The sequence below is a fragment of the Pan troglodytes genome, chromosome 14 (genome assembly GCF_028858775.2).
Source record: "Pan troglodytes isolate AG18354 chromosome 14, NHGRI_mPanTro3-v2.0_pri, whole genome shotgun sequence".
In the NCBI taxonomy this organism is placed as follows: Eukaryota; Metazoa; Chordata; class Mammalia; order Primates; family Hominidae; genus Pan; species Pan troglodytes.
The window spans coordinates 56,589,336-56,653,416 of NC_072412.2; the positions used below are offsets into that span (position 1 = coordinate 56,589,336).

Below are 64,081 nucleotides of genomic sequence, written 5' to 3' on the forward strand. Positions count from 1 at the left end.
ATAGCATTTCTGCATCTGTTTCTAACCTTCTAAACAGAATAAGATATGGAAGACCACATCTTGGTTTCAACACTGATTCTCCACGACTGGGGTGGAGGGTTTGGCCTGAGCCTGAAATCAGGCACTCAGTCTTCTCCAGGGCCCTGCACCACCACGGCTTCACCCCATTCACCGCTTCACCCCATTCACCACTTCACCCCATCCTGGTCCTTGACAGCACAGGGCCTGTGCCACCGTCCCACCTCTCTCCCCACCCTGGACTGGCCTTTGCTCTGTGTGGTCTCCACTTGTGCAGAGCCCTGTACCGCTCCCACTTGCTTCCATCTCAGTTTTCCCAGCGTTCACCCTCATCCTAGAGGAAGAGCAGGGGATGTGTGAACAGACAAAAGAGACACAAATTCCAAAAATGAAATTTTAGGGGAAATTCTACCAGTGAGTATATACTTCTACCCTAGCGATACAAAGAGTGCAGTGGCATTTCCAGGATGAGGGAAGGGGTGGCTGTTCTAGGATCACGCTGCCTGGTTGCCTCTTTCCATCCATGAACAAAAGAGGCCATGCCGTGCAGGAAATAAATTCCCAGCTTCCAGAAGTCCCCACATTTTCCAGAGACCAGAGCAGATCCTTGCCTATTCTTGTTTGCTGTTGCATGCACCTTGTCTAAGAGGTTTTCCAAATCTCAGTGTGTGTTTCAGCATCACTTGTGCACACTGTCATGCTGGAGCGCCCTGCACAAGGCTGGGAGCCTGACTTCCCATGTGGATTCCTCTGTTCCATTTGTCTGAAGCTCTTCGCACACAACAGATCGTACTTAAAAAAAAAAAAAAAAAAAAAAAAAAAAAAAAACCTCTGCAGTACCTCTTACAGTTTTGTGTTAAGACCCATATATTTGTTAAGCGAATGAATGCCCAAGTGACTCAGCAGTCCGCACACCTGACACTCTGCTGTTTTCAGGTGCTACATACTATGTCATCTATTTCTCAAAGCAACCCTGTGAAGAAGGCCCTCCATTACCCCTGCCTTCAGGATGAGAAAAATGGCTTGAAGAGGACTTGCCCGAAGTAACACACAGGTCGCTGACTGCCAGGACCTGGAATTCTGATTTCAGTCTATTGCCCTTTCCATCACAATGGTGATCCCCAAGCCGGTTGGCTCATCAGAATCCCCTATAAAGTTGGTTAACGAACCAGTCACAGCCCTACTGCAGACTTGCCAAATCCCTCTCAGGTGAGGCTCAGCCGTCTATACTATCAACAGGTTGTTCCACAGATGGTCTGGCTGCCCTCCCACCCATGCCGCCTGTGCTGACCAGCTCTGATTTGACATCTGGTCGATGCTATCAAGGGTGTCAACACAAAACTTCAAGGCTAGCCCTGACACTGAAAATCCTATGTTCCTCCATTAGTCACCTCCTTGTGTGTGAAGAGTTCATTTATACCTCCCAGGATCCTCCTTCTGTAGGAGCTAGGTTAACGGCTCAACTTCTAGAAAACCCAAGGTTAAAAATAGCTGTGACACTCATTAGCCCCAAGGGGGAAAGGTCAGCAAAGTTTGACAGCCACACTTAGGAAGGACTGAGAGAGGCTGCAGAAAGGCCTCGGAGCTGAGAACAGGGACCCAGCATTCCTTAGAAGCCTGGCTCCAAACCAGCTGGGCCCCCCCTAATTGGCCACGTCTGGGAAAGGTGCTCGTATAGTCACGACTCTGTAAAGCAAGGGGCAAGGGCCCTGGCAATTAAGTGACCACAAACCCATCCAATAATTACTCATCAGGGAGACTGCAAATGGTGGAAAAGTTCTTCCTGTTTGGAAGAGTGAGTGAAATTTGGAGGGAATCAGCAACCCACCCCCTCCAGCAGCAGACCGCTAAAGTCTAACCCCATCAGGAGAGAGACCCTCACCACTCAAGTTCTCCAGAGGAACAATTAGGAGTTGCTTGAGAAGTCCCCCAAGCTGACTTAACCTGCCATGAACCCAGCAAGCAGACGCCCTCTGACTGTGATTTATAAGGAAGGGGTCGCCTCCAGAGAGGGGCCTGGGCTACTTGCCTAAGTGCTGTGTGCAGGTCAGCCTGGAAACCATTATTGTCATCAACAGGAGGATCAGTTAGGAGACAAGTTGAAGCAAGTTGAAATTTGAAAAACACATTAACAGGGGCCTGACGAGATGCCAGAAGAGTCTGCCAGCAGGGACAGCTGGAAGGCCAATTTCTGAGTCAATACTGAAAGGTGGTTGCTTAAATATCTGAGTCAACACACACTGATTTCTCTCCGGCTCAATACTCCCGTTTAATTGCACTGGGGAGTCTCTCCACTGACAAATCTAACACCAAGATACATAGTTAAGTGAAAGAAAAGCATGTTATTGAAGTGCAAATGAGGTCCTCCATGCAGCCTGCAGGCCTGGGTCCCGCTGAGCGCTCCCTACTGCCCTGGCAGAAGGTGGTTGGGCCTTGCAGGGACTCCCTGTGGCCCCCTTTTTAAAGAGGGTCGAGATACGCGTGAGCCCCAGGCCTCAGCTGGCCAGCAGAGAGAAGTCTAGGTGCGCTGCAGCTGCACAGGCTACCAAGACTCTGAGATACTTTGTCAGGATCCACGGTCCTCTCCGGGGAGAGGGAGCCAGGAGTGCCCGTTTCCCACCCAAGAGGGCCAAGTCAGATGGAATGGTGTGCCACTGAAGAGCCATCATGTTTGGCAGCCAGGTGACCACCTGGTGAGATTGGTGGCAGAGATGATGAATGAAGCAAGTCTTGAACGTCCGCCCAGCTGCCTGGAGCCTGAGAAGCAGGTTGGTCTCTGAGGAGTCCTGACAGGTCATGGCTACTGATGCAGACATTTCCCCATCGCGATGCCCACATAGGGGCCGGGCAGGATGGCCCAGGGGTAGTGACGAGGGTGGGGGCTCCCACAGTGACCCTCTGGCAGCCTTCACTGACTTCAGAGCTAAGCATGATATAGGAGACCTAGCTGGACCTGAAAACCCATAAGAACCGGGACCCGAACCACAGTGAAGAGGCAGCTCCCATGAGCAGGTGGCATGAGTCCTCCACTGCTAAATTCTATGTCTGCTGCCAACTGTCAAAGATGAGGAAGAAGCCCATGTCAGTGGTAAACCCAAACTCAAATTACTGGGGCACATTGTGAAAGGGCAGTTTCTGGTTCAGTACGTCTCGGTGTGGGTAGCTTTGGGTCCAGTGGCACTCCTGGTGCACACCAGTCTGTCATGAACCCACAGTGTGGGAGTGCTTCCTCATTAATACACCTGCTAATCACACCGAACAATCAGAGATCTGTTCAGATGGGGCCCAGAGGATCTGAGAGACAAATGGCTGGGCCATTGTCAACCCAAGCAGTTCAAGTGCAGTGGCCACCACTTAGGGAAACTATGGAATTGTCTTGGTCTGATGCTCAAAACGAACTCACAGGGACGTGATCTGCCCTAGACAAACAAGTCTGAAATGAAGATCAAATGCTATTTCTTCCACTTACTAGTTGTGGGACCTTATATAACTGTTGTGTAAATAAGATAATGTGGGTAAAATGCCTGGCACAAAGTAGTTGCCAAAAAAATGCCAGTTCACCCCTCGAGTTTCCCCCCAAAACTGAGGTGGCCTCAATTTTTCCTTCTCTAGTTCAGTGTTGCTTTTTGTCCAGGAAAGCCACAGTTAGAAGAGGTGCTGTGAAATTTCTATCTCTCACCTCTGAGCAAGACATCCAGCCCTCCTGGTCCCTGTGGCAGGACCTCCCCATCTCCCACGCAGCAGAAGTTTGAAAAACTAACCTACTCATCTTCCTGGAGCATAAAGAGTTTTTTAGACCTTCCCTTCTGAACTGTTTATGGAACCGCCATTTAGGAATTCAAATGGCAGAGCCATTCTCCCTCTGAAGGTCTCCGGGAGCCCCAGCACCTCCTCACCTACCCCTTATTTCATGCTCATGCTTTTTTGCACGTTGATAAGCAGTCTCAAGGCCAAGACTGTCCCAGGCCCCGACACACCTGTCTGATTTCATCCCTATGTCTCCCTTCCTCTTGCAGCCCTTTCCAGGCACACTGGTCTTCTTGTCTCCTGTGAACTTGCCAAGGCTGTTTCTGCCTTGGGCACAGCGCTGCCTGGAAGCCCCTACCCAGGTAGCCACATGGGGGTTCTTCCTTCATCCAAGTCTCAGCTGAAATGCTGCTCCCTCTCAGAAGACTTCACTGGCCCTCTACTGAGTTTTATTTTTTTCTTAACATTCATCACTACCCCAATGATCTTATTTGTTTAGTTACATGTTAATTGTCTGTTTCCCTCTACTAAACCACAAGCTGCCCAAAGGCAGGAATCTCATGTGTTTAGTTCAGTGAGCATTGCAGATCCCAGGACAGTGACTAGACGCTTTGTCCATTCCTGCAGCAGCAACAGTTTTCCAAGGAACACTATCAAATGGACCTGTGAGTGTTATAATTCTATCCTGTAATAAGTTGGACAACTATTCAGGGTTTTGGGCACTGCCAGAAACATGCAACTCCAGGAAGGAGAGGAGTGGGGATGGGAGGGAAATGCCTCCAGGCAATGGCAAAAACTTTGCTTTGAGCTTCTCATGTCCCAGAATGCAAATGTCCATCTGACCCCAGGATCAGAGTGAGAGAAGTTTTGCTCTGTCTCCTCTCACCTGAAATGAACAGGAGGCTGCTATTCATTCCCTCAACCTCAGGTTCTAGGATCAAGCTAGAGGGAAGCCTTCGGGCATCAGGGCAGTGCCAATGCCAAGGGCTCAAGCAACACTCAACTTTAGAGATATTGTCTAATAAAGATAATGAGAGCTAGACTTTTTGTATGGATTATTAAGCTGTTCTAACTCATCACATGGATCATTTCATTTGTCTTAAGAAATTGTCTCAGTGACCAGAGACGGTTTTTAGAAAATGCATGAGATGTGATCCCCTCTAACAAACATATACTGTGGCCGTGCCGCTTTTAACTCCACACGGATCACCTAGCATGAGGGTTCTAGAAAAAGATGGGGGAGCTGCTGCTACAGGGGTTCGTGTTGTCCACCCATCCCTGGTTCTTCATTATTCCTTTGTGACTCCATACTCAAAAACCAAGCCTTGTCAGTCCTGAGAATGGCTCTGGCTCTGAGGGAGCTGAATGACTGCCAAGGCCGTCCAGAATAAGCATGAATTAAGCAAACCCTCCTGTCCCTACGACCCTCAGGACAAAGTGGAGAAGAGAGTAACTGGGCTACTCTGTGGAAGTGTCAATGCCCTGAGGTCTCTGTAAAGCACCAGATAATGCAGGAAGAGGAAGTCTCAGCTCTCCTTAGCAAGACAAGGCAAGCTACTGAGGGCCACGCTGTCCAGAGAAACTTTGTTTTGTGGATGCACAGAAAGTAATACGTTTTTCTGGTATTAGAGATTCTTTTGGAAGCGAGTATAGATGGCCCTGCCAGAATGAGAGCCCTTGGGACACCTGGGATAGGGGTGCTCAAAACAACAGTTTATTCAAAATACAGCAAGCAAGTCAGTAGCGTCCTGCCCCGGGACACCAAACTCCACCTGTGCTATCCCTTCCCGGCTCTTTCTCACTGCCTATGAAGTGACCTCTGAAGTGTCCGATTGTCTTTATGAGCAATGCAAGGCTGGAAGTATTTTAGACCAGGCCTGCTGCACTCACCGTCTGCATCTGCTGCGTCTCTGTCGGGGATCAGCTGCTGACTGTCGGCATAGCTCATGACGGCAGCAGTTCTCCTGTCTTCATTTCCCTGAGCACTTGCTTCTGCAAAAAACCGTGAGAGGAAGGAAAAGTGAGGACGGTTGTATGAGTGGGCTTCATGGCTGCCGAAGTGGGAGACTTTTTTTGGATGCCTCTGAACATCGGCTGCCCCTGGCAGGTTTCCCACAGGTGCCCATCATGTGAAAGACTGGATGGAAGTTCCAGCTGTTGGATGTCGTGGTAGGGAGGCTGAAGGACATTTAACGTGTTTCATGTACTCATTACCTAGAACGAGGAAATGCACTGTCTTGAGAACGAAGTGGAGGAGAGGAGGCTCATTTGAGGAAGAGCTCTCCTGGACACTATCCTTTCTTGTTTCTGTCACCTTCTGGGTCTTTTTGTGCTAGGGTGGAGTGGGGCACAAGAAAGACCCTGCAGGGCCCTTTCTTCTGCATTGCTTTGTCTTAGACATAGTTCTTAATGCTGACTGCACACTAGAATCACTGAAGTGCCCTCGCTGCTGCTCCTCCCTAAGTAACCCCCCCCAAAAAAATCGTGTGTGTCCCATGGGAGATAATCTGAGGGAATAGACCCATGTGAAAAGAGTATCAGTGAACATAACAGTGTTTCCATGCCCCTCCCCCATCACTGTCTTTGAGAGGCTCTATCTTGCCTCATGGAGATGTCAGTGGTCACTGGGAGAAAACACCCTGGACCCCGGAAGTTAATGGGGTTCCTTAGGAAGCAGTATCTGCGTGAGGTCTCCCCTGAGAGTTCCTGGCCTTCCTGCTGGAGCCCCCATGCTGCAGATGAAGGCAGGCAGGGAGAGACAGTCTCACCCTCCCCCAGAGCCTGGTGGCTGAGGCTCACAGCAGGAAATCCAAGGCTGCTGGGGAAAGGGAGAGGGGACTGGGAAATGCACAGAAGCATGAAAAGGGTTGGGATCCTTCCTTCCTGGGACCACATATATGTTTGTGCAGTTTTCTCTACATGGAGGCACCTGGCCAAGGGGTTCAGGGTGAGGACTGACCTCAGCCCACACAGAGGTTGCCATTTTCCTCTATGATAAGCCATGTCTGGGGGCTGTCGACCCCATAGCCCACAAAGGGGTCTTTGTTCTTAATTTGCACAGAGAGACTGATTGGAAAGCATCCCTCGGGGGATGGGGGCTGCTATCCCCTGCCCTCCTTTCACACCTACCCTCCCTCCTCTTTCTCAGGCTCCATTCTGAGGGCTCCCGGTTGAGACACCCTTCCTCACTTTCTCCTCAGGGTTGCTTTTCCCTAGCTCAGAACTGAAAGTGGGTTTGATTCTACTGACTCAGACCTTGCTCCGGAATACTGTTTCTCTAAGAAGTGTGGGAACCCTCAGCGAACGAGTGGGAGAGAGCAGTGTGGGGTTAGAGCCAGGCACAGCTGAGACCCATCTGCCCTGTCCTGTGCCAAAGCCTCCAGCCCTGCCTTCCCCTCTCCAGTGATCACGTGATATGATGCCCCCTCCCCACTTTACTTTGTCCATTTCTTGACAACGAAGAAGAGAAAAGGGGGGGAAGTTTGTTTGCCTTCTCTCTAGAAACCCTCTGTACTGTGGGGCTGGCATGATGGTGGGTGGGAGGGAGTGGGAGATAGCAGTGGATGAGGTGCCCAGAGCCTGGAAATTCTGGGGCTAAAACCTCTAATGAGGACTGCTCCTGGTCCTTATTACCAAAGTTATTTCTTGTTTTTTATTTAGATATTTGTATCTCAGTGTCTACAACAGTAAAATGTGGCCTAAACCAACTATAGCTCACAGGGATACTACGGTGAGCTGATATTAGAATGAAAGCATTATGACAACAATTTTAAAAATTCTTCAAATAATCCATCTTTTCTTTGGGATAGCCCCACTTTAAAAAATAGTCATCATAATCCACATGTCCCAAAGAAACATACTGCGTGTAATAGCTGTGTAAATAAGGAACCTCTGGACTTTGAGATTCCCCTTGTGGGCCTCTGGAGTGGCTAAAGATTAGTTCCTGTCAGAAGGAATTCATTCCCTTCTTGGAGGTTCAGAAAGGCTTGCCTCCTGTTACCGGGTTTCCCCTTCAGGACAGCACTTCCGTCTTAGCCAGGCTGTAGCTAAGGGACCCTGAGTGTGTGGGACTGATCAGCCTTGCAGCTGATGGAGAGCTCGCCATTGGATTCCAGCTTCTTTTTGGGGGTACCATGAGCCAAACAGTAATCCCTGGTCCAGCTTAGTACTGGGTTTTTTTACCCTAAACTCCCACCCTCTTGTCATTCCTGGAGCTGGGTGAGTCACAAATTTTGTCCCTCATCCCAGTTTTGGAAGCTAGAACAAAATGTGAAAAAGGTTCCAGCACGCGAGGGAAGCCTGCGCTGGAGCCTCTGAGGCTGTGGAGCAGAGGAAGCACTCACAAATCATTCCCCAGCTACCAGAGAGCTGCATGGGAAACGCCCAGAGAAGAACCTTGAAGACTAATGTATGTAGAACTCTTCAGCTGGATCTATCGGCCCAGCTCAAAGAACATCATAATAACCAGGATGCAAGAGAAGAGTGTTCAGGGCAAGATGGTTGAACTGAGCCCTGGAGCTTGGTGGTGGGCAAGGACGCTTTCTGTGTTGACCCTGCAAATAATAAACATATCTGAAGTGGTTAGTGGAAAAACTACTCAACACTAATGACAAAGCTTCTCTTTTTTGCTTACCCTTGTGATCAACTGGGGTTTTAGATCTCCCCATGATCTCATCCTCTGTGGCATTCAAGTTCTGGATCAAAAAGTATGTGGTCATTCTCCCTTTACCTTTCACTTCAATTTCACCCCTCTCAATGATTTTAAACCCTTGATTTTTCAAGGCTCTGCACAGAGAAAAAAAGTGCATCAGATATCAAAGATTGTGGGTCTGTAACTCAAGAGTTGGCTACAATGCAAAGGGCTACTCAAGAGGAAAAGTCCAGGACACAGGACACACAACAGCAGGGGAGGGAAGATCCCAGACATCTGCCTGCTGAAGCAGGACAGAGGCCGTGGGGAAAGTGAGGATGAGATATTCTGAACAGGATGCCAAAGGCCAAAAGAGAACACAGGGACCCATCAAAACCCTCCCAACCCTGCCACCAATTTTCCTCCCTCCAGCTCAACCCTCATATGGGCATCTCTCACGTTTCTACACACCATGCTGTCAGTGCCCATGTGGACACCACCTTTCATGTTTCTGCCACGTAAGACTCTTGGGTATCAACACTCTTATTCCATCTTCCCCAAGTGCACCATATACCCCATGCTTGCTACTATGCTCATCCTAACTACCCAAGCTTTCTCCACCATAATTTCTGTCTGCCAAGGAACTGAAGAGGAGGACTATAGGGAAGGAACCATGAAAAGAGACAGAGCTATGGGGTAATTACAAAACGTTTCCCTGTTTATTTATTTACTAGCCACCAAGTGATGTTGGAGAAAAGCCAAAGAACCACTCAGACCAATGAGGATTCAAATTCATGACCACCTGCCTCGGCACTCCATCGAGCCTTCCCTTGCCCTTGGCCAGGTTGGTAGAGAGTTCAGACCTTCACCACACTCCTCATGGGCCTCCATTTGGCATCTGCTCCCCTCACTCATACGCTGGTGGCTGTGCCTCCTACTTTATGCCCTGATTCATCTACAAAATTACATTGATTACAGGTGAGAGCCTGTGACTTCTCACCCCATGACCACACCATCCTGTCCCCCAATCTCCGAGGATGAGGTATATTTCTTGTCCAGGGTCTCCTCACCCTCACCCCCTTCCCACCACCTCTGGGCCTTGCTCCATTGGCCACTCCACGCTTATCTTCATCGCCCATTCCATTTGCCTTTCTCCTTCTGCTTTTCAGTGTGCTTATGTCTCTTCCATCCTAAACAGAAGCAAACAAAACAGCCTCTCACCTGCTTTAATCTCATACAAATTTTCTCCTCTTTTTATTCTTCAGCCCAACGTCTATCCCACCATTCTACTACAACCACTTTTGAGAATGTCCCCAAAACCTCTAGTGAGTATTTTTCAGTCCTTATTACTACATTTGACATTTTTGTTCAATTCCTCCTTCCTAAAGTCATCCACAAGAGTGCTTCTCACCCTCAACTCTCCTGGTCCTTTCTGAGTATTTCTTCTGTCTCTTCCCTGGGCTCCTCTTCCTTCTGTGCCACTTAAATATTGGTTCTGCACAGGATTCCATTCTTTTCCCACTGTTCTTTGCACACTGCATCCTTCCCTGGGTTGATCTCATCAACTCTCATGACTGTTATTACCACCTATATGTTGCTTACTCCAAGTCTGGATCTTCAATAACTCAACTCCATCCATTTTATGGCACCTCTAGCTGAATGTTCCACAGTTCCTTTGAACCCAGTGTGTCCAACCTAAACTCATTGTCTGCCCCTATGATCTGGGATACTTCTCATTTGTCCCATTGCAGATGGCCAGGCCACCATTCAAGCCCTAGTCACCCAGAATGGAGACCCGGGCTCCTCCCTTCTTCTCATCCCCCATTTCTAACTACTTTAGCTGGTTTTATTTTCCCCCATATTCCCACCACTAATGTTCTGATTCAGACCAAACTCCTAACAGGTCTCATCTGTCTCATTTTCTGGTTCTCAAATATGCCCTTTCAGGGTCTCTAGAGTGGTCAGTGTCAAATAGGACCCTGACCCTGTCACTGTCTTCAATCTCACATTTGTTAGGGGCTTTTCCTCACCTACGGCATAGGGCTCTTGCCCTTCAGTAAGGCATGTGCAGCTCTCACTGCTCCTGCCTCATATTTTCCAATACAGAAAACCTCGGGTGTTTATAGTTCTCTGCACCTATTCTACATGTGAGCCTCTACCCACTTTTTACTCCCAATACCCCAATTTTGGCTAAATTTTACTCTGGAACTCCTTGCTCAAGATTCAGCTCAGGAATCTCCTCCATGAAGCCCTTTTTTACTGGGTCAAGCACTCTTACCCTGGGCTCTCATGACACCCCCGGTGACTACCTTGAGGATAAGAGTGCAGCAGTTAAAGGGGGGACACTGAACTCTGACTCTGTGGGCTGCATCTGGGCTATTCTCCTTCCTAGCCTACCTGGTCCTGAGGCAAATGATTAACCTTTTTGTGCCTTTTCTTTCATGTAAATAATAATAATAATGTATCTTCACAGAGCTGTTGCAACTGTAAATGAATTAACATATAAAAGAATTTAGAATAGAATGTGGCCTATTTTAAGTGCTCAAGAAACTATAAGTATTGTTTTATGCACATATTTATCATTGTACTTATCTCACTTTAAAAATAATCAACTACAACTTTTCTTTTTTCTTCTGCTAGACCAAAGGTCAGCACGCTTTTTATATAAATAAAGACCAGATAGTAAATATTTTAGACTTTGTGTATCATATGGTCTTTGTTGCAGTGATTCAACTCTGCCTTTGTAGCATGACATCAGCCATAGACTATATGTAAATGAAAGTGCATGGCTGTGTTCCAATAAAACTTTATTTACAAAAATGAGCAGCAGACTAGATTTGGTCTGTGGGGTTATACTTTGCTGTTCCCTGAACTAAACTATATGCTCCTTGACAGTAAAAACTATGCTACAGTTAGAAGCTCAACTAAATTTATTAGCTGCCACAATATCTTCTGTAAGCCATTGAGACGTGGAAGAAAAAACATGAGTTTCCTGCACTACCCCAACCCATGGCTGCTAGGCACTCTGTACATTCTAGAAAGAGGGAGGGACAAAGGAAGGCATGAATAAATGGAAGGCTACCTGTAGGCTGTGGGACTGAGGTGCACTTTGTTGGGAAGCCCATGACTTTCCATCCTAGAAGCTGTGTTCACAGTGTCACCAAACAAGCAGTACTGTGGCATCTTGTCTCCTACAACATCTGCTAAGACTGGTCCAGTATGGATCCCCACTCTGAGCTGTACAGAGACAGCATCACTGAAAAGAGACCATCTAATACTCTTGATTTTATTTGTAAGTTGAGATATAATTTACATAAAATAAAAAAACAGATATTAAAGTGTTTAGCTCCATGAGTTTTGACAAGTGCTTACATCCCTGTAACCACCACCCAAAATAAAATGTAAACTAGTTCCATTACCTTAAAAAATTATCTTGTGCCCCTTCTAGTTAAGCTCTCTCCCCATCTTCTTCAGCAGAGATAACTACATTCTCATTTCTTCTTCTTTTTTTTTTTTGAGATGGAGTTTCACTCTTGTTGCCCAGGCTGGAGTGCAGTGTGATCTCAGCTCACTGCAACCTCTGCCTCCTGGGTTCAAGTGATTCTCCTGCCTCAGCCTCCAGAGTAGCTGAGATTACAGGCACCCCCCCACCACCACGCCCGACTAATTTTTGTATTTTTATTAGAGACAGGGTTTCACCATGTTGGCCAGCTGGCCAAGCTGGTCTCGAACTCTGGAACTCAGGCGATCCACCTGCCTCAGCCTCCCAAAGTGCTGGGATAATAGGCATGAGCCACTGCGCCTGGCCTTTTTTATTTCTTTTACCAAAGAATGATTTGCCTGTTCCAGAACATCACATATGTACAATCTTATAGTATATACTGTTTTATATCTGGTTTCATTTACTCAACATAATGTTTTTGAGATTCATCTATATTGTCTTACATATCAGTAGTTATTTTTATCACTGAATAGCATTCTATTGTAAGAATACACCACATTCATTATCCAGTCTCCTTTTCATGAACATTTAGATTATTTTTCAGTTTGAATCTGTTAAAATTAAGGCTGCTATAAACATTTCTGTACAGATATTTTTGTAGACATGTTTTCCTTTCTCTTAAGTAAATACCTAGAAGTGGAATTTCTGAGTCCCAAGGTAGATACACATTTAATTTTATTTTTTAACAAAACAAGCCAAAAAACTACCCAGCAATTCTCCAAAGTTGTTTTACTGTTTTACATTTCTATCAGCAACGTGACACTTTCAGTTGCTCCCATTTTCACCATCATTTGGTCTTCTCGTGGGTGTGAAATGATATCTCACTGTGGTTTTAATTTGCGTTAAATTGGTAACTAATGATGTTAGGCACACTGTCACACACACATTGGCCATTCATATATTTTCTTTTGTAAAAAGTCTGTTCAATTTTTTGCCTGTTTTAAAAATTGAGCTGTTTGTCTTTTATTGTTAATGTGTATGAGTTGTACACATATTTGGATATGTAATATGTATGTATTACAAATATTTTTATCAGTCTGTGGGTTTGTGTATTTATTTTCTTTAATAAGCAGAATGTTTTAATTTTGATGAAAGTATTCATCTGCTTAGGCTGCCATAGCAAAATACCACAGGCTGTGTAGCTTAAACAATGGAAATTATTTCTCACAATTCTGGAGCCTGGAAGGCCAAGATCAAGCTGTGGGCAGGGTTGGTTTCTCCTGAGGCCTCTCTGCTTGGCTTGTAGATGTCCACCTTTTTGCTGTGTCCTCACGTGGTCCTTCCTCTGTGCACATGCATTCTTAGTGTCTCTTTATGTCCAAATTTCATATTTTTATAAGGACATCAGGCACGTTGGATGAGGGCTTACTCTTAAGGTTTCATTTTACTCAGTAAAGCCTCTAGCTCCAAAGACAGTCATGTTCTGAGGTAGTGAGTACTAGAGTTTCAAAATAAGAATTTTGGGCAAGACACAATTCAGCCCGTAACAATGAAGTTTATCATTTTTTTCCCTTCATGGTCAGTGCTTTTTGTGTCCTATCTAAAAAAAAAAAAAAAAAAAAAATCATTGTTTGCCCCAAAGTCATGATGCTATTCTTTATTTCCATCAAGAAGCTTTATGATTCTAGATTTTATGTTTCGATTTGTGATATATATCAAATTTTTTTTTGTATATGGGGTAAGGTAGAACTGAGGTACATTTTTTCTTTCCACATGATATTCAATGGTAACAGAATCATTTTTTAAAAAGAGGTTGCCTTCCCCACTCAATTATTTGGTGCCTTGGTCAAAAATCAATGGACTAAACATGGAGTCTATGTCTGGACACTCTGTGCTGCTCCAGTGGTCTCTTTGTCTATTCTTCTCCCAATCTCACTCTGTATTTTTTTTTACTGTTGCTTTAGAATAAGTCTTAAAATTAGTTGTGTTCATCCTCCAATTTTGTTATTTTCTAAGAGTGTTCGGGTTAGTCTAGATTCTTTACATTTCCATATAAATTTTAAAATCAGCTTGTGAATATTTTCTAAGAAGCCTGCAGGGATTTTGATTGGTATTCTACTGACTCTATACATCAATTTGGGGAAAATGGACAGCTTAAATATATTGAGTTTTCCAATGAATATGGTATATCTCTCTATTTAATTAGGTCCTCTTTAATTTCCCTAAGCAATACCTTGTAGTTTTAAGCATAGAGGTCATGTGTATCTTTTGTTAGATTTACTCCTAGAAATTTAATTAAGTTTATTTTCTTTTTATTTCATTTTCAATTTTTTGTCCTTAACATATAAAAATTTAATTAATTTTCCTGTATTTATGCTATGACCTTGCTAAACTCATTTATTAGATCTTGTAGTTTCCCGTAGTTTGTATAAGAGTTTCTAGGTGCACCATTATTTGTTCTGTGAATAATGATAATTTTATTTCTTCATTCATTTCCAAACTTAATGTCTTATATTTCTTCTTCTTGCCTTAGTTCACTGGGTAGGGTTTTTGGTATGCTTTAACTAGAAGTGGTTGTCTTTGTATTTATTCTGCTTGGGTTTGCTGAGCTCTGGATGTGTGCATTGATATCCTTCATGTTGAAAAATTCTCAACTATTATCTCTTCAAATATTTCTTCTTACCCATTCTCACTCTGTTCTCATTCTAGCATTTCAGTTACATATATGGGAGTCCATTTGATATTGTCCTACAGATATAGAGTGTCTTGTTCCCTTTTTTAACCCTGTTTTCTTCTTTGCATTTCAGTTTGGGTGATTTCTATTTCTCTGTCTTCAAATTCCCTGATTTTTTTCTCTATTGTGTCTAGTCTTTGTTAAGCCCATAAAATTAATTCTTTATTTCTGATTTCTGATATCATAGTTTTCTGTTAGATATAGATATAGATGTAAATATAGACAGTATGTACGTATTTCCCATATCTTCACACTTGTTTTGCCCCTTTTCTTATAGACCCTTTAAAATATTTATCAGACTAATTTTAAAGATCCTATCTGATAATTCCAACATCTAGGCTATTTCTGGACCTGCTTCTATTGACTATTTTCTCTATTGGCTATCCACTATATTACTATTTCCTTGTTTCTTCTTGCATCTCATATTTTTCATTATCTAATTGAATGACCCATATTGTGTGTGAAAATACAGTAGAGACTGAAGTAGATAATATTTATCCACCAGAAAATGTTACATCCCTACAGAATTAGGCTGCCGGAATGGGCAGTAAGTAAATCTAATCCATATTTGAGTTGGGTCAGGGCTTTTCCAGAAATATTGGTAGATTCCATGCACCACTGGTTTCAAATATTATGAAGGCTGAATCAGAACTTTCAGTACAGCAGAGCTTAGAATCTGAGCACCAGCAAGGCTCTGAGGACCTTGAATGCTGTACAGCCAATCCACAGCTTTTGGAGTTGTAGGAGATCTCTTCCTGCATTACAGCCCAACAGTGAGATTTTCAGAAGTCTCTGTGCTCTTCAGTCCCACCCTGGCTCTCTGCACCTTGGGAAAATTTTCTCTGCCATTCCTCCTTGCCCTCATACTTCAAAAGGTCATCGTAGTGTACTTGGTGAAGACGAAGAGTACTTCAGTTGGATTTCTCTCAGTTCTCTTACTCTAACATTAGCCTTTAATGGGCCACTGCTTTGCATTTGGGAAAGGCCCCAAACACCTCAGGGACTCGAGAGTTCTCTCAGCTCTCCTCTCCTGTCCTAGTTTTTGGCTGACTAATCCCCTGCACTTGGCCTATGAGGAAGAGTTGGTAGATGGGTACAGACTCTGTGGCTGGGACTCTTTGGCATTCTAACCTGTTGTTTCAGCCCTGTGACCATTAAAAGTCCACTAAAATTTAGACGGGCTTATCCCTACCCTCACCTCTGGTGGATTACTTCTTCTGCTGCCCTGCCAGGATTGAATGCAATTATGGGTGTCTTCTCTTTGAAAGGTTTGTCACTTCCTGGAATTTAGTTTATTTTGATTCCTTTGCTTTCTGGTGGGGGAAAAAAAACTGCTAGCATGGGAATAACAGTCTCTTACAGCTTTCTACATCCTAATCAGATTGCTTGTTGTTTTTACTTGCTAGATTTTCTTCTCCTTGAAATAAAATTATAATTTCTCTAGGAAAACAGGATTCTCTGAACCCTTCAAAGCACCTAGTAATACTGTCTCATACATGGATGGATCTCAGTAAATGTACATTAAAGCTATATGAATAAAATAATAGAATATCTCAGTGCAAAATAATTCCACAATTCTTTTAAGAGAGAAAGTGTTTCCAGTTCTCTCCCCTACATCCTTGAATAAACCCATATGATATGCTGTTTCTGGTGGATATTTAATGATGCTCCTAATTATGTCCATAGTCTTACCTTGGAATTGCTAACATCCTTTCCTATTTTTTTCTTGGTAAATCCACCTTGAGAGTTTCCCACAATTCATTGTCTAATTTCATTCTTATTGGTGTAGCATTATTTTCATCTCTGGCGCTATGCCCCTTTCATACACACATGCACACACACACACACACACACACACGCACACTATGCTTTCCATTTTTATTTTTTCACCAGTGACTTACACAAGCGTCCTTTAACTGAAACATTTATCTCTTATCTAACCTTCTTATATCTCTTCCCTCATTACCTCTCATCCTGATTTTTTATTTCTTACATTGGATTTTTATTCTACTGATGCACACTGTGTTTACAATGAGTCATTATGGCAGCTATCTTGTTCTTGTGACTATCTAAGGCCAGCTTTTACTTAGAAGACTACGGTGGATGCTGTAGCCATGATCTGCACTGTTTCTCAGCTTCTAACTCACCATGGTCAGAGTGAGTGCAGCACATTTTCAGAATCTCCTGTAAAAAGGTTATAATGTGGAAAAATCACATTCCATCTTATAATTGGCTTTGTTTATTTTGAATTGACTATTTCGTTTATTTTGAATTTCTGACTGATATTAGCAGAGGAAGGATCTAGAAATCAAAGGCAGAGAGACGCCACTCTCAGCCATCCCAGGAGCATTAGGATCTGCTGAGCCAGCGGAGGAGGACATTCATTTTTCATCTCCAAAACTGTTCAACTTTTAGAGTGTGAACAAACTTCCAGACTTGGAAGCGTACTTTTCTGTGAGAAAGGCGAGCAGATGTCTCGCTAGTGGCCACTTGGTGGAAGGAAAGCCATTCTGAATATCTTACGGCATCACGGTGCCTGGCCTGCTGACTGCAGGCAGCTTCACACCTCAGCCTGAGTTCTGAACCTGTCAGATGGCATGTTGGAGACACAATTTCCTAAGCAGGAAAAGTTGGCTGCTCATTAAACCTGAACCACTTGTTGAAATGCTTGAACAAAAAAGCAGGAATTATAAATGAGCTGGTGTTTAAGATGGATTGAGCTCTGCTAGGTAAATAGCAAGAACTGCTCAGCACTGTCCTGAATTACCAACAAAGGAAGCTTGCAGTCAATCGTAGGAAAACCTTGAGCACCGCAGCCTCCTCTGAAATTTGAGAAAAGTTGAGACTATAGGAGCCTTAGGAATATCTCTATTAGAGACATATGCAAGAGAAGAAAAGGGCTAGGATACATTACCCATTTTAATGACAGCAACTTACCCAGTAATCACCTAAGCACATAAGCAGAATTCTACTTTAGTGTGTGAGATGTTTGGCATTAAGCCAAGTACTCAGTTGCTCTCTACCTGGATGGGTTCTCCAGTAACAGGATTCATCACTTCCTTTGCAGAAATTCTCATCCCCAAGGCAAAATTAGCCACTCTTTGAGCATGGTTTCCAATAGGCACTGGTACACCTCCTACCACCATATAAGCATCTCCTATTGTTTCTACCTGTCAGGGAAAAAAAAATAGGTATTCAGAGGGATTCCTTCATGCACTAAACATGTCACTACACTTTTTTTCATTTTCCATATATAGACAAAGGGACTATACTAAAGCTGGTAATTGATTCTTTGCTGAGGGTATGAGGAGCATGAGGGAGGAGGTGAGAAAGAAAAGGACTCAGGAAACAACCATGAGAGAGCCAAAAGGCCTTTCTGCTTTTGGTGGAAACAAATCCCAGAAAAGAGGAAGCTCCTGGGGTAGTCATGTGATGCTATATATGAGATAACACATTGTTTAGATTCAATTTTCTGCTGAATTTAGGAGTAGGAGAACTACACTCTATGAAAACATCTGACATCTAGGTGCCCCTCAAGGGCACCAGAGTGCCATCTTAGCACTGAGCATTGTAAAAAGAATTTCTAAAAACTAGAATTCCTAAAATACTTCCAATTCCCTTTCAGCTTTTATTCTGACCCCACACTCATCCACACCAAACCCCAGACCAGTGCAGACAGAGGCAAAGGGAGACTTAGAATCAAGCACTCGCCCTGCGTGAGCACACCGTGAAACACCCCACACTGCACAGACACTTACTTTATAGACTGCGTGCACACTGGTTAATCTGTCAAACTTGGAGTACATGGAATTCAGCATGTTCACTATTTGTATAGGTTCACAGGCAGTACAGATGTTAGTAAATGTCACTACATCGCTGAAAAGAATCGTGCAGCTTTTAAATTCTCCTACAACAGAAACCAGGTATCAGTGAGAAACAAGGAGATCGACTAATAAGTCCATGAATTCTGGATTAAGAGGCCCTGTGAGAATCAAACCTGCCCTGTGCCTTGTGGGAAAAGTAGCTGGATGCCATTCCCCATTCAGCATCACCCAGCACACGTTTACTGAGTGCCCGCTGCAAGCTAGTCATAGTAGGAGAATCATATCACAGGGGGCAAGCAGACCAGGCCCTCGCCCCCAAGGAGCCCCCAGTCTAATGAAGGAGACATAAAAGGGAACAAATCCTTCCAGTAAGATGTGACCAGTGCTGTGGGAGGACAGAAAGGGCCCCTAGCAAGTGGGCCAAGCAAAGCCTGAGCTACAGGAGACCTGGGGACAGGGCTGACAGAGACTGGTCACTGTGAAGTGATGGGTCCCTGTCTTTGAATGGCAGGAAACCTACCTTGTCCTGAACACTTGCTCCTAAATCATGCCCCTGATTCCACCTTGGCCCCCATTCATGCTAACTTCCACATAGCAGCCAGATGCCCTGTTTAAGTCAAATCTCCCATTCTTCAATCTCAAATCTTTCATGACTTCCATCACACTTAGAATGCAACCCAAAGTCCTGACCATGGCCTACAGAGGGGACCCCCCACCTCTGTCCCTGCCACCTCTCTGACCCCATGTCCCTCCGACTCCCTCCACTCTGGCCACACTGGCCTCATGGGGTTTCTCCAGCATGCCAAGTGCCTCCTGCCTTCAGGCTTCTACACTTAAAAAAAGAGGTGTTTCCTCTGCCTGACACTTTTCTCAAATATCTACAGGGCCTGTTACTCACATTTCAAATGTAACCAACTCAGTGAGAACTCTCCTGACCACCCTGTATAAAATAGCCCCTAGACTGGCTATCCTTTTAGCTTGATTGCCTTCCACCCACTCCTTACACGTGACATTATATGTATATACATACATATATATATATATATATATATATATATATATATTTTTTTTTTTTTTTTTGAGATAGAGTCTCACTCTGTCACCCAGGCTAGAGTGCAGTGGCATGATCTCGGCTCACTGCCACCTCCACCTCTTGGGTTCAAGCATTTCTCCTGCCTCAGCCTCCCGAGTAGCTGGGACTACAGGCACACGCCGCCATGCCTAGCTAATTTTTTGTAGTTTTAGTAGAGACAGGGTTTCACCGTGTTGTCCAGGCTGGTCTCGAACTCCTGAGCAGAGGCAATCTGCCCACCCAGCCTCCCAAAGTGCTGGGATTACAGGCGTAAGCCACCATGCCCGGCCTGATATTTTGTATGGAATGGTTTATTTGGTTATTGTCTACCACCCCATTGGAATACAAAGCTCCATGAGACGGGAGACTGTCAGTTTAGATCTCTGCCATATCCCAAGCACCTAAAGCAGGGCCTGGCACATAGTAAATGCTCAATAAATATTGAGTGAGTGAATCAATGACTCCTTGAATGCAGCCGGGTGCCTTCTTTGTTAGTTAAGCCTCTGATGGTAATTTCCCCTTTGTGGAACTTTCCCTTCTCCTTGGCTTCTGGCCTATCATCCTCTCTTCATATTCCTCCTACCTTTCTGATCTCCTTGTTTTATATCTTTCCTTGGCTTCTCAACCTTCTTAAGCACTAGATGTTCCCTAAAGAGTAATACTCCACTCTCTTCTCACTTCCTGTCCCCTAGGTGATCTTATCCACCATTCAGAGTCTATGATTAACCCCGCCCACACTGCAATAACTCCCAGATGTATAGCTCCATGCCACAATGTTCCTATGAGCTCTCACTAAGATTCCTACCACTGATCATGCTGTGTGGAGTATCCCACAGACATCTCCAGCTCAATGGTTCTAAAATGGACCTTATCATTCTCCCCCAACCCTGCTCTTCTTTCTGGCCCTGTCTTAGGATAAAGCATCCCATTTTTCCATGCGAGAAGCCTCAGACCCATGCCTGCCTCCGCTGTCTTACCTTCCCCATCTGGTCAGTGAGGAAATCCTGCTGATTCTTCCTCAGGCTGCCCTAGTTTAGGCCTCTACCATCAATCAGCTGTGCCCTTATGGTCTTTCAGCCCCCTCTCATGCATTCATTACACTGCAGCCAAAATCGGATTTATAAAACTCATCCTGTCACTTCCATAATAAAAGAAGAAACTTCGATGAATTCTCACTGCCTACAAAATAAAAGACAATTTCCTTTTCCTTAATAGTCCAAATTCATCACTGCATCACCTGAACCCCACCCTACCCACTCAGCATCACCAGACCCCACTTTTCCACATACCCCATGCACTGGGAACATGCCCCATGGTATTTGTTTGCACATTGCCTTAACTTTGCTCTTACTAGCCCATTCTCCAAAAATGCCTTTTTCCTCTTTGCTTGCTGAAATTCAGCCTCAAGGCCCAACTCAAGTGTCACACACTTTTGAGAGGTGCCTCCACAACTCCAACCCACCCCCCTATCTCTTATCTCCTGACATCTATTTATTATTAATTTCCCTGTCCCCATGTTGCCATAGCACCTTGTGTGATGGAAAGAGTATGGATTTTGGAGTTAGATGGCCTTAACGCAGTTAGTTTCCACCTCTTTCATTTATCAGCTGCGCTGAATGTCAATTTGCTCAGCGATATGGTATGGACAACACCTCCTTCATAGAAATGTTGAGAAAATTTAATGAAACTGCACATGTAAAATGTCTAACACGGATCCTGGCACAATAATTGCTCCTTAATGCAAATTAGTTTCTTTTCCTTTGGTCATTTCCACCCCCATTAATTTATTCTGCATATATCTATCAAACTCACGAGGCTGTAAACTCCTCTGTGTCCCCAGATCTAGAACAGCACCCTGGCACAGAGTAAGTTCACCAGGCGTGTCTGGTGAATGAACACAATCCCATGACAAACGGAAAGTGAGTTCAGGGTAAACACAGCATCCCTGCCTCCATAAATAGTATACTGTCCCAGAATGGTCCTCAGAGGAACCCTATGATTTAACTAGTGTGCGAGTGTATTATTTCTAGTTATAGTTAAGAACCCTACTCATTGTCACTGAGTAATGAGGCCAGTCTCAGGACACATCCTTAAATTCTTAGAGAATTTAATGTGTATGTAGTTGACAACCATTTTTATATAATTCATGTTTCACTCCTGTATTATTTTTATTATTATTATTATCAATGTAGAGAGAACAAAGCTGAGAATATGCAGGTGGAGTAATTACCCCAAGATCATGTCACTTACAAGTGACAGAGCCAGAATTCAAAACCACTTCTGTCTGGCTTCAAAGCCCGTGGCCCTGACCACTAAGATATACCACGCTCTGCTCAGAGGACCCTGTGGAGGAGAGGGTGCCTTACCTGCAGCCACCTTTTTGCCCTCCCTCAGCTGGTTGGCCACGTGTTTGGGCAGCATGGCATAAAGTAAGGTCTCTGTTTTCTTCTTTTCAATGGCCAAGTGCTTGGAGAGGACCCGTAGCTCCTCCTTCTTCCTTTCCAGCTGGTTGGACAGCTCTATCTCAGCCAGCCGCTGCTGGTTCAGGAGGATGAGATCCCTGGTGGTGTCATGGGGGGCAAGGTCAGAAAGATGCATGTTGAGTTCTTCCAGCTCTTGCAGGTTGCGGAGCTTCGGAGAGCACAGGTACACCATGCACCGCATGGACTCCATCCAGATCATCTGGCCTTGCCATCATGGAGAGAAATGCAACAGTAGAGTATGTCACCAGTAGGGACTGAGACGAGCTCGCTGGACAACCAATCATCTCCCACACTGTGTGCTTCTAGTCACTGCACAGTCACGCTCTTTCTCTTTTACCCAAGGTCTGTGAGACCTCACTCATCTCCGCTCTGTCCCTAGCAGCTGTGTCCATTGCCTACATTGAAGTGGCTCCCATCTATCAATGGCCTCCATGCTACTGATGCCAACACAAATTCCTTGGCCTTTTCTTTACTCAGCCTTTCTGCTGTTTGATGATGTTAACCAGACCCTTCTTCCTGAAATCTCACTTCCTAGGACTTCTCTGACACTGCTTTCTCTCTGAGATGTCCCCTAATTCTTTGAATTTTTATTTACATTATTTTAATCTCATTCCTTAAATGTTAGTGTTCCTGACGGTTCTGTCTTGGTATTCTCATTTAGCATCACACAACTGCATCCTACACCATGCTGACTGAATCTGAATTTCCAGAGAAACCTTGCTTCCTGAACTCAATATGTGTATTTCTTTAAAAATAGATATGTTTGTTATGTTATTGTAAAAGCAGTACACATTCATTGCAGAAAACAAAAAAAGTGAAAGAAAATAGTAAAAATCACCCATAATCATACCACATGGATAATTACTGTTAATATTTTGTAGTATATCTTTGTTTTACAAAAAAACAGGGATTACATGGCATCTTCTTTTCATAATCTGAATTTTTCACTTAAAATATATAACATATTCTTTCATAGTATTAAATATAGATATTCATCTTAATTTTTGCTGGTTACCTTGCTCATACTGTCTTTTATTAAATAATAAGCTAGTATTGATTATATTTTATCTAGCTTATCATTGTATAAACAACATTGTGATGAATAAGCTTGAGGCAGTCTTTGTGTATAATCATGGCTAGTTAGTTTGTTAAAAAGATATATTCTTAGACACGGGATACTTAGACAAAGAATATGCTCATTTTTAAGGCTTTTGATACGTATTGCCAAAATACACTCTAGGATGATTGTGACAATCAATACCTCCAGGAACAGTGTTTTTTTTTTCTTCTGTTCTCCCTATTAGGTATCTGTTCATGGATATCTGCACTGAACTCATCTTCGATCCCCTCCACAAATCTTCTCTTTCTATTAGTTCTTTCATTACGTATGTAGTTAGTCCCTACGATGAGCTAGGCACACTGTTTTAAGCATTGAGGATACAGCAGTGACTCAAACTGGCAAAAATCCCTGCCTCAAGGACATTACATTATGTCTTTTTTTCAGTTAATTGCACCTTCATCACCCAGTTACCCAATCAAGGAAGCTAATAATTATCCTAACGATTCTCTTCCACCCCCCACATCCAGTCACCAAGTCCTGCCTTAATTATCTCGTGAGTCTATCCTCCAACTGCCACTCCAGTGCCACTGCCGGAGTTTAGCACCTTAGAGTTTCTTTCCTGGACTCCAGAAGCAGCCTCTGTCTGGCCTCCCAGGATCCATTTTCTCTACACTCTGACCCAGCCTTCACACACCTCCAGAGTCATCATTCTAAACATCAAATCTGATCATGGCAGACACTTCAACATGTTTCCAGCTGCATGATAGAGTTCAAGTCCTCATCTTGCCAGCCTCCTCTCCCATCACTCCACTCTACACCTCACTCGGGTTCCCAGAACATGTCATTCTCCCCTCGGACATCCCCCAAGTTCTGCCTGTGCTTATCCCTGGAATAACTAAACATCCCTCTAATAGAAAGATAGCTCAGAATGTGTGCCCTTTCAAGGCATATGCAAAAATTTGCTCAAAATGAATCAAAGACCTAAATGTAAGAGCCAAAACATAAACTCTTAAAAGAAAACATAGAAGAAAAGTTTCACAACATCAGATTTGGCAACAATTTCTTGGATATGGCACCAAAATCACTGGCAACAAAAAAGAAAATAGATAAATTGGATTTCATCAAAATTAAAATCTTTTGTGCATCAAAGGACACAACCAACAGTGAAAAGGTAACATACAGAATATATTTGCAGATTATATATCTGATAAGAGGTTAATATTCAGAATGTACAAGAAATTCCTACAACTCAACTGCAAAAGCAAACAACTCAATTAAAAATGGACAGAAGACTTGAATAGACATTTTTCTGAAGAATAAGTAGAAATGGTCATTAAGCACATGAAAAGATGCTCAGTATCACTAATCATTAGAGAAATACAAATCAAAACCACAATGAGATACCACTTCACACCCATTAAGATGGCTACTGTTTTTTAAAAAGCAGATAATAAGTGTTCATGAGGATGGTGGAGAAATTGGAACACTTGTCCATTGATGTCCATGATGGGAATGTAACATAGAGCAGCCACTATGAAAATCAGTATGGAAGTTCCTAATTTTAATAAATTAAAAATAGAATTACCATATAATCCAGCAATGCCACTTCTGGATATATATTCCAAATAAATGATGGCAGGGACTCAAAGAGATTTGTACACCCACATTTGTAGCAGTATTATTTGCAATAGCAAAGTGGTGGAAGAAATCCAACTGTCCATTGATGGGTGAATGGATACAGAAAATGTTGTATATTCATACAGTGGAATATTATTCAGCCTTAGAAAGGCAGGAAATTCTGACACATGCTACAATATGGATGAACTTTAAAGACATTATGCTAATCGAAATAGGCCAGTCACAAAAGGACAGGTACTGTATTATTCCACTTATATGAGGTACCTAGACTTGTCAAATTCATAGGAACAGAAGGTAGAATGCTGGTTACCAGGGAATTGAGGAAGGACAAATGAATTATTGTTTAATAGGCAGAGTTTCAGTTTTGCACAATATAAAAAAGTTCTGGAAATGGATGGTAGTGAAGGTACAACATACAACGTGTGAATGTGCTTAATACTAATGAACTGTACATTTGAAAATTATTAAAATGGTAAATTTTGTTATGTAAATTTTACTACAATTAAAAACAAAATGTGGGCCTTACTAATAGTGAGTTAGATGATCATGTTGCTACATAAAATACAGACATTAATTTAATACCAATAGCACCTCATGCATCCTGAAAATTTTGGTAACATATCAGAATTTTATAATTACATAATGTATATACTTGTATAATTATGTATGTAACTATATTACATACATAGTTTATGTCTAAGCCAGAGATGGTTGAGGAAATAAAATATATTCTTTACAGATCAAGTCAAGTGGAAACGTCAGAAAAAAGAAAACGTGTTCTCAACGTAGCCCCTACCCTACTTTTTAGGAAATTGGAAAACTGCCTCTTCCCTTTCGGATCAATCTCTCGAACAGGTGGGGAGCAACAGGAAAGGAGTGAGTGATTACCTCGAAGTTTGAGTGTAGTCTGACTTTGCCATGCTACAGGCATCATTTCTCTTCGTGTCTTCAGGACAAATTGACTGTTGATAAATCTGCGGATGCTGAAAATGTTGAAGGTAACTTGAGGATGAATGATGGAGAAATACTCATCCAGTTGAATATTCTGGGTTTGGAGTCCTGGTACGTACTTCTGAATGTTCACTCTGGCTTGCTTCACCTGTAGCTATCCACAGAGGACAGATATAAGCTGAGGAATAGAAAGCAACCCCCCTTCCCATAAACTTCCCCTTGGAAATAACATTCTAGCCATGTTCTGTGGCTCACTATCGGGAAAGGGGGTCAGTAATGGAATCAACATCATGGAAGTAATAAATTTTTTTGAAACAATCAAATCTGTGCTAATGTCTGAAAGAGAAAAGAATAATACGAGAGTGCTCAGAGGCTTATTTCCGACTAAAGAGAAATGAGGTTACAGCTCTCTGTTGGGCTAATAGTTCCTCCTTGCTCTCTGAGACAACTCTCTCTCTCACTCTCTCTATCATTTACTAATGAAGAAACTAGCAAATTCTATAGCATTGGATCTATCACCCAGGCCTGGGTGAAGAAATCCATCAAGGGGGTGGGGGAATACCTTTCACTGCTATCTCCAGTGAACACACAGAAGGAAGAAGTAAAATAGGTGTCCTTTAAATGAGTTCCTAATCAATTCAGTTGACATATATTTTATCCATAGAAATGGATTAACAATCAAACTTAAATAGTTATGCTCACAACTCTTACAGAGCAGTGGCTTGAGTTGGCATGACCCCTTCCCCATGTTCAAGAGGCAGAATGTGAAGCTGGGTGGGATGGAGACATACATGGTGCTCACAAGGATGGGAAGAGTTCATGGGTAGAATTCCACCCTATTGTTGCTACTGACTGTGTTCTGCTGTCTCTTTATGTAGTGAATTTTAGTGTCACTTCCTTTTCCCCTTTTTTCTAATGGTAAACTTTCCCATGCATTCACTAGTTCAAACCTCCCTTTCTACCCTATCAAGAAGATCCTGCATTCTGGATTCTGGAGGATACCACAATATGAAAAGCAAATCAATGGTCCTGCCAGGATAAAGCCTAGTCTCCCAAGCCCTGGGAATTTCTCAGGGACTTGAAAATCTCCACTGTTCATGAAGGACTGTAAATCATGCTCACTTCCCTGGCTTAGCCCCAATTCTAAGCTACAGAGGGAAGAGTCTCTTACTGATTCATTGAATACAATGTGGAAAGGAAAAGCATTGCAGAATGTCTTCTCTTCAATCCAGAGTCTCTCAGGATAAATTGGCTCAAAGGTGTTCATGAGATGCCCTGGACATAGAAAAAGAAAGTGCTGATGAGAAGCAGTTCCCGCCTCCACCCTTGCACAGAGCAGAGCTCGGGATAGGGATAGTATCTTAAGTGTTTCACAAGCAAAGTGCAATCTCACTTCTTTTGCATGGACTCCCTCAGCATCTCCAGATGGCCACAGCAATTCTTCTTCCAAATTAAAACAAACAGAAAACTTGCTACCAGGTTGAGAAGCCCTCCTGCCCCCTGCCAAGTTTCTGCCTGCCGCTGAAGAGTTTCTGGGCCAATTGAGTATGTCTCGCCATGAACACAGAGTCGGCATTGAAATGGTGACAGCCAGACAATGAGCTAGCAGAGCAGAGCGTGTGCTCCGGGCCCAGCATCAGGGACATTTGCCATGGAGCTTTTTAGACTGACAGTTTTGGGTGGCACGTGAAAATTTAACCAACAGTCCTATTTGGCAGGGGGTAGAGATTCGAAATGGAGCCTTTTTGATATGAAAATCTCCTAGACAAAGGATGTCAATTGCGTGTTTGACTCACTTGCCATGGCTTGAAGGACGCAAAATGCAGCCCTTTGAGCCCTGCAGACCTTCTCCCAGATGCGTGTCACCTGGCCCATTGAGCCGTGACGCAGAGCACCCTAACTCCCTTCTCCCAGTGGATCAGAGCCCTTATTCAGACTCAGGCGTTAGGTGCTAATCGTTAGATGGGCTCAGTGCCCACAGGGGTACCTTAGCAAGCCTAATGCCTGCATTTTGCAAATGAGAAGATGGAGACTCTTGTCCAGGGTCACACAGCTCCTTAGGCACAGAGCCAGAAACTTGCTTTCTTGGCTCTTGATCTAGTGTCCTTTGCTGGGCGACTAGGGTTGTTATCCACAGATCTCCAGTCCAGAAATGTGTCCAAATGGAGAAGGCCTGACTGCAGAAGACGAGCTGTGGAAAATTCATTGTTCCTGATGGCACATCAGTGCTCATCTTCCTTCTCTCCACCCATCACCTGTTGGGAGTGATTCCAATTGTGTCTCCAAAAACTTTTTCTTAGGACAGGGGAGACGATGTCTCCATGTCACCCGGCACAAATAATGAGAGGCAATGGAAGGACAATTAGAGCCTGACGTTTTAAAGTTAAAAACCATGGTCACCAAATCCAAGCTTTGCAGAAACTAGTGCCAACATAATCGCAGAGGGCTTGGCCCTGTCAGTGTACACTGGCCACTACTCCTGAGAATCAAGCAATCTTTCTGATCTCAGAGCTGAGCTTGGGAGAATCACTCACTTACTTTTTCCAAACATGACTATGCTTCTCACAACATCCCAGTGGGATTTTTTCACAGGACAAGCAGAGACATTCAAATATTTCTCCTTCATCCTGAGGAAAGCTGCCTGGAGGGCCTGCAGGTGGCAGGGAGACAGGTACCTGGTCACATGACTGGAGAAGCACAAACCCCATTTGCTGCGATGGGGTCCACCTTTAAATAAGGAACTGTATCCATGGCCAGAGGAACAGCATGAGGGCTTACAAGATCACTTCTACCAAGACTTTAGCGTTCCCGGTATTTTTTAATCAAATTAGTCCTCATGCTGTTTCTCTATCAAAGAAAGCAATAACTTTTTAGAAAATCTCAAGAGGGAACTAGGATGATATCTGGCAAGAAAATCATGCACGAACATTTCTTCCTGTGGTTGAAGATTCTGCAGTGAACAGACTCTGAGATGGACTTTGAAAATACTCTAAGGAATCAGAGACTAATCCTAATCTGGGTATTTTCACAAGCTATGTGCATGGAGAGCTGTTCAGCTAACATACATGGTAACCTAAGCAGGTAATGATCACCCTATCAGTTGCAACTGAGGTGGCCAAGTACAGAGTCTTGAGTTGACTCAGGACCTATGACTGGTTCCAGCTGCAGAAGTGGGCACTGAAGACTGGAAAGATCAATTTATTTGAGGAGGATTGAAAAAAAAAAAGCCATCAAGTTCAAATTTCAAACCCTTCATATGGTTATTGTTATAGGTGAAAAATTGTCCAGGCTCAGGTACATCCCAGAATGCTTGCCAGTATATATCCACTTAACCTTAACCCAGCAATTCTCAACTGGGAATGATTTTATCCATTACCCCCACTATGCAGACACTTGGAAATGCCAGGAGACATTTCTTTTTCTTTCTTTCTTTTTTGTTTTGCCACAAATGAGGGGATGAGGTTCTACTAGTAGGAAAAGACCAGGGATGCTGCTAAGCACACTATAACATGAAAGATACCCCATCAACACCAAAGAATTATCTGATTCAAAATGTCAGTAGTGCCAAAATTGAGAAACTCTGCCTTAATTCCACTATTAGAAGGTCCAGTTGGTCTCCCATCCAAGCACTAACCAGGACCAACCCTGCTTAACTTCCGAGATCAGTCACATTCAGGGTGGTATAGCCGTAGACACTCGTAAGTGGGAGTTGAGTTGAACAGTGAGAACACATGGACACAGGGAGAGGAGAATCACACGCCGGGGCCTGTCAGGGGGCAGGGGGCAAGGAGAGGGAGAGCATTAGGACAAATACCTAATGCATGTGGGGCTTAAAACCTAGTTGATAGGTACAGCAAACCACCATGACACATGCATACCTATGTAACACACCTGCACGTTCAAAACATGTAACCCAGAACTTAAAAGAAAATGTAAAAAACAAAAACAAAAACAAAAAGGTCCAGTTGATTCTGTTGTTTGTATAGATTTTTCCAAGACTCGTAGCTCTACTTAAGTGCAACTGTTCTTTCTAAAGGCACAGCAAACCCAGTACCTCTTGGTCTCTCTCGATGCCCTGACTGTCTTGTAACCTTTTTGGCTTTGTCTTTCTCATCTTCCTGTGAGCCTTCTGTACAATCAGAAACACAACATGCTCCTTCTTCCCTGTCCTCTCCACTTCTTCATTCATGTCAAGAATGTCCATGGTTACATCAATGTCAAAGAAGTCTTTGGCCACAGCCTCAATGATACCTGCAGCAGAAGGACACCTATTGTCGAGGGATGGCCGAAGGCAACTTTATCAGCAAAAATCATAAAATAATCAAATTGCAAAACTTCTGATGAATATTCTGAAGTTCACCAAGCCCAGGCCCTGCTTCAAATCAGACATCAGTGACAGCCAATTAAATAAAAATATGCAGAGACTGAAGTTATACATGTTTGGATACCAAATATATCCATGCCACGTTAATTTCTAGTTTGGCATCTATTCATTTGTTTGTTATTTCAGGTAGGCATTTAACTCATTAAACAAACAAATAAACCTAGAGATAATGTAAGCAAAATTCAGTTGTAAAAGCATTAAGGATCAAGTTCAAAAAAGTGTTCCCCTGGGAATCTATCCCAGGGTTATATACAAAATACAGGGAAAGAGCCGGGCGCGGTGGCTCATGCCTGTAATCCCAGCACTTTGGGAGGCTGAGGCAGGCAGATCACAAGGTCAGGAGATCGAGACGATCCTGGCTAACACAGTGAAACCCTGTCTCTACTAAAAATACAAAAAATTAGTAAGGTGTGGTGGTGGGCACCTGTAGTCCCAGCTACTTGGGAGGCTGAGGCAGGAGAATGGCATGAACCCGGGAGGCAGAGCTTGCAGTGAGCCAAGATCGCGCCACTGTACTGCAGCCTGGGCAATAGAGCGAGACTCCATCTCAAAAAAAAAAAAGAAAAAAAATATATATATGGAAAGCATGTATGAAGATGTTCATGATAGCATTGTTTACAAAAGCAAAAGATTAGTATCAATGGAAAATTTAATAATAGGAGATTAGTTAAGATAATTACAATATGGAATATCATTCGGCCATTTAATATGTGGTTTTAAAGATTATGTGGAAACATGCTTTTTCTACAATGCTAAATGCAAATAAAGAGCTGATACAAAATAATATACGCAGAATTATCACAACTATGTAAAAGCCTGTATGATTTAAAATGTTGAAAGAAAAGTACAAATTACTCATTTTTGTGGAATTTTGGAAACTTATTTTAAAAGCTCAAGGACATTGGGAGCAGTGGTCAAGATGATATGAAGTCACACATTCTAAGAGTTTTAACTTCTTACCCGTAGCCAGTTATTAGCCATCCTGGAGAATCTATGGGGAAACCTTCCTCACTTCAGAAGCCCCATAGCTCTGCGGCCAGCTAAGCCATTTCCATACCTGGTACAATGTGGCACAGACCACTTCTATCCGAGTAGTAATGGAGAAACATTTTCCCATCTGCTCCTCTCTCCACACGAAACGATGGTGCATTCATCTCCTAATTAAAAGACACACATTTATCCCAGTGGACACAAATTGTGTAAATTATGCTTTTGACGCTTTGTGAAACAATAGTATTTATCCATTACATCATACAGAACTATATGCCAACCCTCTCTCCAATCACATAGAAACTCCCACTGTTTCTGCTCCTGTATGTCAGGAATTTTATACTATACCTACTGTACTTTAAACAACTCTATATGGCAAGTACTAGTTCCATTTTAAGAGGAAGAAACTGAGGCTCAGGGAAGGTAAACCTAGGTTAATGGTAGAACAACATTTGATTCCCAAATGAGCCTTTGCACCGTGCCATGCTGTTTCTACCCATTTCCCAAAAGCAGCTGTCTGCTGGTAACAGGAAGCCTTGGTGAGTTTCCGCCGCGCTTGGCCCGTGACCAAGTGACCATGGGCATCTTCACTTTCCAACACATCAGAGAATCAGAGAATTTGCAAGTAGAATTAATCAATGTCTTGTTCTGAAAGGATAATGTCTTCTGTGATATCAATTTGAACATTTAGAAAGTAGAACCTTCCACCGGGCGCGGTGGCTCATGCCTGTAATCCCAGCACTCTGGGAGGCGAGGCGGGCGGATCACGAGGTCAGAAGATAGAGACCATCCTGGCTAACACGGTGAAACCCCGTCTCTACTAAAAATACGAAAAAATTAGCCGGGCATAGTGGCACATGCCTGTAGTCCCAGCTACTCGGGAGGCTGAGGCAGGAGAATCGCTTCAACCCAGGAGGCCGATGTTGCCATAAGCCGAGATGGCGCCACTGCACTCCAGACTGGGCGACAGAGCGATCTCAAAAAAAAAAAAAAAAAAGTAGAACCTTCAAGGATACATCAGAAGAGATCCTCCCCTTTCTCCAGAAATGTTGACATTCAAGTACCTATCATTTCACAGTAAATGAGATGTATACTAGGAAAGAAGGATAGAGATTTTGCCTAGGGGAGTCTCTAGCTAGTTAGAGGGCAACTCAGCACCCTGGACACACAGCTTCTGGTCCAAGTGAGGGAATAGGTAAAGGAGATGGGTTCCTTCCAAGATCTTTGTCGTCTTCCATGGTGAAATGTTGTTAGTTAAAATGGGTTTCTTTTTTTTCCCCAAATACTTTTTTATCCTTTTTTTTTTTTTTTTTTTTTTTTTTTTTTTTGAGATAGAGTCATGCTCTGTTGCCCAGGCTGGAATGCAGTGGCACGGTCACGGCTCACTGCAGCCTCTGCCTCCTAGGCTCAAATGATCTTCCCACCTCAGGCTTCTGAGTAGCTGGGATTACAGTCACGCCACCTCCATGCCCAGCTACTTTTTTTTTTTTTTTTTGTATTGTTTGTGGAAATGTGGCTTTTCTGTGTTGCCCAGGCTGGTCTCAAACTCCTGGGCATAAATGATCTTGTCCACCTCGGCTTCCAAAAGTGCTAAGATTACAGGCATGAGCCACCACGCCCAGCCCTCAAATACTATTTTTTTCTAATTCCAAAAGTATGTACCTAGAGAAAGTACATATATTTATTTGTATGTATGTGTGTTTACATCTTGACAAAATGTAAAGAGTAGTTGAGGCAGCACATATAAAAAGCATAAATAAAATAGGAAATTAACAGTTAATTTAAAAATTATATCCAAATCCTACATAGTGAAAATAAAGTAACAGAATACAGAGGGCTGAAAGAAAGTCCAAGTGATCCTGCTTCATGCCCCTCACTCCTTACCCCCTGCCCAGAGACACTTCCAAAAGTTCATGCTTTTAGTTCTTCTGGTCAATGTCACTAAGTCTCTAAATAATATAATTACACTTTTATTTCTTGCTTCAAATAGGGCTTTTTAAAAGTGGAGAATTAGGGCAAAGAATAACAGAATTAAAAAAATGCTTTTGCCTAAAGAGACAATCTATAATACTTTGCCCAGAATAAAGCACTATATAGCCGTTAGGTATCATTACAGAACAGAATAGAAAGCCCAGAAATAAGGCTGTACACCTAAAGCCACATGATCTTTGACAAAGTTCTTATTATTCCAAAAAATAATGAGAACAGCACAGGGCAGGATCTTTGGAGACAGGTGTGGGTTTGGGTCCAGCTCAGCCACCATGCCTGGGTGATTTGGGGACAGTTACTTGAACTTTCCGGACCTCAGTTTTCTCATCTGTATAACAGGAAAAATAAGACTGCCTACTCTTATGGCATCAAGAAGGTAAGTCAATGTTGACACATTACTTAGCCCAACACCTGCCTCATAATTAGCACTCAATGAAGTTTGGCTAAAGCATAACAAGATTAAAGGCTCAGTTATAACCAGAAATGTATACCTTAAAGGCACTGCCAAATTACTAGATAGACACAAAAAAAGTGAACATTATCTTACTTTGTTATTTTTGCCTAAAGGGACAATCTATAATACTTTGCCCAGAATAAAGCACTATATAGCTGTTAGGTATCATTGCATGTATTTTGTTCCAACTTGTATATTATAATATTTAAATATTTTATTTATCTCATTATGTGCAAAATGTCCTCAAATACCACCAGATAAGTTCTATTCTATTGCTTCTCTAGCATCACTTATAAGTGAGAGCTAAATATTGAATACACATAGACATAAAGATGGCAACAACAGACAGCGGGAACTACTAGAGGAGGGAGGAAGGGATAGGGGTCGAGGGTTGAAAAACTATTGGGTACTATGCTCACTACCTGGGTGTTAGCGTCAATCATACCCCAAACCTCAGCATCATGCAATAGACCCATGTAAAAAACATGCATATGTACCCTCTGAATCTTTTTTTAAAAATTGAAATTATAAAAAAGCAAAGGAAAAAGATCATAGGATAAAAAATATATGTCTTATAAAAAATATTAAAAGGGCCTAACTCTATTTCTTTATATCCTAATTGTTGTGCTTTAGCTAATAAATTGAAAGGAAGTTGTCATGCAAATTATCGTTAATTCTTAAACTGGCCATATTGAACAGAGAGAAAAGAAAGGGGAAGGAATAGAGTTATTATTTATTTATGGAAAGCTGATTTTTCTGGGCTGATTACAATGCTAGACTTTTACATCTTATCTCTTGTAATCCACATGTTGCTATGAGGTAAGTTATTTTTTCCCTATTTATTCCTTTTTGTCTCTGTTTGTGTCCAATACCTTAAAAAGTACTTGATACATAGTATCACTCAATAAATATTAGTTACCCAATAAATATTATTAAATAAAATAAATTGAGATTCAGAGATGGCAACTAACTTGTCCAGGATCGCACAGCTGTTAAGTGGTAGAGCCAGTGGGAGAGTCTCATGGGCCCATCTGACCCCATAAGCAGGGCTGTTTCCACTCCCTCTACCCTTGAGTAGTTCACATGATAACAATAGGACAGGCCCAGCTATTCATGCCCAACTATTCATGGTTCATAATTGAAGTCAGTTAAGGCTTCCAAGCCTCTGATTCCTTATATGAAAAATGGAGAAAATAATACTTTTCCCATTTATCGTCTATTGGGGGGTGTAAGGGTTGCTGAGGCTTTTTAACATCCACAATCCCATTTTGTCCCCTGACAACCCTGAAAGGGTGGATATGAACACCAATATAGAAATGGTGAAGGAAGATCTCGGTGAAATATATAAGGCCCTAAAATTAAACTATGTTCTATAAAGCAATAAGCTATTATTATGATATGTATAAATGCTCTTTCACCTTTTCTTGTCTAAAAAATAAAAGAGAATCTAGGCATTTGAATTTCCAGTGATCTCTACAAACAAGAAACCCAAGGAAAGAACTCCAGAAGGATATATCCCAGTAGGGAAATTAGTTTCCTAACACCTCAGTCAGTCACCCATGGGTTAATCAGAGTTGGATGGTTTCCGATTCTGGCTCTTAGCCCTGTCAAGTCTTCCCTTCTGATACATGAATAACATGAATCTGGCTGCATATGCAATTTATCAGCTCCATCCTGGCCAGGAAACCTTAGGAGAGCTTTTGCAAATGCACTGAAACCTGACTGTTTTCCAGCCTTTGTTCCAATTGTAATGAGTCTCCAGGATTTAATTCCAAATCAACACCACACCCTATCTGAAAAGGCCATCCCTTCGGTTTTTGTGAGCCAGTTTATAAAAGTGGCCAGCAGGTGTTTCTTTTTCATTCTCTTCCAAAAAGAACTCCTGAGCCCACCAACACCAGGTACCAAGGATTCTGCAGATGGGAGGGTTCTCCTGCAGCCGCGCCTCTGTTGGGGGAGGCGGGGAGCTGGCCCAGGACTGCCACAGCATTTGCTTCCTCTTGGGCAGCCAAGACCAGACTCAAGTGGCCTTACCTGATAAGAGAGTGCCAGGTAACTGTGGAGGGCATCCAGGTTTTCAATAAACTCCATGAGATTTCCTCCCAGTGTCCGTAGCATCCTGTCATAGCCAGACATCTTACAGAATTGAAAGAAGTATTCTCCAAAGAGTTTCAGGATGGCTTCCATGGAGACACCTGTAGAAACCAAAGCATACCCCCTAAAGAAAATCTCCTGGAGGTGTGTGTTGTCCTTTGTGTGGTCTTCATTTATTTCCAAAGGGTTCACATCCTGGCTGTGTGACACTATCGAGCTACTCTCTAAGCAGTCACTTGCCTCCTCGGTAAAATGCCAATAACCACATTGATGTCATGGGCCCTTGGGAGGAGCCCCGTGCAGCCTGGCACTGGGTAGGTGCTTGTGAAACATAAGTCTCCTTGACAAATACTTCCTCAAAGTCAAGAAGGGGATGCAGAGATGCTGTACCCGCTTAGCTGCTGAAGCCAGTGCCCAGAACAAGCTTCACTCTGGGGGGGGAGGGCGCGACCCTCCACGAACACTGCCAACACCTCCCACATCTTTAAATGTAACAGTCAGTCTCTAACAAGAATACAAGGATGCCTCTGAGAAATAACTAATACACAGTGAAAAAACTATGCCTTCAAGGCTACAGGATCCTGATTTACCAAAAAGATGATACCAAATACTTGCAGTGTCTTTCCCTTTCTCTCCTGGCCTCCCTGTGAGGCCCAGTGTTCCTGTTCCATTCTCCATAAAGATTTCTCTGAATTCTCTCTTCCTAAGTGTTGCATTTTTTTTCTTCCTAATTCATGGTAATTCTGGAGAGAAGCAACCCGATCCTACACGTTTTCTGTGCTAAACACAGCGTAGGTGCCTGATGAACACCTGGAGGTAGATTTGCGGCATTAGTTGGAGCTGCTGCCCACCTCCCCGCTCCCCAGTCTGCACTGTTGGAATAGACAGTGAGCAAGTGTCCACTTTATGGGAAAGACAGCAAACATTTTAAAAGAATATTTTATAGTTCTGACAACACACATTAATTACTGTTCTGTTACTCAGTGTTTGCCCAGCTCTTATAAGGTAGCTAACCTTATTATCATGTCCCTTTTACAGCTGAGCCTGTTGGGGCCGAGTCATCTATGTGAATTGACTGCAGTCACATAGAGTTGCAGAGGCCAGATTTGTTGAAGAGGCTCCAACTCTAAGTTTAGCACTTTTTATACCACATCCCCCAGCCTCTGAAGCAGCAATGAGAGAAGCAAGGAGTCTCCCCAAGGGAAGCGCTGCTTATGCGTTGGCATCATTGACACAGGAGACAGGGCATCCATCCATGCTGCTGGTCTGGAGATCCTGTGAGAAACACCCTCTTATTTACAATGGGGCTGTGACACATGTAAGTCCTGGGGGCTGGGGCAAATGTCTGTAATGCCCAGGTTTATGGAAGGCCTGAAGAGCTCACCATCACCAGTATCTGTGGTTGCATCCTTGAAAAACTCTGTGATGCTCTGGCTGGATTTGGAATTCACAGCAAGGGACATTCCAGGTCTCATGAGCTATCCAGGGCTAAATCCTACAGAGGACAGACCAAGGAGGTCTGGGCACTCTCCAGCCCCTGCTTGCTTCCTAGGATGGTCTGAAGAGCGGTTTCCCTACAGCTCATAGTCCACAGCCAGACCATGGGGCAGATAATTGTTCTGTAATCTGAGCAGGATAGAGTCCCCACTGAATTGGTCTAGTTTTGTCAGAGATGAGTTGTTCATATTTTCCAAGATGAGTTATACATATTTTCCAAAAATTGATTAGTCGGATCTCAATCTAGACGAAGCTTGGGATGGTAGAAGCCAGTGGTAATGGCCTGTGTTAATTGCCTCCGTTGGATTCTTTGCTTGTGGGTGCATCCTGGCCGGCTGCAGGCAGGCTTGTCTATACACTGGTATAAATTCAAGGGCCACCTGCTAACCCCTAGGGGATCTGAGACAAATTCTACCAAGTTCCTTTCCAGTGCTTGAGTCTCTGGGAGGGGGACTGCTAAAAGGTAAACAGACAGATGGGAAATTGTCCTTCTGCTCTCCTGCTTCCATCCCTCTGTTACCTCTAATCTAGCTTATTCAGACTAAGAAAAAACAGCTGTGCTGTGCATCATGGAGGCTGGAGCTCTGAGCAGTGCATCCTGTTACCTGCCAGGAAAAGCAGGGGTCCCAGCGGCCCCCCTTCTCCCAAGAACCTCTGCCAGGAGGACTGGGCTGCGTGTAAGCCAAGCAAAGTTATATTCAAGTAAGAGTGGCAGCTTTGGGTAAAAGACTGCCTGTTTGACTTTCAAATCTTTAAACTTAAAAAATCCATGAAGCTGTTTGTTCCAGGCTCTGGTTATTTTGTTTGTGGATGCCCAGCTCTGTTAAAAGGAAAGGACATCTGGCTGAGAGATGAACTGTTTCCCAAACAAGGATCTTGGGTTTGAGTGTGGTGTTTTCCACCTGTAATGGGTTTGGAGCTTCTTCTAGAATTCTTAGTTGAGAATGCTTGTCCAGCAGGGAATAAAGGCCGCTTTTAAAAAAAAATCAACACCTGTTTTAGTCTTTTATACAGTTTCACATCAGTGTATTTAAGATTCCAAGAACCCGTTAAGTCATAGGGGATCCAAGATATACAGGAAATGGTTAGAAACTGCAAGAAAGAACTAAACTAACTTAGGTGCCTTAAAATGTTTTTTGAAAGTGCAGGGGAGACTTTATACTATGCTTAGTATTCTTTAATGTAAGAAAGAAGGGAAAACAAGGAAATAATCATCTATCTGCCTATTTGTGCAAAATTAAACACCAGAAGGATAAACCTGGATCTATTGAGATTGGTTACCTACAGGACATTGGTAGGGAATGGGGTGGAAAGATTAGAAAAATTGTGGAGTTGGGGAAAATGACATTTTTCTGAGCATAACTTTTTGAACAGTTCTGGTTTGGGGAGTCATGTTAATGTTTCATATGCTTAAAATAAATAAAATATAAGATCAACAAGGATAGAGAAAACCCCTAAGATGGAGTACAAACAGAAACAAATTCACAGAACAGCATTTCAACAGAACAGTTTTGAATAACATAATCACCCAGGAAAAAAATTAACCCAGTAATATTTGAACATAGTATTTACACTACTGTGTCTTCAGGCCAAAAACAAAAAGAACTTTAAACAAATATTTTACTGTAGTTAGTAGGCTTCCTTTTCACAGCAGTGTGGGTTAGCAATTCTGAAACTATGTTCTGAACAAGTAAATATATTGTGGATAGTGGGAGCCAGGTTTTTCCCTATCTGAGAATGAAGTTACAATTATGGAAAGGGGAGGAATAGAATGAACCCTGTGCCTCTGGATTAGAAAATCTAACATAATAAGACAATGAAATCTATCATGGTTTTAGATATATATATATTTTATATATCTATATCTATATATATATATTTTATATATCTATATCTATCTATATTTTATATATCTATATCTATATTTTATATATCTATATCTATATCTATATTTTATATATCTATATCTATATCTATATTTTATATATCTATATCTATATATAGATAGATATAGATTATATCTATATATTATATCTATAGATTATATCTATATATTATATATAGATATATAGAGAGAGAGAGAAAGATGGATGTGTGTATGTGTGTGTATATGTGTGTGTGTGTGTGGGTGTGTGTATATGACATGTATTTTCCAGCACTGTCCACTAAGAGGGCCTAAAAGCAGTGATATCCCAGTAGCAGTGGGGTTGCCTAATGTCTAGATCTTAGTTTTTAAATGCTCTTCTCCTGTAAAAGGAATCAGGGCCTTGGAGAAATGGCAGATTCCAGGGCTGGGGCAGGGAAAGGATGAGATCAGCCTATAACATCTTGTTATGCAAGAAGGTAAAGAAGTGATCAAAGAATGATGGGGACATGTCAAAAGGACACAGGGGCCAGTTTAGGGTGGCTCTAACTGGCTAACTCTTGCACAATTTGAGCATCAAAATAAATAATAAAAGGAAAGGATTACAGCCTGTTTTTAAAAAATAAGAATCACAAATCTACATTGATATAAGTAAATAAATACATGGGGGAGAGGGGGAAATTCTTCCTTACAGAAACTCAATGAATAAATACAAAAGGAATAATATTCTTAGAAAATCACCATTTGACTTCCATCATAAGTATCAATTCAGACAAGAATCACAAATAAATACTAAAACTATGAAAGAGGGAGTTTGAGAAACGACAAGATATTTGCATAATCTGAAAGTATCTCCTCACAAGATACTAATTACAAAGGGAAAATGTAACTTTACAGTGGAGAAGGCTGGCAAATTCTACGTAAATCAAGTGATCAAAGTTAGCCTCACTAATAATAGGACAGATCAATGAATGGAATATGCCTCCTGATATGATAAACTGGGAAGGAAAAAGATCACGTCTGTGATCTTCCTGCCAGGAAAGCATAACCTGAATTATATCATGAGGAATATCAGATAATCCTCAATTGAGGGACATTTTGCAAAATGTCTGACCAGAACTTTCCAAAAATACCAATTTTATAAAACATAAAGAGACTCAGAAACTGTTCCAAGCCAAAGAATACTGAAGAGACACGATAAGTGACATGATCCAGGATTTTCTTTTGTTCTAAAGGACATCATTGGGTCAACTGGAAAACTCTCAATAAGGTCTATAGATTAGATAATAGCACTATATCTATGTTCATTTCCTGAGTTTGATTGTTGTACTGTAGTTATTTAAGAGAATTTTTAAGGACAAGAAGGCATCACATTTGCAATATACTAACAATTTCAAGAAAAAAAGTATAAATCTAGATATAAAGAGAAGGATAGACACTATATGGTAAAATGTCGACATTTGGGGAATATGGATAAATACTACATGGGAATTCTTTGTACTATTCTTGTAAGCCTTTTGCAAGTTTGAAATTATGTCAAAGTAAAAAAGATTCTGTTGATTGCTCTGAAAAGCCCATAGGGAATCTTACATAATAAGACCGTAAAGACCATGTTTATCCACGGCCAGCTGAAATACAGCTGCAGCCCAGGCCTCTGTAATGTTATGAATTTTGTTAGTTATAATCAGGGCATTATCAGTATATTTTTAATGTCTTTATCTTGTTAGAGACTAATACTGAAATATTTATGGATGAAATTGTGAGAAACCTGGTAATTGCTTTAAAACACTCCAGAAAAAATAAAACTAGAAAAAGAGTGGAGGAATCAGATCGATGAAATAAGACTGGCAAAATATTGTTAATTAGTGAAGCTGGGTGGAGGGTATGTGGGCTTCTGTACACAATTCTCTCTACTTTTGCGTATGTATTAAAACAATTTTTAAAAATAAATAAAGGAGTTGAGTTTTTTTTTGGTTGGTTGTTTTTTTTTGTTTGGTTGGTTTTTTTTGTTTGTTTTTTTGTTTGTTTGTTTGTTCATTTTTTTGAGACAGGGTCTCACTCTGTTGCCCAGGCTGGAGTGCAGTGGTGCTATCACGGCTCACGCAGCTTCAACCTCCCCAGGCTCAGGTGATCCTCCTGCCTCAGCCTCCTAAGTAGCTGGGACTACAGGTGTGTGCCATCACGCCTGGTTAATTTTTGTATTTTTTGTAGAGATGGGGGTTTTGCCATGTTGTCCAGGCTGTTCTTAAACTCCTGGGCTCAAGTGATCCACCCACCTTGACCTCCCAAAGTGCTGGGATTACAACACCCACCCAAGACTTTTTTTCCAGGAGGAAAATGATGGTCACAAAGCTTCTATGCTTGGTTCCCCAGGTGTGGAGACCTCTAACAAGCTTTTACATTGGAGTGTTGCATGAACTCAAACTTTCTGACTTAACAAGCATGGGTCTTCTTTGTCACTGGGAAACATTTGCTTCTTGCTGGGTTTCAGCTCAAGGTACTGGAAAGAGTAGAGTTGGGCTGTCCAGGGCTGGGGGACAGAGAGCGCCTGTTGAAGCCCCAGTGAGGCTGGCAGGGACACCACAGCCACCAAAGCAGAGCCTCCTGGACAAACAGCCCACTCAGGGCCAGACTTGCAAGACCCCTGCCCACCTCCCGTCACCCAAGTCACAGGCAACAAGAGCTATTCCTCATGGCACTCTTCCTGAGTCACCCAGCAAAACATGTGCCCTTCAACAGGAAAGAGAAGTACATGCTCTACATTTGACAAAGTTTTCCATTGAAAACGGGTAATTTTTCCCCCAAAGCATTGGTATCCAAAGGATTACTCTTCAGATACCTGAAAAGAGCCATAATCTCACATACTCTTTTTCTCCAATGATATCACTAATGTCAGGCATGAGTTAGTTTATGGGGAAATATTTTGGAGTAGGAGAAAGAGTAGTCTAAGAAAAGGAAAGAAACATCTGCCCGTGTCCATGCTGTAGTTTGCAAGGAGGAAGAAGACTCTAAATTGGGAGGGTTGGGTTTCAGAAGTAGTCGTAAGTTTATACAGGCATAGAGAAAAAATAAACTGGAAGTCGATTAAGGCAGCTCAGGAAGGTGGTGCTCTGCAGGGATGAAGCAATTCTGCTGAAGCCTGGTAGAGAAGAAGGCTCCTGGTTCCCATCAAACCTTGGAACAGAGTAGTCAGCCCTACCAGGGCCACAGCAGAGGTCCAGGGGTCTATCTGGTGGCAAGCAGGGGTGAGGGACAGGGCGAGGTACCTTGTTGTGTACCCACTCGGTGTCAGGCATTTTGCTCACCTTATTTGATTTCTTCTGTAGGACAGATGAAACCCCCTGGGTTGTTGTCCTACAGAAGAAATCAAATAAGGTAAGCAAAACGTCACAGGTATCATTGCTGCATTACCAGGGGAACATTTACCCCAGGTTACATTATCAGGAGCCGGTGTAGCCAGGGGGCTCACCCAGGTCTGTCTGATTCCAAAGCCCTTGCTCTAGACATTGTCGACTTCCCCTCCAGTCTGTGGGATTAAGCATCAGCCTTGGAATCAGCAGACCTGAATTCAAGTCTCCATTCGTGGCTGGTTGCACAGCCTGGGTTACTTGTCCCATCCTCAGAGGAGAATAGTGAAGAGCAAACGTTATAATGCCTGATTTCAAGACGTTGTCAATTTTGTGCTGTTCTTAGTTTTAAAGATGTGAGTGCAGAGAGGCTTGCTGGCATTTGCTGATAGCTAACTGTTGAAACACATTTTACTATGGGTGTCTTCGCAAGCAAAGTCTAGACGGACACAGCTGTGCCAAATGGCTGTTGTGTGTTGTTTTGAATTTTGTCACTTCAGATCACTAATAACCCACTTACACACTAAGTAGGCACTTATTCATATACAGAACAATTCCTTATGCAATGCTCAACCTGCCATCTGGTCCCCTCCTGAATTATGCTAATTGGAAAGCACAGAGCTATGCAGTGGCAGAGCGGTCTGGAAAAGTCCCAGCAATTGCTTCAAGGTAGGGAAATTGCATTCTGAAGCCCACATGGAAAGCAAAGCCCTCGCTAGTGGTGACTAAGCACACTTTTTCCTTTGTCAAAGGGAGGATTTTCAACTGACCAGTATATTTTGTTAGAGAGTAAAATGTCCTTCCTGTAGCCTTTCCTTTGGATGGGTCTTGCTCTCTCAGACTCATGGGAGTTGTAGACATACAGAATCACGACGGGCTTCCTGGGGCTGTCCTGATTCCACATCTCATACATGTGTTCACTCGATTTTGCATCCCAATTTCTTGTTTGAAAAATGCATTCACCATACTCATTTACTCTTTCAGATAGATATAGGCCAATAGATGTTATGGAAATAAACGACAAGAAGAAAAGATTTCTGACATTCAAAGCTAGGCAGAGAGAAACCACAGTGATGTACGTTGGCTTTCGGTGGAAAGGTGATGTGGGCCAGCCCACACATTGGTCTATAGACTGGCTGCTGCCTCTACACATGTTGGTTGGGTTGGGAATGTGACGGCAGTGGGGCAGGTATGTGATGGCATCTCACTGCTGGAGGTACTGCCACACTGTTTGATGTACATGAGCACAGACAGCCACAAAAATGGACTGGGGTGATATGATATATACAGAGTATTTCTTTCTGGAGATATACAAGCTGATTCAAGTTCTTACATTAGTCCACTAGGGCCACCATGACAAAATGCCATAGATGGGGTGGCTTAAACAACAGATATTTATTTTCTCAGAGTTCTGGAGGTCAGAAGTCTGAGATCAAGGTGATAACATGATTACCTGACTTGTAGAGGGTCACCCTCTCACCATGTTCCCATGTGACAGGGAGTGAGAGAGCCAGTGCTCTGGTATCTCTCCTATAAGAGCTCCAATCCTACCAAGAGGGCCCCACCCTCATGAGTTCATCTCAACCTAATTATTTCCCAAAGGCCCCATTTCCAAATATGAATTTGGGGCATGGGGGCACAATTCAGTCCAGAGCAGTTCTTAGGTTAAAAGATATTTTTAGAATCTTGAAAAAGATCTGCATCCACCCTTGAGAGCATGAAATGACCAACTTTTCCTGTAAAGGGCAGATAGTAAATAATAAATGTTTTCGGCTTTGCAGGTCATATGGTCTCTGCGCAGCTACTCAGCCCTGCCACTGTAACACAAATGCAGCCATGGACGATGTATAAACAAAGGGGCACGGCTGTGTTCCAATAAAACGTGATTTACACAAACAGGCAAGGGCCCAGATCTGGCCCATAAGCTGTATGTAGTTTGCTGACCACTAATCAGAGAGCTCAGAACATAATTTTTTTTTTTTTTTTTGAGACAGAGCCTTGCTCTGTTGCCCAGGCTGGAGTGCAGTGGCACAATCTTGGCTCACTGCAGCCTCCGCCTCCCAGGTTCAAGTGATTCTCCTGCCTAAGCCTCCTAAATAGCTGGGATTACAGGGGCACGCCACCACGCCCGGCTAATTTTTTTTTTTTTTTTTCTTTTTTTGCATTTTTAGTAGAGATGGGGTTTTACCATGTTGCCCAGGCTGGTTTTGAACTCCTGACCTCAAGTGATCCACCCACCTCAGTCTCCCAAAGTGCTGGGATTACAGGCGTGAGCCACCGCACCTGGCCCATAATTTATTTTATTTTATTTTATTATTTTTAAGTTCCAAGGTACATGTGCAGGATGTGCAGGTTTGTTACATACATAAATGTGTGTCATGGTGCTTTGCTGCACGGATCAACCCATCACCTAGGTATTAAGCCCAGCATGCGTGAGCTAATTTTCCTAATGCTCTCCTTCCCCCCGACCCCCACAACAGGCCCCAGTGTGTGTTGTTCCCCTCCCTGTGTACATGTAGAACATAATTTTTTACCACAGCCATTTGAAGTAAACAGCAAAGCCTGTCTTCTTATAAGGGACAGTATCTAGAGTTACAAAACATAGAAATACCCCCGTCCTTCCTTCAGATTCAACATTTGGCTGACATTTACCAAACACCCAGTATGTGCCATGCATGTTGCTAAGTGCCTTACATTTGTTATTTGATTTAATTCATTCCTTCCCACAACCCTGTAAGGTATTATTCCTTTTGCAGGAGATCAACTCTCAGTGAAATTCTAGCCCAAGGTCACACAGCTGGTGTGACGGAAAAGAATCCACCCTCCATTCTCATTCTGGAATAACAACGAGATGTTCTTTCGCAGAGGGCTCAGACCAAATCAAGACTACACGATACAGCCACTACGTCCTTCTGCTGCTGGGATCCCTTGGAATAAAATCAAGAAAAGACTAAAGGTGGGCTTAATTTCACTACCCATTCTAAGCTTTTTTGCCGTTTTATTTCCTAAGCTCTGTCAAAACTCCAGATTTTCAGCTCAGAAGTAGTCATCTCTCATTACAGAATTTCCACCTAATGATTTGTATTCTTCCTGTGGAAGGAAGGTTACTAGATGCTCCTCTTACTTAGCTAGAAGAAAGGAGGTAATTGCAAACCACTGGACTTGCTTGTGGACCTCCTGCCTTCACTAGGATCACAGATGTGCAGAATTGTCAGCCACAAGGGCAGCACCTAGGCTTTGCCTATGTGGGGTGGACATATTAGGATCAAGAGGAGATCTGTCTGTCTGGTTTGCAAAAGCATATTTAACATTGTAATCGCATACTTTTAAAAAAAATTAAAGTGATGCTTAAGAAAACAAAACAGGTAATCTCTTTGGCAGGTGTGTCAAGCATAAAGGCTGACAGGTGACCCTCTGGGGTGGCTGTGCTGCTGCCACCTGTTGAACAAAAAGGCCATAGCTGGGGAGCAGAGCTGAGTCAAGAACCCAGGTCTCCAGGCCTGCAGCTCCTGGGAGCAGCACAGTGCTGTAAAGAGGACACATCCCGCTCTCAGACTCGAGCGCAGAAAGCTTGATGCTGTGTGCTTTTTGATAACCCAGCCCCACAGAAACCTCCCCTGGTGTTAGCTGCTGGAGAGACAAAAGGGCCTGGGAGTCCCCCCAAGACAGGCTGGACAGGATAGGGGTGAGGTTTGCAGGTATCACTGACACTTCCCAGTTCCTGGGCCAGCTTTGGCCTAGAATCTCTCTCTGTAAGCTTCTTTGGAGAGCGGAGCTGGTTGGTGGATTCGGGGAGAGGCCCAGCCGTCATTCTTGGGAAGCCACCTGAGCCCTGTCTGCCAGCTGCCTGCGTCCTCCCTCTAAGTGCTGCCATGGTGGCAGGCTGGGAACTGGCTTTAGGAAGCATCCGGGAGGTGTTGCTGCTCTTGGCGCCTGAATTCCAGGAGCTGAAGGAGCAAATGACTGTTTCACTTCTTGTGCCTTATTTCCAGCCTCAGACACAACCTTGGTTCTATCAAAAGATGCAGGTGGGAAGTGACCAGGGGCTAACATACATCTGGTTGGAAGTTGTTTTAACAACCAGTTGGGACACCAGATTCCTACTAGCTATGATCACCATCACCTGCCAGGCCTCATTGGCAACTCTGGCCCCTGCTTGGCTCTGTGGCTCCAAGAGAGCAACATGATGAGATGAGACAGCAGGTGGCCCAGAGTGGGCAGGGGAAGCAGGTGACCACCTGTTACCAGAGAGGACTCTGAGCACCACACACATCCAGCTTCCTCAGCCTCAATGACTTCCCCCTCCCAGCTTGGCAGAGACTTTGGGCCTCTCCTGGATACGGATCCCTGGAAGGTCTTCTGCATCCAGGAGATGACCAGGAACATGAGAAGAGATGTAGATATCAGTCACAGCGCCATGTGAAAGCCATGGGAAAAGCCCTCTCATCTGTCAGATCCAGTTGCCTGCAAGTAAAGCTGGCACTATCTTTTTAATCATCAGATAATTTTTCTGAAATCCAAAGGGAAGGGAAATAAGCTCAATACCTCACATGACACGGGCACTTTACACATCACTGCTGCGCTCTGGAGAAGCTGCCTGTCCCTGTGGGCTTAGCATTAGCTAGCTGCCCTGGTGTGTTCTCAGGCACGCCTGCTGGGCTGATGACTGTGATACCTGCTACTGGCTTAAACCTATATCATTTCACAAACTGTTCCTGAGAATGGCAAGCCAATTTGCTAGGCCCTCAGAGGCACCATGAAAGCAACTCAAAACCATGGCCCCTGCTGCCAGACCCTCTGCAGGCTGCATAAGAGCCAGCTTGCACACTCCCAGGGACTGGGCCTAGCCTGACACTTCCAACAGGGCTATACCCGGTGCCAGGTGACAAGCATGAGGCCTGATGCAGCATCTGAGTGAGATCATCCTGAAATGCCATCTCACATTCTCACAGTGACCCAAGGCAGCACCGCCTATGAGGAATGGGTGAAGGAAGTTCAACGGGAAGGGAAAGAGGAACCTCATCAAAGATCCTGGAAGTACAGAGGGGGGCTTCGGCTTCCTGCATAGATCCCTGGAGCCTGGGACGGTGGAGGCTGCCTGCCCCTCCCTCCCCTCAGGCCTGCCCTGGCTCACTGTGTACTCAGTGCTGGTGAGAAGGAAGGATAAAGAAAGGGAGGGTGTATTGGGTTGAATAGTGTGCCCCCAAATTCATGTCCACCCAGAACCTCAGACTGTGACCTTATTTGAAAAGAGAGCAGATGTAGCTAGTTAAAATAAGGTGAGGACGTAAGGGATTAGGGTGGGCCCTAAATCCAATGGCTGCTCTCAATATGAGAAGGCCACGTGAACACACAGGGAAGAAGGCCTGTGGAGATGGGGACAGAGATTGGGGAGATGTGTCTACAGGCTAAGCGGTGCCAGCAACTGCCAGAAGCTGGGAGAGAAGCAAGAGACAAGTTATCCCTAGAGCTTCCAGGGGAATGAACCCAGCCAACACCTTGGCTTTACACTTCTGGCCTCCAGAACTGGGAGAGAATTGATGTTTGTTGTTTGAAGCCACCTGGTTGTTGGTACTTTGTTACAGCAGCCCAGGAAACACAAAGGGGAGGGAAGGAAGAAAGAAGAAAGGAAGGGAAGGAGGGAGGGAGGGAGGGAGTGAGGGAAGGAGGGAGTGAGGGAAGAAGGGAAGGAGGGAATGTTTTTTGAAAGCCTATTATATGCCAGATACCACATATGATATTTTCACATATATTTTCTCATTTAATCCTCCAAATAACTCTGAAGATTATATCTTGTTCAACCAATGAGAAAACTATGACTATTTAGGTCATTTGTCCTCGGTCATTAAACTAGAAAGAGGCAGAGCTAATTTCTTTTTTTTTTTTTTTTTTTTTTGTCCTGTACCTTGTCCCCTCTGGGCCTGGGGAGTGAGCAGATTAACAAGATAAAAAAATCCAGTGCTAATACATCCACAGGAAAAACCATCCTGGGAGGACACGTACATTGTCAGTGGGACCATCCACACATGGTCCCCCTCCTATGACCCTGTCAATGGCATTTTCATGTCCAGGCAGGTGGGAAAATATGCGATGGAGAGCAGATGGGGGAAGGGCCCTCAGCACGCTGCAGAGCACCCCACATCCATTTCCAGGTAAGCACGAGTGTAGGTGGCATAGGCGGATTCTCAATGTTGTTCCTCCTGACACCCAGAGATAATCATAGCAGACCATTCTAAAGGTATTGCAACACCTGTAAAGCCAACATCGAAGCCAAACATGATGGCAGTGGTGCAGACGGTGCTGCTCATCATTTTTGTCTGTAAGAAGCCTAAGGCCACTCAAATGGAAAGGGTCATACCTGAGCCCTGTACTGGGTTAGAGTGCCCCCCAAAATTCATGTCTACCAGGAACTTGTGAATGTGACATTGTTTGGAAATTGGGTAATCAAGTTAAAATGATGTCATTTAGGATGGACCCTAAATCCAATATGCTTGATGTCCTAATGAGAAGATGGAAATTTAGACACAGAGACACAAATACAGGGAGAAGACAGCCACGTGAAGACAGAAGCAGAGGCTGGAGTTATGCCGCCACTAGCCAAGGAAAGCCTGGGGCCACCCGAAATTGGAAGAGGGAAAGAATTTTTCCTGAGAGCCTTCAGAGAGAGCACGGCCCTGCCAGCAACCTGATTTTGGACTTCTGGTCCCCTGAACCACAGAGAACGAATTTCTGTAGTTTTAAGCCACCCAGGTTGTGATACAGTCGGTCCTCATTATTTGAGGATTTCATATTCACAAATTTGGCTACTTATTTATCTGTAGCCCCGAAATCAATACTCACAGAGCTGTCAAGGTCATTCACAGACATAGAATTTCCACCGGCCAACATGAATGCTTCTAGCCAAGGTAGAACAAGGCTGTGCTCTGTGTTCTTATTTTAGTTTGAACTATAACCAAGTGTCCTTCTTGCAGTCTATTTAGTGTCATCTTTTTCACATTTTTCTGCTTTTCTGTTGGTGATTTTGCTGTTTAGAATGACCCCCAAATGTAGGCTGAAGTGCCATCTAGTGTCCCTAAGCACAAGAAGACTGTCACATCCTTCCAGAGAACAGGCAGTGTTAGATTAGCCTCCTTCAGGCATGAGTTACAGTACGGTTGGCCAGCAGTTCAATGTGAATGAATCAACTATGTATATTAAATACATATTTTTTTCACAGAAGCACACATGAAACAAAGTTATGCATTGATTGGTTGGCAAAAATCTTGTGATCAGAGACTTTCAGGAAACTAACCCTGTATTTCCCCTAGGAACAATGGTGCAGTATTCACTAATTCAGGATTGCAGCAGCTTTATAGACTATAACCAATGCAAATAATGAGAATCAACTGGGTTTTGTTACAGCAGCTCTAAGAAAGCAAAACAAATTCTTTCATACTTACCCAGAATGTTGCAGGCCTCTTGGATGAGCTTAATGGTGATGACGTCATCATACATCGTGTAGGTCATGAAGGCATCTTGTACTTCTGCAGAAGTTCTGGAGGATAAATCGAGGTGCAGTGAATGCTCATCAGCTGGAGCTTTGCCCCAGGAATATATCCACTGACCCAGCAAGATATAATATAACAATAATCTTCTTGATCATAAGGAATGTGAGATACTGGAGTGTTTGGGTGTCAACTCCTCCAAGAAGCCTTCCCTGGACCTCAGTTTGAGCCCGGAGATCCCTTCTCAAGTACCCAGGATAGGCTATGCATTTCCTCAACTTATATAAAGATTGTTGGTCTTACCCACTAGCTGGGCTCCTTGAGGATGAGCATTGTGACCTATTTTTATCTTTGAACCCCCAGCAAGTGGCACTGTACTGAGCACATGTTCAGAACTTAATATATGGTAGTAAACTGGAACTCAGTGGTCATAGAGTCTTGTTCTCTGAATGGTAGAGCAGCTGCTTGAGTTTCTCACTGTTTTGCAGTGTAGTTGGCTATGTTGCAGGAGTTATGGATGGACTTTAGTCTTCAACAGCTAGCCAAGCCTGCTGAAAAGAGGCTTAGCCTGGGAGTCTGAGACTTGCACCCTTGGCTTGGCCCTTATGTGAGCCATCAAACTGTAGTTGGCAACTGAGTTAACAAATGGGGGAAGGAGGTTGGTCAGGGAATGCTTCTCTAAGAAAGGGAGATTTTGCTGAGACTGAAGGATGGAAAGGCAAAGAAGAGCCTTCTGGACAGAGAGAACAGGCTCCTAGGCAGCAGAGAGCATGTTTGAAGAACAGAGAGGGGTCAGAGCATTCAAGCTTATCCAGAGCACACCATAGAATCTTGACACTGCGAGAAGTATGGAATTTTCTACATGTCCAATTTTCTAAATGTCCAATTTCTTACTGCACGCTATTTCTGACTGCTGGTTTTCCAGTTTCTTCTTGAATGCTTCCAGTGACAACAACCTCATTCCTTTGCAAGGCAGCACATTCCACTTACCAACTGTTTTCTTTGATGGAAACGTCTTTCTTATGTTCAAATGAAACCCCCTTCTGGGCCCTCATAATACCTCCTATTTATTAAGCATGTGCTTTTGGCCCAAGAGATGACCAATTTATTACTTATCATTCCTCGTACTGTTGAGAAGGCTGATGCTCAGAGGGATTAAATGTCTTGCTATGGTCACCGGTTGACAAGAGAAGGATCTGGGCTCTGAACTTCAAAGCCCACACCACTCCTGTACTGTGCTGCTGGGAATTTACTCACTGGCCTTAGTTCTACCCTTTAGGAAAATGCAGACTGGGCTGCTCCCTCCTCTGGATACCTAACCTTCTAATGTTTGAAGATCCTTATTCATCACTAAATTTAACTATCTCTTTATCATCTTTCTGGACTTCATCTTCCTCTCTGTAAAATGTGGCAATTATTATTACCTGCCCTTCCTATCTGCCAGGAGTGTTGGTAAGGATAAAACAGGATAACAAATCTGAAAGAGCTTGGGGAAAGTGAGAACCACCATGCAGATCCTAGGAGAGCTGTGATGACAATGAGAACAAAGGGGCTGCGTAGTGAGTAGGAGGTGACCAGGGCTGGGGTTTAGGAGACTTTGGTTCCAAGCTTATACCTTACACAAATAAGCTCTGAGGGAAAATCACTTTCCCCCTCTGGGCCTTGATTTCTTTATCTGTAAAATAGAGGAGGTACTGGGCAAGATTCGTGTTTCTCCATCTTTTTTAACCTCTCTGCTACACACACATCCACTGGGGATTCTCAGATAGCCCCAGAAACGCTTGTGCATGCAGTGGAGGATCTAGGACTCTAGCTTCTAGGACTAGAAGCTGCTTGAATTCTCCTTCGCCTGTAAGAGTTCCTGTTTTGGCCCATGCTTATACAGTGCTTTCTAAGCATCTTCAGAGGCAGCTGTTCAGAGAAACCGGCTGTAGGCCTGCTCGGGAGAGGAGTGCTGTACACCACCACTGCTGCCTAAGTGGGGCACTCTCCACCATGTTGGAGTTGCCTCTTACTCACCCCCAGGGGCCCACAAGTCTCTGTGAAAACATGTGCCCTCCTTCTGCACCTATAAGCAAAACAGAAACACGTGGACATGACCCCAGTTTAAACTTGACACATTGTCATAATGTGTTCTGAAGACCTTAGAAAGGGTTAAGTGACCTCCAGGACCGTCAGAAATGTAACAAACTCTGTGGCGCTCCCCGGCCCTCTGATGGGACCACCCATTCACCAATCTCTGGATCTGGCAGCCTGTTCTTTCCTGTAGGCTGAACTGATCATATTTTAGTGTCAAATATTTATTTGGGTTTGTATATATGTTGCACATTGCTGGGATGCCAGACGTGCCCAGACTGTTATGATTATACAGGGATTTTCAGCCTTGTTTATTGATCTCCACGATCCTGCATATAACATTTCCCACAGAGCCAGTGCACACTTGCATATGTAGTCATTCAAGCTGCTTCAGTAAAACAGTATGTTCACCAAGAATTTTTTTTAAATAAATAAACCAATTGATATCTTCCAATGAGATGACAGAGCCTCTCATATGCAGAGGAGAAAGAGAGAAAAATGACTATTGGAAAGCATTTTGAAGAGATCGAGAGTTGGAGATGCAAGAAATGTGGGAAATGAAGTAAAAGTTAGATGTTTCCAGCTCACACAAAGAGGAGTACCTGTCATGGAACATGAAAAATGTCAGCCACATAGGTGCTTGTATGCATCCATGTGCAGGAGACTAAGGAATCAGTGTTTAATTGGCACCAGCAGGCATTCAATATATGTTCCTCTTTAGTTAGTTCCAACTAGCGATACCCAAAATATCTGAGCAGAAAATCAGGGCCAGGCTGCCTATAGCAGAGCAACTCACAGAGCAAAATAAATACACAGATTCCTGAGCCCCAAGAGGTAGTGTCTGAAAATCCATATATTTTTAACCACTCACCTCAGACGACTGTCCAGGTTTGAAAACCACTGCACAGAAACACTTTCTAGGATTCAGTCTGGCAAGGCAACAGGTTAAAAATGATACATTTTACGTGGTTCAACCTTACTAAACTGATGTAATGGTTATTCAGAGTCCAGGGTGAGCCATAAAGCCCACAGGAAAAATGAACAGCACTTTGTAGCAAGATTCAGGCCAAGAGAATGGGATCAATTTAAGCCATAGGAACTCATTTTTTCAACAGCTCTCTTAAGGGTAGGTGGGGAATTCATATAATAAACTTGCCTGGCACTGTGTGACTCAAGGTGTACTTGGGGAAAGAGAGGCCCAGAGAGGCAAAAGATTTGTCCTGGTGTCACAACCATCTGGAATTTAGAAAAAGCACCAGACTGTCTTTCTAGCCTGTCCTCCAGCTAGCCCGTCTGGCTCCCCACAGCTTTCCTAATAAAATCTAGACTTCTTAGGTGGACATACCCAGCCTCCATGACCCAGCCTCTGCACCCACTCCTCACCTCCAGCCATTTATCCCATACATCCATTCCTCCAGCTACTCAAACTCCTCTCTTCCCTGCCTTCCCACAGGCTCTGCTCCACTGGAAAAGTTCTCACTTTCCCTGATCTGGCTAACTTGATTCTTCCTTCCCAACTCAGTGTCAGAATCCCGATTCTGGACATTCTCAGCCACTTGCAGATCCGGGCGTCCCTGCTCTGAGCCCCCCGTGCTCTCTGTATCACCTGTCTTCGTGCTAACTGCGAGTGGAATTGATTTGCCCATCTGCATGCTTCCTAGACTACCAAGTTGAAGGATCATGACAATGTCATTTGATTTAATATCTTCAATACCTAGCCCTGTACCTGGCACACAACAAGTACTCAATAAATAATTGTAAGATAATTTCGGTGAGAGACCTAACTTGACAGAGGCTCACAGACTCTGTGTGTCAGGAGGAGACCTAGGAGTTAACCCTGGCTCTACCACCATCTAGCTGGATGACTTGGAGCAAATCTCACTGTGCCTCCATTTCTTCATTTTTACAATGATAGTATTCAACTAGGTCATTGTCATGAAGACTGTCATGTCTGGTCCTCCCCTCCTCTCCCTCAGCCACCAATGATGTCTCCTTCCTTGACCTCTGATTCACTTAGAAGGATGCTTAAGGCATTTAAGCCAGCAGTTCTCAAAGTATGACCCATGGAACCCCTGCGAATACCTAAGGTGTTTTTAGGAATCCATGAGGCCAAACTATTTTCAAAACCAAATTAAGACATTATTTGCCTTTTGTACTGATTGGTATTTGCACTAATGGCACATAAGCATTGGTGAGTAAAACTTGGTGCCTTATAGCATGAATCAAGACAGTGGCACAAAACTATTATATTCTTTTTTTAAATCTTCAGTATATTATTTATAGTCATCATATTCCTCATTGTCACATATGTGCAGTAAAAAAAAATGCCAGTTTTACTTTAGGTTGTTCATTTTGAGGTAGTAAAAATTACTAATGTTATGAAATCTTGACCCTGAGTATACATCTTTTGAATATTTTGTGTAACAGAATGGGAAGTACGCACTCAAATAAAGTACTTCTCCTATATGCAGGAGTGTGAATGGTCACTTCCAGGAAAAGTACTTACACGATTGAGTTATGAGATGAATTAGCCACTTTTTTTAATGGAACATAATTTCCACTTAAAAAACCACTGACAGACGAACTATGGTTACTCAGACTTGGATACTTGGCACACATTCTCTTAAGAAAATAACAAAGTTAGCCTGTCACTTCAAGGAAAATAACTGGCAGAATGTGTTGCCAATGACAAAACTCAAGTTTGGGGGAAAAAGTTGCATCTTATACTGTAAGCTTATTAGCATCCCAATCCTTAGAGGCTAAGGTGATGATGATATTGACAAATGCAATTTTGATATTGTATAGTGAAACATGTCAACATTTGTAAGATTAGCACAAGTCAGTGAGCTAATAGTTTCCAAATAACTCATGCAAGCTAGTACAAAATGATGCGAAAAAATTTCTATCCAAGTGTAACACAGATCAGAGATTTTAATATAAGAGTACGAAGAAGGTCATCAGTACAGTTACAGATTCAACATTATAACTGACCTTTGAGAAAATACGATTTGTCAAGCTTTTGTGAGGTTTAAAAGAATAGCCACAATTATCTGAGAAGAGTATTAAATTCTTCTTCCTTCCATATTTTCTTCACAAGTTTCAACCAAAATCATATCACAGAATACATACATTGCGGAAGATGGAATCCCACTTCCATTACTTCCGTTAAGTCAGATATTAAAAGAGATTTCCAGAACTGTAAAGTAATGCCATCTTGTCATTAATTTATTTGAATAATATAGTTATCATAAAAATGTTACACTAACATGTAATATTATGTATTATAGCATAATTATATATTATAACATATAATTATTTTAGATAAATTTTAAAATGTTTTTTTAATTTGTTTTAATTTCTAATACCATAAATACCCATAGATTAAACAAAAGCTCTGTGGGGTCTTCAATAATTTATGAGAGTATAAAGGCTTCTGAATACCAAAGTGTTTAAGAACCTCTGATTTAAATCAAGAGTGCTTCAGGTTTGCTTTGGAAGCTAATGAAGCTGAGGTTTCCAGGACAGGCAGGAAGCAGCCTCACCTGGCCCCCTCTAGCTTGGAGCCATCCCCAGCCTGAGGGGTCACCTTATATGCCCTGGTAGTGGTCCTGGATGCCTGTGGGTGGGGCTGCAGACCACCCAGTCCTCAGGACCACTTGCTTCTGGTAGACTCAACACACATCCAGACTCTACTCTAACCCCCCAAAAAGGCATCTGAAAGAGAGGCTGCGCATTCCCAGTGGGGACCGCCTGGTCCAAGAGGACTTGCGTAAAAGTAGGGGAGATGGGTGGAACAGGTCGAGGGAGATCAAAGGCTGGAGTTTTCCCAGGACTTGCCAACAGGAAAGAAGCACACTTCAGCAAGAAACTGCTGAGAAAGTTATGGATGTGCATAAAGAAATTTGTCTAAGCTAACAATGAAAACAAAATACAATAAATACAATTTTCAGCCAGCCATGCTAGAATATTCATTCTATCCTCTTTATAGAAAATGACACTATAAAATCATTGTCCAATGAACAGAAAAAGCAAAATACAGCCAAAGATGCAGGAAAGTATTATAAAAGAGGGTTAGTTAATTTATGATACTAACAATAAAAACATGTTTCCAGCTTTTGATGTTTATGTTATCTGTCAGCTTTAAAGTTTTCTTCCTTAATTCTAAGAAGAGTACTTATTTTTGTAGCTAAATTTTTATTGGTAATTATATTCTTTTTAAAGGAGGCTTCCCAAATTATATAAGCTTCAGGCCTCGTGATATCTGTTTCTACTCCTACTAAGTTTATCTTCCAGGCCCTGCGCAGTGGCTCACGCCAGTAATCCCAGCACTTTGGGAGGCCAAGGTGGGCAGATCACTTGAGGTCAGGGGTTCGAGACCAGCCTGGCCAACATGGTGAAAACTTGTCTCCACTAAAAGTAAGAAAATTAGCCAGGTGTGGTGGCATATGCCTGTAATCCCAGCTACTCAGGAGGCTGAGGCAAGAGAATAGCTTGAACCCTGGGAGGCAGAGGTTGCAGTGAGCCAAGATCGCGTCACTTCATTTCAGCCTGGGCAACAGAGCGAGACTCCATCTCAAAAAAAAAAAAAAGGAAGAAGAAAATTTATCTTCCATATAGTCATACTAAACAAAAGTATTTCTCAAGCTTTACCTTTGACAGCTTTTGTTAGAAAAAAATACTTCTGCTTTGTATATTTAATATTATAATATTCACTATATTTTTAGAATTTCCCACAGATATTCTCATATGATCTTTTGGAGGCTGAGTCCTCCAGGTGAAATGCTCTGACCAGATTGATTTCTAAGGGCCCTTCTGGCTCTGAGGGGCTGTGGTTTCAGGCAGCTAGATGAACCAGCAAAAATGTTTGTGGCCAGGAAAGGGACAGAAGTGGGGAGACAAGCAACATTTTTGGATCAAAGTTAAAAACAAAAACTCTCTGCTTTCAGCTACTTTTTAACTAGACTTTATTTATGGGAAAAGTAGATAACATGGAGGGCCAGTGGTTTTCAGTCTTGAAGAGAGGGTGAGAAATTTGGTGAGTCAATTGGATGGACGAGGGATAGCAGAAAAGGGAATGAATGAATTCTGACTTTTTCTGGCTCAATTAGTTTTGCAATATACTGGGCTCGAAGGAATGCTTCTCAGGATGTCACAATGTTAACAGCCTTTTTTTTTTTTTTTTTTTTTTTGAGATGGAGTCTCACACTGTCACCCAGACTGGAGTGCAATGGAGTGATCTCGGCTCACTGCAACCTCCGCCTCCCAGGTTCAAGCGATTCTCTGGCCTCAGTCACCCAAGTAGCTGGTGTTACAGGTGCCGGACCACACCTGGCTAATTTTTTTATATTTTTAGTAGAGACGGGGGTTTCACTATGTTGGCCCGGCCAGTCTCGAACTCCTGTCCTCATGATCCGCCCGCCTCGGCCTCCCAAAGTGCTGGGATTACAGGCGCGAGCCACTGTGTCCGGCCAGCATTTCCTATTTAGCAAGAACAAAAATCCCAAGGATTCATAATCAGGGTTCCTTGATTTTTTTTAGATTGTAGAGTTCTTAGAGATTCTGATGAAAACTATGAACCCTCTCCCCAGAAAATACATATAGTCACATGTACACAACATTTTAATAGATGACTTCAGAGGGTTCTCAGACTTTCTCAAGCCTATCCATGAACCTTTGGTTAAGAACCCATGACATAGAGAGAAGCCATGTAATCCCACCCACCTCTCTCCTAAATGGGTTGGTTGGGCTTGGTAGTCATCCATCCACCTCTCATTCATTTATTCATCTTCCATTCATACACACATGAATCATCCAATCATTCATTCCGGTTTCATGTATTTATTTATACAATGGAGAATATACGTCAGTCCTGATGGCTCTACCCATTACCTCTTCTTAGAGACCCCACCCTCCAAAGTCCATCTGAATGGGATACATATGGACTCCAGACCAAAGACCATCAAACCCTCTTTCTCAGGCATCTGCAATTGAGGCACTGAGAAACTGAGCCAGTCTGATGATGGTGATCTCTTGAATCCAAAGGGCATATAGAAAAGCTTGGAAGAAACAGAAATTAAGTCCAATCATGGTGGCATATACCTGTAATCCCAGCACTTTGAGAGGCTGAGGCAAGAGGATCACTTAAAGTCAGGAGTTTGAGACCAGCCTGGGCAACAAAGCAAAAGCCTGTCTCACCAAAAAATAAAATAAGATAACCAGGCACAGTGCCATGTGCCTCTTATCCTAGCTACTCAGGAGGCTGAGGCAGGAGGATCACTTGAGCCCAGGATTTGAGGCTGCACTGACCTATGAACATGCCACTGCACTCCAGCCTGGGTGACAGAAAAAAAAAAAAAGGAACAGAAATTAAAAGACTTGCAGAGAGAAGAGATAACCAGGAAAATAGAGTAAACGTGAAGGGAGATGCAGAGTTGGAAACAGACCTGCTGACTTTCTGTTTCCTCTGAGATTTATCTGTACTTCCTGCAATTGAGTTCTGTTAGAGTCTTCTGAATCTTTATAGTAACTCCTTTAAACATTAGCTTACATAGTGGATTGCTGATCCTTGGAAGTAAAATCCTGGACTAAGTTCTGCAAACAAAGTGCCAAGGGGATGTTAGCCACCTCACCTATGCTCACAAGTGGATGAGGTGAGCACCATGATTATTTCCATTCACAAGTGAGCACACCAAAGCTCAGAAACTTCAGTAACCCATTGTCATTAGAAGAAAAGTTCAACTCCTTCTCATCTTCTACACATTTATATGTCCTGATCCCTAAAACCCTCTCCACCTTCATCTCCTATCAGACTCCTCACATATGATATTCCAAGCATGTTAGATTTTTTTCTTCACTGAGTTCAGTCTGACCTCAGGACCTTTGCACTTGCCATTTTCTCTGGAACACATATAACTTCTCTGTCTTGAGGCTGACTCCTTCCTTCCTTTCAGTTCAAACATTACCTTTGCCAAGAGGTTTTCTCTAACCAGCTCAGGGCAACTGGCATCTTCTCTGCCCAGTCACCACTAAATACTCTAAATTTAGCTCTTTGCACAACCTGAGATTTATTTGTTTATTTGCCTGTTTACTGTCCTCCCCATTGGAATACATTCCCAGGGAACACAGCACTTGCCTATTCCCTTTGCCTCTATTCCCAGTGCCTGAAACTTTGTTCAGCACATTCTAGAAGCTAAATACTTGTTGAATAAATACATTTGCCCAAGTCAAACAGCAAGTAAGTGATCCAGGCAAAATGTAAAGGTGTATCTGATTCCAAAGGCCTTACTCTTCCTAATCCATTAGTTCCTTCTCATTGTTAAATTTCAATAAAGGTTTTAACCAAAAGATTATAAACAAGCAATTTAGGCCAGGCACGGTGGTTCACACCTGTAATCCCAGCACTTTGGGAGGCTGAGGCAGGAGGATCTCTTGAGGCCAGGAGTTCACAAACAGACTGGGCAACATAGAGAGATTTTGTCTCTAAAAAAAAAATTTTTTTTTTAAATTAGCTGGACATGGTGGTGCATTCCTGTACTCCCAGCTACTCTGGTGGCTGAGGTGGAAGGATCACTTAAGCTCAAGGGTTTGAGACTGCAGTGAGCTATGATCGTACCACTGTACTCCAGCCTGAGTGACAGAGTGAGACCCTGTCTCTTAAAAAAAAAAAAAGAGTGATTTATAATTAGAAATCTACAAATCTAGACTATAAGAGAGGAAAATACTGCAAGCAAAGGAGGAGAAACATCTGTTTCCTATTTCATGTTAAGATAAAATTTATGTCATAAGGTCTGGAAACATGCTTCATTTTACCTAATCATTTCTTCTTAAAATTTCTGTAGGAATTGATGGGTTTTTTCTTTCTCAGCTGAAATTCTACTCTAAAAGCATTAGGGAATTTGTTGTTTAAATGTGGCCTAAGCAAATCGTTTTGCACAGCCAATAATCTCACCTTAATTTCTCCTTTAAAAGCTGAGTTTTCTGCACTAGTTTTTTTTTCTTTTTTCTTTTTAGTAAATTCTAATATGATGCAATTTTCATAGCTGGTGGACTTCTTAGATTGGCTTTATTTTTGGCTTAAAGATGCATTTCCAATGCAATCGTATAGATGTCTAGTGCTCTGTATACAAACATCCTGAGACCCAATTAAGCAGATAATTGAAACTTCAAGATGAAAGAGATAAAACCTAATGACACAAGCGCAGGATGTACCCTGCTGGGTTCTCTATTCCCAGACATATTTCTCTGGTTCCCTTGCATTCTTGTACCCTCATTCAAATGTCCTTTATCCCCCTGGAGGTCATGTGGATTCCTGTTTGTTTGGGAATGCTATGAGAACTGCTCTTCTAAAGGAAGAAAGAGATGACATTCCAGCCTTTCAGAGAGGTCGCACCAAGGATCCAAAAAGGAAAAAGTCTCTTCCATCCACTTACACATGGAAAGCTGGAGATTTTTTCCCCCTTGATTTGGAAAGATATGCTGAATATCTCAACCAATGAAGGTTCCAGCAGCTGGCCATGCTATCTGTGTTCAGTCATACCCGGAGGGTGAGAGTCCCTCCTTAAACAACACATCTCAGCTGCCTGTCGTAGGCAGAGCTGAACATGTCATTTTACCTCTGCTCATGTCTAAGTGCTCTGGCTATTTCTGGCTATTTTCAATGATTTCCAGAGCCCTGGCCTTTCTCCTAGGCAGGACAGGTTCTTCTAAGCAGCAGCTGAGCTGAGGCTAAAGGTCCTAACCAGGAAATCACATGGTAGAAAATTCGTAAGTCAAAAATCAATCAACAAAAATCCATCTCTCCCCTTCACGGCCTGGTCCCTAGCATTTATGAGGGTTCCTCAAGGCAGGGCTAGACAGTGGCCCACACTAGGCGTCAGGGAGATCAGACTGAAATGAGGAGTGGAGATAAAGCCATTCAGCAAATCACACTAACTTTAGGAGGCAAGGTCTCCTCTGGGCAAAGAGAAAGCCTTTGAGGAATATCTGCTTCTTCAAGATGGAAAGCATCATTATCTGACCAGCAGCAAAGTGGTTCTAATAATGTCAAGTATAATGTAATCTTAATGTAGCACCTATATCTCAGAGAGGAGGAAGGATGCTTACTGAGTTTCTACTAGGCACTTCTGTGTAGATTGCACCACTCAATTCTCTCCTTAACCCTAGAAGATAGGTACATTATTCCCCCTTTATCAATGAGGAAACAGAGCTTCAGAGAGGTGAAGCAACCCGCTCAAGATCACACAGCTCTGAGCAGCAGAGCCCAGATGCAAATCCAGTCCAGTGGGACGCACGCCACTGCCCCCCACCTCTCCCCCAACCCACGTGAGGACGAGCATCTTGAAAATAAGCCAATACCAAGCACTGAAGCAGCCATCATGCAACAGCAGCTTGCATTTGTTGAGTGCTCATCCTGGGCCACTCATTTTTTCTAAGTGCCTGGTTTGTATCATCAATCTCAGTTAACACTTGCAATAACCCCATGAGGTTAGCTACTTTTATTATTTTTCTTTTCAGATGAAATACCTGAGTCGCAGAGTGGTTAAGTGCCATGCCAGGGTCATACAGACTGTAGGCCTTGCTTCTGGGCTTTGAGTTCAGCATTGTAGCCCCAGAGCCCCCGCTGAATCCAACGACTGCTTCCTAAGGACTTGCAACAATGCCGTGTTTCTGAGAATATGAGTATCCTATTTCCCAAGTTGGTTCCCCACCCCACCATGCAGTGACCACCCAACAGTTTGGCTGAGCCTGCCATCTCTCCTTCCTCCTCCTAAGACGGCTTGCCCTCTGCATAGGAGCAGCTGATCCTCTGGAAGGCCCAGGTGTGCATGGCTGGAGCTGACCTGCCCCTGTCAAGTTTGTAGCAGAGGAAACGATCCCAATTTCCCATCTGACATGGCCCTTCAGCACCCTAGTTCCTGTGTTCCAGGCATACCTGTAATGTTTCCACAGATTCTAAAGCCATCCAGGCCAAACGGCTTATTTGCTTCTTCAATCCTCCAGTGTTTTTCGCAGTACCAGGCCTACTATGGGAGCTCAGTAAACACATGTTTAAAGACACACCTCTCTTATTTCACCCAGAGCCCCTGAAAATGAATTCCCGCGGGTGGCGGGTGCCTATAGTCCCAGCTGCTGGGGAGGCTGAGGCAGAACAATCATTTGAACCTGGGAGGCGGAGGTTGCAGTGAGCCGAGATCACGCCACTGCACTCCAGCCTGGGTGACAGAGTGAGACTCCGTCTCACCAAAAAAGAAAAAAAAAAAAGAAAATGAATTCCCGTTGCCAGTTGCTCTTCCTTTCCCCAGGTAGAATGGCCTAATAGAAAGGAGTCTTTGCAGTTACCGACCTGGATTTGTGTCCCCACCCCAGCCCCCTTATGCACTGTGCAGTCTTCAGCATCATCCTCTCCGGGACTGTTTCCTCTTTGGTGAAGTAGGGCAATACCTTGCCTTGCAGTGTTCTTGTTGGGCTTTCAAAAGACCATTATATAAGAGGCGTGGCCGAAAGTAAGTGCTTAAAATAAGAAGACTGCTCTTTCCTGTCCTCTATTCTTACTGAGTTTAGCCTTTACAACGCAGTGGCTGTTACAAAAAATAAAAAAATGAAAAAGTCTTCAGATGCTTCTCTTCCCACGGCCGCATAGGGGGCTGAAAAGGAGCACTTTAAGGTTCTGACAGCGCATCCTGGCCCTGTTGCTCCCTTGCTGTGCAGTCTTGGCCAAGTCACTTAACCTTTCTGGGCCTCAGTTTCCTCACCTGTCAACTGTGAAGATCTGGGCTAAATAATCTCTCAAGGGTCCACGAGTCCAAGGTTTCTCTGATCATAGTTACTCAGTGCTCCTACTTAAAATATTTGGAAATGAATATTCTTCGCCTCTATGAGGCCAGAGCTCCTTTTTCCCATCTAAACTTGTGGAGCTGTAAGCAATTTACCCCAGAGATGCTGATTTACCCCTGGGCTGCCTTCCCGAGAATAAGATGGTTGATGGTGTCCTGTGTGTGAGCAGTGGGCTGCAGTGAACAGGCCTGTGCAGGGCCATGGGTCTGGGCAGGACCTACCTGTGGCAAGTCACTGTGCTCTCAGCTCGATTTATTTTATTTTTAAAATGGGGGTAGGAGGAAGAGGAGGGAAAGTTTGCATTAAGCATTTTAAGTTGTTTTTACATTACAAAAGCAATAAAAACATAGCAAATTTGGGAAATAGAAAAAAAATTTGGGAAATAGATGTTAGGAAAAAAAATCATCCAGCATTTTATCTAATTCAGTCACTATTAGTTATTATTTTGGTCTTTCTCTTAACCCTTTTTCATTTGTGTAATTTACCTAGTAGATATGTAACTTGTGTCTTTTTTGGTTTTTTTCTTATTTTTTTTAACAGTATTGTCATAAAAATTTGCAAGTTGCTTCATGATCTTTGCAATCACTATATCATAATGCATATTTCTTTTGTCATTCTATTTGTTTGTTGGTTTGTTTTTAACTACTAAAGACAATTTTTATTTTATTATTTATCAATATAAAGCTACATTATATCTTTTTGCATATATATGCATATATGTGTGCACAAAGGTGTGCATTTCTAAGAGAATAGATTCTCGGGAATGGACTTACTGCTTCAAAGGATTTGATCATTTGCATAGCTTTTGGTACATGTTGTCAGATTGCTTTCCAAAGGGGCTGCACTGATTTACTATGCCATCAGCAATTACCCATTTTGCTGCATCTTAACCAGAACTGGTTATTATCATTTAAATTTTTTGGAGATTTAATAGGCAAAGCAGTGCCTAATTGTTTTAATTTGCATGGCATTGATGAACTGAGGAAGCCAATCATTTTTCCATATTTTTGTTTTCCTCTCCCTTCCTAGGATCAAGTGATTTCTGAGGCACTTTCATCCCCAGCTTCTAACACTTTAGGTCTGGGAGCCTCTAGGGAAGCAGACAGATAGCACAAGATTGCAAGAGTCAGACAGGAGACTATATGGAGATATAAATGATGACATTAAGGGCTTACTGGACAGAGGCAGAGGAGAAAAACTAAGAATTAACCAAAGAACACCTAAGAAGTGATTCTGGTCAAACTTAAAAGGTATCTCCCCTCTTCTGTTTGGCAGCTCCCTTGATGTGCAATGGAAATAATGCAGTTGCTCTCTCTTCTGTGATTAGAAAGAGAAAATGAGAATTCATTCATGAGATAAAAGTTAAAATAATGTTGGTATTATTTACAGTGAGATCCCATTTAAGGCTGATTTTGGTAATCAAGACTGATACCTTCATCGAAGACAGATAAGGTGTACCAGGTGTTTCCT

General features: G+C 43.0%; 1 protein-coding gene across 1 annotated transcript; it reads right to left on the reverse strand.

Annotated features, from left to right (window-relative positions):
• Window positions 1-8,151: 8,151 nt before the first annotated feature.
• Window positions 8,152-35,629, reverse strand: LOC452727 (guanylate cyclase soluble subunit beta-2). The gene is made up of 12 exons (XM_016925299.4): window positions 35,451-35,629; window positions 31,041-31,140; window positions 29,654-29,850; window positions 28,138-28,249; window positions 26,771-26,874; window positions 25,537-25,753; window positions 21,834-22,154; window positions 18,330-18,478; window positions 17,595-17,741; window positions 11,478-11,632; window positions 8,399-8,550; window positions 8,152-8,318 (listed from the first exon to the last, which is right to left on the reverse strand). Exons 1-12 carry the CDS (start codon window positions 35,601-35,603, stop codon window positions 8,221-8,223), a joined length of 1,905 nt encoding a protein of 634 aa, XP_016780788.3. The 5' UTR covers window positions 35,604-35,629; the 3' UTR covers window positions 8,152-8,220.
• Window positions 35,630-64,081: the final 28,452 nt, after the last annotated feature.

Coding starts and splice junctions, on each gene's coding strand:
- LOC452727 (XM_016925299.4), bottom strand. CDS start 35,603: ATGGAAGCCATCCTGAAACTCTTTGGAGAATACTTCTTTCAATTCTGT. Junction 28,250..29,653: donor GCATCGAGAGAGACCAAGAG/GTACTGGGTTTG, acceptor TGCCACCTGCAG/GCCCTCCAGGCAGCTTTCCT. Junction 18,479..21,833: donor GGGCAAAAAGGTGGCTGCAG/GTAAGGCACCCT, acceptor TTTCTGTTGTAG/GAGAATTTAAAAGCTGCACG.